At 41.1% G+C, this 72,089-nt stretch overlaps 1 protein-coding gene across 4 annotated transcripts; it reads left to right on the forward strand.

Moving 5' to 3' along the window:
• Positions 1-7,277: 7,277 nt before the first annotated feature.
• papolg (poly(A) polymerase gamma) lies at positions 7,278-55,983 on the forward strand. 4 transcript variants are annotated; one of them, XM_078229903.1, is made up of 23 exons: positions 7,278-7,470; positions 8,135-8,197; positions 17,757-17,927; positions 18,038-18,104; positions 18,942-19,023; positions 19,143-19,252; positions 28,355-28,408; positions 32,864-32,975; positions 33,380-33,469; positions 33,562-33,700; positions 34,882-34,954; positions 35,034-35,154; positions 35,877-35,961; positions 37,969-38,022; positions 38,338-38,457; positions 45,808-45,917; positions 51,432-51,553; positions 51,640-51,821; positions 51,914-52,032; positions 52,113-52,336; positions 53,721-53,810; positions 54,650-54,706; positions 54,919-55,983. In XM_078229903.1, the coding sequence occupies exons 1-23, from the start codon at positions 7,454-7,456 to the stop codon at positions 55,015-55,017; spliced, it is 2,361 nt and encodes a 786-aa protein (XP_078086029.1). In that variant the 5' UTR covers positions 7,278-7,453; the 3' UTR covers positions 55,018-55,983. The 4 variants fall into 4 exon arrangements, with proteins under 4 accessions (XP_078086029.1, XP_078086032.1, XP_078086030.1 ...); XM_078229904.1 differs by having other exon boundaries at positions 7,313-7,470; positions 19,185-19,252; XM_078229905.1 differs by lacking the exon at positions 19,143-19,252 and having other exon boundaries at positions 7,327-7,470.
• Positions 55,984-72,089: the final 16,106 nt, after the last annotated feature.

Here is a 72,089-nt window from a genome sequence, read left to right on the forward strand (position 1 = left end):
GAATACTGTGACCCATTGTCTGATGTGAATACTTCAGATGTACCAAACAAACTGAATTTTGCGCTTGGTGTGTCTACTGCAGATGCACGTCTTGTATCTTTCAGTTGTCTGATGATTGCAAACTTAGAAAATAAATCAGAGATTAGGAGAAAGTCATCGCCACAGATAGTGATTAAGTGTTACCATTTTAGATCAAGGGAATGATAGAATCTCGTGAGGGTATACAGGTGCTGATGTGGTTAGTGACTTCGACATGCTTCATACATCTTCACTACCTTCTCAATTTTGTTGTTGATCCCTAGCAATGTACAGTTTCTCTTGCTATGTGTCTTGTTCGCTTTATGCCCTTTATGCCCACATGTTGTAACTGTGACAGTATGTTCTGGCGAAGTGCTTCAGCACCCATTTTCCTTTGAAAATCACACCACTTGAAATACCTAGTTCATCTCTGGCCAAAAACATCTGAGTGTGTCTGGAACAGCTTGTATTGTCTTGCTTTGCCTGGGCTTGCAAAATCTCACTAACTGTCCTGGCTGGAGACAATACACACCTCTTTAACCTGTGCTTAACCCTCTCTCCACTCACATTGTCTGTACCTTTAAGACCTGATTACCTGTAAAGACTCGCATTTCAATCATTATCTTGTAAATTGAGTTTGGGTCTATATATGCTCTGTTTGTGAACACAACTCCTCACTCACCTGAAGAAGGAGTGACACTCCGAAAGCTTGTGCTACCAGATTAACCTGTTGGACTTTACCTGGTGTTGTGAGACTTCTTACTGTGCTTACCCCAGTCCAAAGCTGGCATATCCACATCACAGCTTGTATTGTACCAGGCTAACTGTCTACACTAACTCTCCATAGTACCTTCAGTTGTGGATTATTTGCTGTTTCTTTCTGAAGTTGGTTGCATTTGGGTTAACCAAAACTCATCAGATCAACACCCTCAATGTCCACACACTTATAGGTCTCACAAAATAACCATAGGGTGGGATTTTCCGGCCGCACTCACCCCGAAAACGGAAAATTCTGCCCGAGGTCAACGGACCTTTCCATGGTCTGCCCCTTGCCCGCTATGATTCCCGTGGCGGGTAGAATGGGAAAATTCACCCCATAGTCTTTTGATCAAATTTGGTGACCTGCTCAGTGTGCTTGAAGCAACCATTTTGCTACCCAACTTGTCTCTCTCTTGCTGTGGCTGCAGTTCACATTTTTTCCCTTTTGCATGTTTTTTTCCTTTTACACAGGAATGGTACCCAAGGATGTTAGAAAGACCCTGAAGCTTTCCTTCCTGATTCAAAACAAATTGCACAACATGACTCTGAACCCACTTGCTTCTCCTATTGGGCTAGTCCACAAATTAGGTATTCACTGTCCTACAAAGCACTCTCAGAGGAGGGACTTTGCCTCCCAGGGTTTTGATATACATACATCTACTCTCTTGTCTGTGGCTTGTCCTGTGATCTTTAAATTTGTATCACTGCCACCATGTTGCATTTCTATGTTTGCTTATCACAAATTCACCAATCCAAACACAGAACTGATAGACTTGACATAGATTTGAGTTATCTGAAGATATGAGACGGGATGACTCAGCAGAAAGTTCTACTTTATTACTCATAAAGACACCACCATTGCAATCCCGCACACGCATTACCATCTGCCGGTCACGCACTGCTCTACATTCTGGTTACTTCATTATTTGCATATTTCCTTAAAGTTATACCGCAGCACAATTATCCAGGTGTGTTCTATCAGGGCTTGTATAGCTGAAGCATGACTTCTAACCAATTGCATTCTAGTCATCTAGATATAAACCACAGAAGGCATACGGCATGCTTGCCTTCATCGGCCAGGGTATTGAGTTTAAAAATTGGCAAGTCATGTTGCAGCTTTATAGAACCTTAGTTAGGCTGCACTTGGAATATAATGTTCAATTCTGGTCGCCACACTACCAGAAGGATGTGGAGGCTTTGGAGAGGGTACAGAAAAAAATTACCAGGATGTTGCCTGGTATGGAGGGCATTAGCTATGAGGAGAGGTTGGAGAAACTTGGCTTGTTCTCACTGGAGCGACGGAGATTGAGGGGAGGCCTGATAGGAGTCTACAAGATTATGAGAGGCATGGACAGAGTGGATAGTCAGAAGCTTTTTCCCAGGGTGGAAGAGTCAATTACTAGGGGGCAAAAGTTTAAGGTGCGAGGGGCAAGGTTTAAAGGAAATGTACGAGGCAGATTTTTTTTACACAGAGAGTAGTGGGTGCCTGGAACCCGTTGCCGGGGGAGGTAGTGGAAGCGGATACGGTAGTGACTCTTAGGGGGCATCTTGACAAGTGCATGAATTGGATGGGAATAGAGGGATATGGTCCCCGCAAGGGTAGTGGGTTTTAGTTAAGTCGGGCAGCATGGTCGGTGCAAGCTTGGAGGTCTGAAGGACCTGTTCCTGTGATTTTCTTTGTTCTTTGTTCACAGCATTCTGTTAGATCTTTTGATTATTTTTTGGACCTGTGCGTGACATTTTAATTATCTCTTTTGAAGTACACTTCCAACTTCGCCAAATAGCAAGGAATGTTGGATATAGGACACATTGGCCAAGTAAAGCTCTGCAAATCGCAAACCCAGGAACTAGACACAGTGCAAATTCAGCAGCCAGGTGGTAATGACATTAGCATAGTGTAAAAGGACACATCTTGTTAACAGTTATCCTGGACAAACATATCCCCAACAATGTATCAACCAAAGGAGAAATGCATATTTTCAACCAAAAACCAGACAGCAAGGAACTTTGGCTCTGCTACACAAAGAAATAAACATTAAACATTAGGAAGTCATCTACATGATTGTTTCGAACTATTAAGCGAGTCGCTCTGATTGGCCAGAACTATAGAAAGTTCCAGAAACTTTCCAAAAAGGTATAAAAACAGGGCTTACCTGCAGATCACTCTTGGATCTTCTAGAGACGAAGACAAAGTGACTGATGTGACAGTGGCAAAGACCAACTGACCGTCCGGAGAAAGAGAGAAAGAAAACAACGGTTTCGCAAACCCGGCTCAAGCTACAAGGGACTCTGGGAAGTATCGTAATGACTAAGTGGATCGGGCAGAATTACTGTTACTTGTCCATAATAAAGTTGCGATGGTTTGCATCAGAACCTACTTGTGTCTGTAACGATTTGACCATTCGGTATTGTGGGGTACCGGGGTAAATTCATTTATAACCTATTGGTCAAAGTGTCTGACAGGTCCTAAAAGGCTCAGACAACACTTTGCATGAACCTCTAGGTCTCTTTGAGCCTCCAATTTTGTTATCTTCTCCCATTTAGAAATTACTGATTTGTCCTTTTTAGGTCTGAAATGGATTACTCCACACTTATTGAAATCTATTTTCCCCATTCACTTAATCTCTTAATCTCTTCTTGTAATTTTGTGCTTCTGTCTACTCTCGCCACCAACTTAAGGTCAATTAGGATAGACAATAAATGCTGCCTTTCCAGTGAACCCACATCCCAAAGACCAACAAAAAAAAGAGAACTTTCCTTTTATTTTGCCACTTGGAGAGAGAGGACACTGGCACTCCCTACCAACGTCTCCTGCATGCTGCCCATTCTCCCTGCTTCCACATACTTCTGTTTCGCTTTCACCTCCATAAGAATGGCACATAAATATATTCTTACATATCGTATACCATCTCCAGAATCGTTCTGAGCTTTTGGGAAGAGATTGAGGGTTGTGGTGAGATTTCAGCATTTGGTTGTGGGGCAGGGGGAGGAGGAGGTATTCAAGTGCAAGTGTCACTGAGCAAAGTTACGGGAAATATGGGTTTGGAAACCACCTGTTAAGACAGAAATGAATAAGTGAAGTTATCTGATTCTTCAAAGCACTGAAATTCTTTACTTTCATCTGAATCAGGTGACTACGGGGTGGTGAAGGGCCATTGTGCTTGTTTTATTTGTGCCTACCTTAACAGAGTGCCATAGTGGTTTAAAAACCAATTTTCCTGGACATGTTGGGACCAGATGGGTGGTGCTTATGCAAATAAGACCCACAGGATTTGGATGAGCAAATTGGTGAGACTGATAAAAAAAATTAAAGAAATTCATATGTGGAGCATTAAAGACACAAAGCAAGCAGCAGTGAGCATTGCCTCAAGAGTGCGAAGGGTAGATGTTGAATACAATGGAGTGGTTAGCACTTTTGTAAATAGCAAGGAGACAGATCAAAGTTGAGAATTAAAGATGAGCCATGGTGACTGTCTCATAAGATGCCAGTGGTGACATTCACCTATTTGATTTCAGTGCTTTTGGCAAGGGTAAAGCCCGATTGGACAGTTTCACATACGGAGCAGTAAGACTGGTGGGAACAAAGTTTTAAGAATTTTAATGGAAACAACAAAGGTTGAAAGAATGCAGAAGTCAGAGGTGATGGAGGAGTGCACAGTAGATTTTTGAGGAATGGTGATGAAACCAGAGAGGGCAAGCCAGAAAACAGAGACAACTTCATTAACTTGCATGATCGCAAAAATGAAAAACAGAAGTTTGGGTGATGAGAAACTGAAAGAACACCAAAAAGATAGTAGTATCTTTATGAAAGGGTTATGTTTACTGTCAGTGTGGGAAGAGGAAATGAGGGGAAGTAAGTAGAGTGGATGCTCAAGGGAAAGGACGGAGCAGAGGAAAAGTGAGTGAATGCCAAAGCAGGAGACATGAAAAACATCCATGGGTTTTTCAAAGTTAGAGTCTGCTGGTTGAAGAGGAGCATGAATTAAAAGCTATGTTGGAGAGTCTGCTGGTTGAAGAGGAGCTTGGAGACATTCTTGCTCTGTAAATTAACTTTGAGTGAAAAGGAAAAGTATTTGGTGGTGGAAAGACAGCAATGGCGGACCTGGAGTGATTAAAGTTAATGGAAAAACTAGATGAAACAGAGTTTATGTTGGCTAGTGTGAGGTCATCCATTTTGGGCCAAAAAAAGGTGAAGTCAAGAGTATTTGCTTAATGCTGAGAAACTAGAAACTGTGGAGGAGCAGAGAAACTTGGGAGTCCAAGTACTCAAATCATTTAAAGTTAGTAGTCAGGTCCTACAAGCAACCAAGAAAGCGCTTTATCTCAAGGGGGCTGCTGGAGAGGAAATTATGCTTCAGTGGTACAGAACTTTGATCAGACCCAAGCTGGAGTACCGCATTTATTTTGGGTAATGCATCACAGGAAGGACATATTTAAGACAGAGATGAAGAGGAATTTCTTCTCTCAGAGGGTAGTGAATCTGTGGAGTTCTTTTGCACAGAGGGCAGGGCTATTAAGTATGTTGTTGACTCTCAACCAAGGGTGTCAACTGATGTGGTGGACAAAAGAACACTTAGACAAGATATTTCATACAACTTATTCTTTATTAATGTTTGAAACACTAGTTAAACTGGAAAAATTGAACCGCTCTTTATTCCACTTATTAAAGTACTGATTATAAACACTAAATTGTTCCTTATTTCACATTCAAGCACTGATTATTTGTTAGTTACAATGATTCAGAAGACTCAATGCTTGGATGCAAGGTGAAGTGATCAGTCTCCCTTCAATGGGTCGTCTTCGTGAGTCCCGAACTCAGGGTGGACTTTTTTTTTTGTTTTTATACTTTTCAAATTCAATCAAATCAAGTCCAATTCAGAGTCTCAACAAGTTGAGACATTTCCGATCCAAGCTGACAAGACAGGGCATGCGACCCTTTACCCTGTCTTGGGCCTGATCTACATGAGCCAAGCTGATTGGAGGAGGCGCAGGTCTTCCTTCTCCAAGGCTTGATCTCATTTGCATCTTAGCCAAAAGGCCGAGATGCCACTTTTAAAAATTGCTTCATGTGAATATGAAGCTTAAATGCAACCCAGTCATGATGGTTAGTCTTGCAGCTCTTCACTGCTGAGGCTGCTAACTTCTCCCTTTTTATCCAGTGTCTTCCAGCTTTGAGAATACTTTTTAGCCATTTACACCCATGACCTAGCCAGTATCAGTTGCAACAACAGGACACATCTGCTATCCTTCTTCTTTATTTGTCCTTGCCCCGCAAATCTTCGCAATTTAATAGGTGCCTGATTGAAGTATTTAAAATTTGAAAAAGATTTGATAGTCTTTTTCTATCTACCTTATCTTCTCTGAAGGGGGAAATCAAGAAAAAGGGTAAATAAAATTAGAACTTGGCAACTTAGGAGGTATGTCTTTTGGTACCAACCAAATAAACAAACTCAAATTAACTTAGGGACAAATTAAAAGGGGCAGCTCCCCAAAAGGAAGGGGGGGAACAGCCCGAACCAAAAACAAAGTCGAATGGAAACTTAAAACATCAAATCAAAAGGTGATTATCAGGGTCGATAATACACCCCAGCCCCTGGGGTGCCCAGCGGGCGCGGAATCAGGAAGTTGTTTTTAAACACAAATGGTAGAAGAAATCTGTAACTCTGCCCCAAAAGATTGTGGACGCTGAAACGTTTAGATCTTTCTGATCTGAAAGCAAGCCGAGTTTGAAGAGATCGAGCCAAAGCATTTAAATGGAGCTGAGGTAGATCATCCATGATCTGACTGAATGACGGAACAAGTTCAAGGGGTTAAATGACCAGCTCTTGTGCCCAAGTTCTTCATTGAAAAGAAAGCAAGCATTTGCATTTATCTAACACTTTTCACAGCCTCAGGACAACCCAAAATACTTATCTGCAAACCAAGTACTTTTGGAGTGTAGTTATGGCAATGTCAGGATACGTTGTAGCCAATGTGGACACTTTAAAATCCCACAAACAGCAAAAGACCAGATAACTTTAAAAAATAATGTTTGACGGGACAACTCACCAGCTCTCCTTTAGTGGCACGGGATCTTTTAAACCACCTGAGAACATACATATTTCATGGTCCAAGGACAGTGCCTCCAGTGTAGCACTCCCTCCCTCAGCACTGCACCGAAGTGTCAGCCAACTTTTTGTGTTTAAGTCTCTGGTATGAACTCACCTTCTGACTCAAAAGTGATGATCACAACTGGACCACGGGGAAAACCCCAGAACATTGATTCACCTTTCACTATTTTAAATGCTGAGAAGGAGCTGCTGTGAGTTGCATTTACAAGGTGGTTAGACACAAACTTTGACTCCGCCTTCAGGCTCCACTGCTACCGGGCAGAGTGAAGATGCGCATGTGCAGAATGACGGCAGGAGCACGCACGCTGTGCGGGATGACGTAGGGCGACAGGAGCGCTCGCACGCTGTGGGGATGACTGAGGCGCCAGGAGCGCGCACGCTGTGCGGGATGACTGAGGCGGCAGGAGCGCGCGATGTATGCCGGGGCAGCTCCGCCGCCATGTTGGTGGTGGGTCTGGTATTTATGAGAATTGAGGTGCGGCGGTGAAATAGTAACCGCCTGGATATCGCTGGAAAAGACAGAGTAAACCGATAAACACGGAGTGGTAGCAGTTTTCCGTGAGGCGATGAAAGAAATGTCAGCGTAAGTGATAGTTGTGTGCGTGTGGGGTGGGGGGGGGGTGGCTGGATTTCCGGCTTTGGTCTCAGGTTGAGCTGCGGACAGAGCGCTTCCAGCGGGAGGCCCCAGCCTGGGCCTGTTCTCTTCATAGTGTGTGGGCCCCGCCCGGCTTCTTCGTGAGAGAGGAGCCCGTGTGGTATCTGCACTGAACCTGAAAATCGGGCGTCTCCCAGCTAACGGAGTCCGGGGAATATCTGATTTAGGCCTCAGCCTTTCCCCCCTTCGCTTTGTACCCAAAATAAGAAAGTAAAATCTGTTTGAATGTATTATTCAGTTCTCAGCCTATTTACATTATCCTGTGGCACTGTTTTGTATAATGATCAGCCGCGTAATGAACACAATGACGCGTGTGAAATGAGTAATTTTCGAAAATGCGATTTAATGTTCCCGTCAGTCAATGTATCACTTATTTTTGGGAGAGTATGTTTAACTTTTGATAACGTTTGGAATTATTATTCTGCGAATTTTTGAACTTGTTTTACGGGCGAGCAGATCTTTATAACGTGGACAGCCTAACTGGCTTTGTTTTTTACATGTTTGAATAGCGACACTTGCGCGCCTATTTTATTTGCGTCGGAAATCAAACCTCTTATTTCAATTTTTTGATCCAAGTACTTTATAACTACAGACTTTTGATGTCCAGTGGCGGAGATCTGTCTCCCGAATCTATGACTGCACTGCTAAATTCAGGGTTAGTATACTTTATTTTTAGGAAGCATTAACAATTGTTTAAAGGAGGGAGATTTTTAATCTTGAAATGTTTGATAAACTTGTCTATAAATTGCTGCTGTTATTACAGAAACTTACATACAGCATTACGAAGAAACGTGGACGATGAAGTCAATTAAAACCTGACTTGGTGTGTCCGAACCTACATTTGGGCGCCAGTACATTGTGATATTTTTCCATATTAGTCGGGGGGGGGGGGTGTGGTTATACTATGATCATGTTGTGCGTTTTTGTTTTTATTTATGATTGAAATATATTAAGAACAAATACAACAAACTGGTGAAAAAGTTTAATTCTGCACTGGGCATGTTCTGAGAGTGCATAGGAAGAAGTCTCTCAACACCAGGTTAAAGTCCAACAGGTTTATTTGATAGCACAAGCTTTCGGAGCACTGCCCCTTCATCAGGTGAGTAGGAGTTGTGTTCACAAACAGGGCATATATGGACACACGCACAATTCACAAGATAATGGTTGGAATGCGAGTCTTTACAGGTAATCAAGTCTTAAAGATACAGACAATGTGAGTGGAGAGAGGGCCAACCACAGGTTAAAGAAATGTGTATTGTCTCCAGACAGGACAGTTAGTGAGATTGTGCAAGCCCAGGCAAGTCGTGGGGGTTACAGATAGAGTGACATGAACCCAAGATCCCGGTTGAGGCCGTCCTCATGTGTGCAGAACTTGGCTATCAGTTTCTGCTCAGCGATTCTGCCTTGTCATGTGTCGTGAAAGCTGCCTTGGAGAACGCTCACCTGAAGATCAGAAGCTGAATGCCCGTGATTGCTGAAGTGTTCCCCAACGGGAAGAGAACACTCTTGCCTGGAGTCTGAGTGCATATCCAGCTTTCAAGACCGAGTTAAATACAACTTGGGGTGAAATGGGTTATGGGGAAGAAAGGCAGGATTAGGCTACTGATTTGGATGATAACAAATGGCAGAGCAGGCTTGAAGGACTGAATGACCTACTCCTGCTCCTATTTTCTGTCTCTAAATGCATCCCCTGACCTATGATGTTTTGTCCAGCTCATCAGCTTTAATAGTGGAATTTGAATGTGAACCTTGGCAATTTATGATCTTTGTGTGCCAGATGTGCATAAATATAATTTTTACTCTGGAGTAGGATAAGTGTTCAACAAGGCGAGACTAATTATTCATCATCCAGCCTGGGAGATGATCTTGTGTAATGTATTGATTTGCAGTAATAAAAACAGGAGATGCTGGAAAAATTCAGCAGGTCTGGCAGCATATGTGAAGAGAGAAACAGTGTTACCATTGGAATTGGGTGGGAGGTCAGGTATTTCTTGCATGTTGGTGCAGACTCAATAAGCCGAAGGGCCTCTTCTGTGCTGTATGATTTCAAGTCTGCATGACTCCTGCAGACCCAATTGCAAATATTACTTATGAAGTCACTGTTGGAAGGGTGGATGAAGAGTCACTGTCTGTGACCAAAAGAGAGAATGCTGGAAAATCTCAACAGGTCTGGCAGCATCTGTAAGGAGAGAAAAGAGCTGACGTTTCGAGTCCAGACAACCCTTCGTCAAAACATTCACTGTGTCTGTGGCATGCTTGAAGAGGCACTGGTTCTTGCATGCTTGCTTCTGTAGAGACATGTCTCTATTCTCTACGAATGTTGAGATTGCTTGATGACAGAGACGTCATTGTTTGGATCCATGTTAGGTTGTTTTTTCCCCATATAGTGGGGTGCAACTTCTCAAGCTCAACTCGCTGTAAAATGCTGCCTTTGGTATGCAGGAATCCTTCATGTATGTATTAAATTGCTACCTACGTTTTCTATGAAGAATGCACTGTCAAGTGTCCTGCCCACAGTGCCTGATGAATATAATTAGCTGTAGATGCAGTTCTTAAATTCTGATATTTAGATTCCGACATCAGAAAATATTCAAGCAGCTAATTCTATTTATACCATTTGGGACTTTGGCAGACCTGTTAAATTAATTTCCCCCTTGCCTGTGCACTGTTGGCTAGGACTTTGCAGTAGTCATTGTCAGCATTCACTATTCGTCTGAAACTGACAACCTCTGGAGTCCACGCGTGTGGTTAAACCAGAACAATCATTCTAAATTTCTCCACTAGGTACACTGATGCCCCTGGAGACGCCAATCAATTCAAAATCACTGACCTGACAACTTTACACTGCTAGTCTCTCAGGAAAAACAACTTCCAAAGTTGCACCTTGTTGAATGAGGTGTAATTGTGTTTGGAGCGGTCTGCTAAATTCATAATTATTGCTGTACCACCTCTCTGGCCCTGAAACAAATTTATTTTTGTGGAATGACAAACTTCTCCTTTCTGAAGGCATACTGCATTTTTTTAAATGAGCAAAATACTGTGGATGCTGGAATCTGAAACATGAACAGAGGATGCTGGAAAAACTCAGCAGGTCTGGCAGCATTAGTAAGGAGAGAAAGCAGAGTTAACATTTGTGTCCTTTTGGCTCTTCAGGACTGAAGAGAAGGGTGAGGTGTTTAAAAACGTAGTTGTGAAAGATTGCAGCAAAATGTAGCAATTGTAAGAACAAATCAACGTTGAGTCCTGAGGACTTCAACATGTCCAACCGGAAGATATGCTGATCCTCCAGCTTGTGCCGGGCTTCACTAGAGCATTGCAGCAGGCCAAGGACAGCATGTGGGCATGAGAACAAAGTGCTGAGTTAAAATGGCAAGCAACAGGAAGGTTGGGATCAGGCTTGTGGACTGAGCAAAGGTGTTCCATAAAGTGGTCATCTAGTTAGCCTTTAGTCTCTCCAGTGTAGAGGAGACTGCATTGGGAGCAGTATGAGGTGCAAGTGAAATGCTGCTTTAGCTGAAAGGGGTGTTTGGAGCCTTCAGTGGTGAGCGAGGAGGTAAAGGGGTAGGTGTTCTACTTTCGATTGCAAGGAGAAATGCTGTGGGATGGGATCTTGGGCGTGATGGAGGAGTGGACTTGGGTTTAAAGTCTTAACACATTCTCCCTCTCCAGTTTGGATGAGTCAAAGGAACTCTGTTAATTCTGCTTTCTCTCCTTACAACTGCTGTCAGACCTGCTGAGTTTTAAGGCTTGGAAGTCACAATACCCAGTAAGAGGGTAGAGTTCAAGTCATGTTAGAGTAGTTTACTAAGTCGTTTATTAACAAGCAACGATTTAAGTATGATGCACGAGCTAAATAGACAGGAAAAGCATACAACCCATGGCAGTTGATGGGAAGGTCAATGAACAGTCAGTTTCTCCAGCTGGTGGCAGCAGACTGTTGTCTGTTCATTTTACTGCCTTTTTTGTTCTTCCGAGCCAATTGAAGTGCGAGGAAGCTCTCTGTCCCATCTGGAAAAAAAACTGGTCAGCATGGACCATTTTGGAAAAACTCTTGTCCAGGTGATTTTTTTTTTCTCCTTCCCTATACCTGTTAACTATTTTCTCAGAATTGGCTTACATATGGGTCAAGAGTTGGGACGTCTTGTTGAAGTTATACAAGACATTGGTACGGTCACACTTGGAATACTGTGTGCAATTCTGGTCACCCTATTATAGAAAGGATATTATTAAACTAGAAAGAGTGCAGAAAAGATTTACTAGGATGCTACCGGGACTTGATGGATTGAGTTATAAGGAGAGGCTGGATAGACTGGGACTTTTTTCTCTGGAGCGTAGGCGGCTGAGGGGTGATCTTATAAAGGTCTATAAAATAATGAGGGGCATAGATCAGCTAGATAGTCAATATCTTTTCCCAAAGGTAGGAGAGTCTAAAGCTAGAGGGCATAGATTTAAGGGGAGAGATACAAAAGTGTCCAGAGGGGCAATTATTTCACACACAGGGTGGTGAGTGTCTGGAACAAGCTGCCAGAGGTAGTAGTAGAGGCGGGTTCAATTTTGTCTTTTAAAAGGCATTTAGATAGTTACATGGGTACGATGGGTATAGAGGGATATGGGCCAAATGCGGGCAATTGGGATTAGCTTAGGGTTTTTTTTTAAAAAGGGCGGCATGGACATGTTGGGCCGAAGGGTCTGTTTCCATGCTGTAAACCTCTGAGATTCGCCCTATCAGGAATGTGTGCTGGAGACATGTCATTGGCAGAGATACTGTACTTGTTTTGTGTTTTTCAGCCAGCAAGCTGCTATGGAAGCTTGCTTCAGAGATTTCTATAATATTCAATCAACTTTAGGATTTTTAAGTTTATCTAGTGATTTCTTTATTCTAAGTGTATATCCCAATCTTGATTTTGCTTTGTGTAAAATGATTTGATGCATTTTACTTCCTGATTTGCAGTCTAGAAATTCTTCAATGTGATTCAGCTCCTTACTCTACAAAATGATTTCACTTTTGCTAGGAGTCTGGAGATCCCCTTCACATGGTTTCAAATTCAAATTAATGTCAAAAACAATGCAATCCTCGTCACGGAGATGGCTAGATCTTTGGGAAGCTTAAGGTCAGCAGCGAGCGCTGTCACCACATTGCAGAGTACAAAATCCCAGCCACCATTTTGTGTCTATTGATTGCAGTTATGACATTTAGCTTCAATACATGTTTTGCAGTGACATGAGTGGGCATTTACTTGATTATGCTTTGACAGTTTGAGCTTCTCTCCAAGAGGGCTAAATGATCTTAGGAATTAGTGGAGCTCCATTTATCAAGTTCCAACTTGCAGTTAAATTGGTTATTGCTGGAAAGGAAGTTAGTACACTTTTGTTTTTTCTGGCTGAATGTAACATGTTTATAACATTCAAAAGGTAGTTTTGCATTAGTTGTGCTTGTAATGTGCTTTTGCCAAAATCCAATGTCATTGATTCCTGACATGCTGGTAGTATTACTAACTCATGTAAGTGGACCACCTCTCTGGGTCCAATAGTAATAGAAGTCTGCATTTTTATGCTGCTTGTGTGCTTAACTGGCCATGTTGGCATGATTGAAATATGTTGGAAAAGTGATTTTGCAACAGATTCTCTTTAAGAAATTAGATTCTCAGACATTTTCTGTCTGACCCTCTCCCTGCCCCAGTAATGTAGCGTGATTTGGCAATTATGGGTGAACACCGAGCAGCTTTTCAACTTTTATCCCAAAGCACTTGAAGTGCAATCAAAAGGCAGATGCCAAACCAACGGAGAAGAAGGAAAAAAGAGGAGTGTGTGTGCGCTGTTTTAGTCTGTAATGTAGTTTTAGTTGGGTCACTTGCTGCAACTTGAAACGGATTTAGGAAGGTGAAGTGTTAAAGAGATCTAAATATGAGGATGAAAATTTTAAATTTGAGGTGTTGGCAGGCTAAGAACCAATTTAGGCCAGCAAACACAATGCTGATAGGTGAGCTGAAGCATTGTTGGGTAGCATAAGCTGAACTTTGTTTCAAGTCTTTTGGAGAGAGGCTGGAACCCTCGCAGCCAAACTGTTTGTCTCTTCTGTAAACCTCCAGTCTCTTGTTCTCTCAGACCAAACCATTGAGTTTGACGTTGCTGCTACTCTCCGTGTTTCCACTCTTTCTCTGTTTCTCCTCCTCCTCTCTTCTGTTGCCATCTCATAATTGAAGATTTTTTTTTAAAAATTGCCAACATCAGTTATGTAGCTTGAAGCTCTGCTTGAGCATGTCCTTCTACATAGCTACTATGTGATACTTGCACATAATCTTGCAGCTCATATCCTTTTTGGTACTCCGGATTCCTCTTGGACAGACGGGATAGGCAGGATGAAGAACACAAGGACAGGCAAAGTCTGGAATTCAGTCCTTAAACATGAATGGAGAATCTCTGGCTTAATTAAATTGAAAGGAAAATACTGCGGATGTTAGAAATCTGAAATAAAAATAGAAAATACTGGGAAAACTCAGGTCTGGCAGCATCTGTGGAGAAAGCAACAAAGAGTTAACGTTTTGATCTGTATGACAGAACTAAAGAGGAGGAGAAATGTGGATTATATGCTGTAATATGAGAAGTTGGAGCAGAGTAGAAGATCAGTGATAGGTGGGAGTAAAGAGAGATTGCAAAAAAGATATGTAGGCTGAGACAAAGGAAACAATGGCAGTGTGAAGAACTGTGGAAGATGTGGATTGTGGCATAAAGGTAAGGTAGCAGAATATGTTGATGGGAGAACATAGTTTAGTGCTGAATGAAAGCAAAACTAAAGAACAATTGACAGATGACCCAGGGGGAAGTTACAAGTGACAGATTGCCCAGTGGGGAGTTTACATTGGGATGAAACATGTTTTGGGTCAAGATGGAAGTGAAAGTTCACTGTCTAAAGTTGTTGAACTCATTGTTGAATCCTGAGGGATATAATATGTCTAATATGAAGATGAGGTGCTGCTCCTCCAGTTTGCATTGGGCTTCACTGGAACATTGCAGCAGGTCAAGAACTAGCATGTGGGCATGAGTACGAAATGCTGAGTTGCAACAGGAAGGCTGGGGTCATGCTCGCGGACTGTGTGAAGGTGTTCCACAGTCCTATGTAGAGAAGGCTACAATGGGAGCAACAAATATAGTAGACCAAATTAAAGGAGGTGCAAGTGAAATGTTGCTTCATCTGAAAGGAGTGTTTGAGGTCTTGAATGCATCTTTTGTGGTTATAAAGGAAGGTACCATAAAGGAAGGGGATGAGGAGCTGGGGTTGATAGAGGAGTGGAGTGAGGAAAAGAGCAGCCTGCAGAATGCTGGTCGTGGGGGGATGGGATGCGTTTCATGGTAGTATCATGCTGAAGTTGACAGAAATGTCAGAGGTTGGTGGGGTGGAAAGTAAGGACAAAAGGGACCTATCATCATTCTGGGAGGACAGGGTGAAGGTAATGGTGTGGAAAATGGGTGAATGCAGTTGAGTGCCCTGTCAGTCAGAGTGGGGGAGAGGGAAACCTTGGTTAAGGGGAATCTCAGAAATGCCAAGTGCGCTGTTTGAGAAAGTGGCATCATCGGAACAGACACAATGGGGGCTGAGAAATTAGGAGAATGGGATGGAGTCCTTCCAAGAAGCAGGATGTTTTTGTGGAAGAACTTCCTGTGTAGCTAGTTGGTTTAATTGGTAGTGAAGGAGGAGTTTTTTTTAATTTTCAAATTACTAATTGATTTTTTTTTTAAGTGTCCTTGAACCAAATGTTCCAGTGAACTCTTGAGGAGAATTGATCGCATCTTGGGAATCTCAGTTCCTAATTAGATATCATCGACTGAATCAAACAGATTTTATAGAAACTGTTTATATGCAACATGTAGGCTTGTTGTTTTTATACTCCTTTCATGGGATGTAGGCATCACTGGCAAGGCCAGCATTTATTGCCCATTCCTAATTGTCCTTGAGAAGATGATGGATTATCTGCCGCCTTGAACTGCTGCAGTCTATGTGGGATAGATGCATTCAATGCTATTAGCAAGTGAGTCCCAAGATTCTGGCCCAGCAACAGTGAAACTATGGCAATATATTGCCAGTTCAGACCATACAAGAATTTCTTGAGCGTACATATTACAGAGAAGGGGGTGCTGGAAGTCTTAAAGCGCATCAAGGAAGATAAATCCCCGGGACCTGATGAAGTATATCCCAGGATGTTGTGGGAGGCTCGGGTCCCCTAGCCGAGATATTTGAATCATCGATAGTCATGGGTGAGGTGCCTGAAGATTGGAGAGTGGCAAATGTTGTGCCTTTGTTTAAAAAGGGCTGCAGGGAAAAGCCTGGAAACTACAGGCCAGTGAGCCTCACATCTGTGGTGGGTAAATTGTTGGAAGGTATTTTGAGAGACAGGATCTATAGGCATTTAGAGATGCAATGACTGATTAGGGACAGTCAGCATGGCTTTGTGAGTGGAAAATCATGTCTCACAAATTTAATTGAGTTTTTTGAAGGGGGAACCAAGAAGGTAGATGAGGGCAGTGCAGTTGATGTTGTCTACATGGACTTTAGCAAGGCCTTTGACAAGGTACGGCATGGTAGGTTATTGCATGAAGTTAAATCTCACGGGATCCAGGGTAAGGTATCTAAATGGATACAAAATTGGCTTCTTGACAGAAGCCAGAGGGTGGTTGTAGAGAGTTGTTTTTCAAACTGGAGGCCTGTGACCAGCAGTGTGCCTCAGGGATCGGTGCTGGGCCCACTGTTATTTGTCATTTATATTAATGATTTTGGATGAGAATATAGGGGGCATGGTTAGTAAGTTTGCAGATGACACCAAGATTGGTGGCATAATGGACAGTGAAGAAGGTTATCTCCAATTGCAACGGGATCTTGATCAATTGGGCCAGTGGACTGACCAATGGCAGATGGAGTTTAATTTAGACAAATGTGAGGTGATGCATTTTGGTAGACTGAACCAGGGCAGGACTTAGTTAATGGTAGGGCGTTGGGGAAAGTTACAGAACAAAGAGATCTAGGGGTACATGTTCATAGCTCCTTGAAAGTGGAGTCACAGGTGGACAGAGTGGTGAAGAAGGCATTCGGCATGCTTGGTTTCATCGGTCAGAACATTGAATACAGGAGTTGGGACATCTTGTTGAAGTTATACAAGACATTGGTACGGCCACACTTGGAATACTGTGTGCAATTCTGGTCACCCTATTATAGAAAGGATATTATTAAACTAGAAAGAGTGCAGAAAAGATTTACTCGGATGCTACCGGGACTTGATGGATTGAGTTATAGGGAGAAACTGAATCGACTGGGACTTTTTTCTCTGGAGCGTAGGAGGCTGAGGGGTGATCTTATAGAGGTCTATAAAATAATGAGGGGCATAGACAAGGTAGATAGTCAATACCTTTTCCCAAAGGTAGGGGAGTCTAAAACTAGAGGGCATAGGTTTAAGGTGAGAGGGGAGAGATACAAAAGGGTCCAGAGGGGCAATTTTTTCTCAGAGGGTGGTGAGTGTCTGGAACAAGCTGCCAGAGGTGGTAGTAGAGGCAGGTACAATGTTGTCTTTTAAAAAGCATTTGGATAGTTACATGGGTACGATGGGTATAGAGGGATATGGGCCAAATGCGGGCAATTGGGATTAGCTTAGGGTTTCTTTTTTAAAAAGGGCAGCATGGACAAGTTGGGCTGAAGGGCCTGTTTCCATGCTGTAAACCTCTGTCTCTGACTCTAATTTGCAACTGAACAAATGTAAAAATAGATAACTTGAAAACAATATTGTTTCTGTCAAGCCAGCTTATTCATTTTAATGCAAGCAGATCATACTTTGACACTGATAGAGGCAGCAACTATGCACATGCAGGATGTGCTCTAATATTGTGGCACAAATAAACTGCCTTCTATCTCTCAACATTATCTACAACCTTTCCAGTAGTCTCAATTTTGTTTGTTAGATGTAAATGGCTGATTTGTGATATTGGGAAGATTCCCTTTGAAGGCAGTCGGTCAACCTTTGGCAATAACTGGCGCAGTAATGAATGAAATAAGTAAACTACACTGGGTTTTAATAAATGCTGGATATCATTGTGTGTGTGTATATACACAAGTAAGATGTTGCCACTTATACTCATTGACTCTGATCTTAATCATGTTATTTTTAACATTCCAGTTTGAGCTGTGTTTAGATTACTTTATCTAATAGCATTTTAATTCCTCTTAACAGCAACAGTGTTGTACTGGGACCTCAACCTCAGCAGACTCAGAAGCATTATGGGATCACTTCTCCAATTAGCCTTGCCTATCCCAAAGACGTGGATGATATTTCTACTCGGAGGTTGATTGAAGCCTTGAAACCATTTGGAGTATTTGAAGAGGAAGAGGAATTAAACCACAGGTGATAATTTTGGAATGGTAGATTTTTTTTTTGTTCTTTGTTGTTCTTTATACTAATTTACTATTTAGTTTACCATTGAACAATTTTCATGGTTTCTCTTAATATTTCAGATTAGTTGTTCTGGGTAAATTGAACAATTTAGTTAAAGAATGGATAGCAGAAATCAGCGAAACAAAGGTAATATCACTTTTGCTTAAACTAAAATATTTTGTGATTAAAATTTCAACGGGAATGAGTGGATATGTTGCGAGTGTTGTAGTATTTTAAGATTCTTTTCCACAAAATTTCTGAGGTGTTGTAATGCTACTGCAATTTACTTTTTGTCGTGCTGTTGTATGTTCCATCGTTAATAAAATTTGATAGTACAACCTACAGGAAATGCAGTTATCACAATATAGATGGGGAGTTCACACTTAAATAGCAGTTTGGGATCCTGTGATAAGCTGAGTTTATTAGTTTAATTGTGGTAAATGCTTTGGTGCAAGCAACTGCTTTAAAAACTTGTGTTTTTATTTTCTGCACAATCGAGTACAAACTAAATGTTAGATATTTTGATTAAATTAGTTTTGAAAATTAATGCTTGTTTTCCCCAATTTTAAGTCTCGGTGAATATGTGAATGATCATTTGTTATGAAGAAAACATTTAGGCAGCAGCTGGGTATTCTGCAGGGCTTTTTTTTTTGTTGCAACCATTTGGATAATTCTAAGTTAAACATTTTTATTAGAGGCCTTCTATTATGATCTTTCTAAAATATGCAAGAGGTATGTGTCAAAATTGAATTGTGTAATTTTTTACTTTGGTTATTTCAATGTAGAATTGAAGAAGTCCGTAAACTTGCAAAAATCTGTGCTTTGCTAAAATGGAGGATACAAATACATTTGACCACATCACTAAATCATGTTTGGTTACTGTGTATGTTTCCTTTACTGAGTGGGCTAGGGGATTAAAATGTTTGATTTCCTCGAAGAATGTACAACTGTTGTGTTTTGACTGGTTTTAATTTTCGTTCTCAGAATCTACCACCGTCAGTTATTGTAAATGTTGGTGGGAAAATATTTACATTTGGCTCATACAGGCTAGGAGTGCATACAAAAGGTATGCTTCAATTATTTTTTCAAATTACTGTAATAATAGTATAAATTATTTAAGGTGATTGTCAAACTTACTGACCTGAAAAATGTTGGCACTTTCTGGGGTGCCCAAATAACTTGCAGGTGCTGATATTGATGCACTGTGTGTTGCTCCACGCCATGTAGAAAGGAGTGATTTCTTCCAGTCCTTCTTTGAAAAACTAAAGCAACAAGAAGGAATCAAGGACCTGAGGGTAATTTATTTCCTATAATATAATCTTATCCTCTTATCGGCTGTTACCCGAACTGTTATTGCAGATTATTTGATACATTACATATTTGTGTACTTCACATTGTTTCTACATGTGTGCTCCTAAATTCCTGTTTGTATATGCCATTTCTCATGTTCTGAATTTTTAGTACATTTGGTGTGACTATTATGACTAAAGTTTTTACATGTCTCAGTCTGATTAGAAGTTGATAACTGCTTTATAGTGAAAGTAAATAGTGTGTGTTTTTAGTGGCTCTTTCCTGGGCTCTAACTCTTTGAAAACACTCCCATCAACCCCTTCTCAGAACTATTTCGCTTTTCCAGCTACTGCCCCAACTCTTAATCTTCATCTTTTAATGGCTTTCAAAAGCATTATTGCATCCTGCCCTATGCCGATCTCTAACATTTCCTGTATCAATCCCAAAAATCACACCATGCTGTGCAATATTTCCCTATGCTATTTGGCACAGGTAACCTTGCTGCCTTTTCCTATTACCTACCTCCACTCTCCATGGAATTTCTCTTGCATGTTGGAAATATCTCTTTCCTGCCCTTGCACCGTCATTCCCAAAATCTCCTTAGAGTATATCCCTGGTCTTTTCTCCACTCCTATCTGCTGTTTCATCAGGTGCCGAGCCAGCTTCTATATCTATGCTGATAATGCCAAGCTCTGTGCCACCACCATCTCTTGACACCATGCCAATCTTTGAACAGATTTTAAAGCTTGTCCAGCATAAAACTGTGGCTGAGTCATAACTTCCTCAAATTTGCCTCCATCAGCCTCTTTCACTGTTAACTTCAACTTGTTTGCAGTTGCTCACTCAAGCTGGAAAGAACCTCCGTACCTTGTTTGACCTGGAGCTGAATTTCAAGATCATTTATTGAATCACTGGAAAATGTCCACTTCCACCCTCCTCAATTGCTGCTTTCTTCAGCCATACATATTTTTTAAAACCTTTATTATTTGCTCTCATTTCACCCAGCATGAATGCTTATCCAAAACTGAGTTACCCATATTCCGTCCTGATGTTTCACCAGCGCTCGTCATTAAAGAGTAAGTCGCTGTCCGCAATGTCTGTCAGGATTCTTCAGTCTGTTTGGTTGAGGGTATACGCTGTTGCTTGCTCAGTTCACACCGATCTCAAATTCCCTGCAGAGGATGCAGAGCTGTTTGATTCTCTAAATACCACAATTCCCAGTACAAATAAACCGACGCAATCTGTGGGCAAACAACCAGTCCAATCGATAGCAAGAGTTGTTTGCTGATGACAGCAAAACCCAGGCCTGTCTATTTCTGTCATCACTGACTTGCATTGGCTCAAGGCCCCACTGCATTAAATTAAATTCCCCCTTTAAGTCAGCAACTTATTCTTGCTTCCTTTGTGGAGCTACTATTGACAATTAGCTACTTTTGGTGACCTGGTGGTGGTTACATCAGTTTTCTGGTCTTTGGAACACACGTGATATTCCTGTTATTATTTGATGTAGCTACTTAGCGACGTAGAGCTTTACAGCACAAAAAGAGACCCTACGGTCCATCATGTCTGCACCAGCCATCAAGCACCCATCCATTCTAATCCCATTTTTCAGCACTTGCTCCATAGCCTTGTACGCTATGGCATTTCTGGTGCTCATTTAAATGATGAGGGCTCCTCCACCTTTTTTTCTCCTTTTTACTACATAAAATGTGTAAGTCTACTCCTTGCACTAATGTTCTGTTCTATGGCCATCTACTGAAATGCAGGTGGCTCTGAGTCTCTTCATTGCATTTACTTCTCTAATCCTGTTGCAGATAAATTATAGAAGTTAACCATGAGAAATGTGATGATAGCTCCACTAATGATCCATTGGCTCGAGTGTTTCTTTTAATTGAACTTTTTGCGCCAGGCCACGTGGGAAAAACATTGTTTTTTTTTTCAAACTTTGAATGTTTGTTTAGGTTTAAACATTGTCTATGGGCGGCATAGTGGTTATTACTGCTGCATCACAGCGCCAGGGACCAGGTCCAATTCCAGACTTGGGTGACTGCAAACTCCACACATATTTCTCCCAGTGTCTAATTTGATTTGATTTATTATTGTCACATGTATTAGTATACAGTGAAAAGTATTGTTTCTTGCGCGCTAAATAAACAAAATATACTGTACATGGGGAAGGAAAGGAGAGGGTGCAGAATGTGGTGTTACAGTCATAGCTAGGGTGTAGAGGAAGATCAACTTAATGCGAGGTAGGTCCATTCAAAAGTTTGATGGCAGCAGGAACAAAGCTGTTCTTGAGTCGGTTGGTACATGACCTCAGACTTTTGTATCCTTTTCCTGACACGAGGTGGAAGAGAGAATGTCCGGGGTGCATGGGGTCCTTAATTATGTTGGCTGCTTTTCCAAGGCAGCGGGAAGTGCAGACAGTGTCAGTGGATGGGAGGCTGGTTTGAGTGATGGACTGGGCTTCGTTCATGACAGTTTGTAGTTTCTTGCGGTCTTGGTAGATTAGTCATACCAAGCTGTGATACAACCAGAAAGAATGCTTTCTATGGTGCATCCGTAGAAATTGGTGAGCGTTGTAGTGGACATGCCAAATTTCCTTAGTCTCCTGAGAAAGTAGAGGCGTTGGTAGGCATTCTTAAGTATAGCATCTGCATGGAGGGACCAGGACAGGTTGTTGGTGATCTGGACACCTAAAAACGTGAAGGTCTCGACCCTTTCTACTTTGTCCCTGTAGATCTAGACAGGGGCATGTTCTCCTCTCGGCTTCCTGAAGTCGATGACAATCTCCTCCGTTTTGTTGACATTGAGGGAGAGATTATTGTCGCCACACCAGTTCACCAGATTCTCTATCTCATTCCTGTACTCTGTCTCGTCATTGTTTGAGATCTGACCCACTACGGTGGTGTCATCAGCAAACTTGAAAATCAAATTGGTGGGGAATTTGGCTACACAAACTTAGGTGTACAAGGAGTATAGTAGGGGGCTGAGAACACAGCCTTGTGGGACACCGATGTTGAGGATGATCGTGGGGGAGTTGTTGTTGCCTATCCTTACTGATTGTGGTCTGAGAGTTAGGAAGTTCAGGATCCAGTCGCAGAGGGAGGAGCCGAGGCCCAGGCCACGGAGTTTGGAGATGAGTTTCATGGGAATAATGCAGTTGAAGGCTGAGCTGTAGTCAATAAATAGGAGTCTGACAGAGATGTCTTTGTTATCTAGGTGTTCCAGAGTTGAGTGCAGGACCAGGGAGATGGCAAAAGGAAAAAAGCTGGAAAATATCAGCAGGTCTGGCAGCATTTGTAAGGAGAGAAAAGAGCTGACATTTCGAATCCAGATGACCCTCTGTCAAAGCTAAAAGGCATAGAAAGTGGGAGATATTTGTACTACAGGGTGAGGGAATGAAGGATGAATCATAGCCACAGAAACCAGGGGAAAAGACTGCTATCAGCAGTACACAGAGAGAATAAAGGATGTGAATGGCTAAACGGCAGAGAAACTAAAATCAGAGGATAAGCTGTGACAGATGAAGATGTTGAGGGGGGAAATGGATGGGATAGAGGTAAAATGTAGAAAAGGTAAGGGAAAGGAGATAAAGTGAGGGGGGAAGAAAAATGAAGGACAATAAAGAAATAAAAGGTAGAGAACAGTATAAAATGAAAACAAAGGGGTCGAGGTGGGGTAGAGCTAATCATCTGAAGTTGTTGAGACCGGAAGGCTGTAAAGTGCCTAGCCGGAAGATGAGATGCTCTTCCTCCAGTTCGCGTTGAGCTTCACTGGAACATTGCAGCAGGCCAAGGACAGACATGTGGGCATGGGAGCAGGATCGTGCGTTAAAATGGCAAGCAGCCAGAAGGTCAGGGTCCTCATTGCCCACAGACCGAAGGTGCGTAACAAAGCGATCACCCAATCTACGTTTGGTCTCTCTGCTATAGAGGAGACCACATTGGAAGCAGCGAATGCAATAGACCAAATTGAAAGAGGTGCAAGTGAAACACTGCTTAACCTGGAATGAATGTTTGGGACCTTGGATGGGGAGCATGGAAGAGGTAAAGGAGCAGGTGTTACACCTTCTGCAATTGCATTGGGTGGTGCCATGAGTGACGGGAGAAGCATTGGTTATAGTGTAGAAGTGGACTTGGTTATCCCGGAGGGAATGGTCTCTGCGGAATGCTGACAGAGGGAGTGAAGGCAAGATGTGTTTGGTGGTGGCATCATGCTGGAGTTGGTGAAAATGGCGGAGGATTATGCTTTGCATGTGGAGGCTGATGGGGTGAAATGTGAGAACGAGGGACTCTATCCTTGTTCTGGGAGGGGGGTGAGGGTCATGGCGCAGGAGATGGACTGCATGCTGTTGAGAGCCCTGTCAACAACTGTAGATGGGAATCCATGGTTGAGGAAAAAGGAGCACAAATTCGAAGCACCATTTTGGGAAGTGGCATCATCGGGACAAATGTGACGGAAGCAAAGGAGCTGAGAGAAAGGGTTGGAGTCCTTACAGGATGTAGGGTGTGAAGAGCTGTAGTCCAGATAGCTGTGGGAATCAGTGGGCTTGTAATGGATATTGGTCGATTGTCTCCATTTCCGGCAATAGACTAAGGTCAAGGGAAGGGAATTGTCGAGATGGAACAGGAGAAGGTGATGGAAGGGTGGAAACTGGAAGCGAAGTTGATGAACTTTTCGAGGTCTGGACGAGAGCATAGAGCAGCACCAAAATAGTCATTGATGTACTGGTAAAGGAGTTGTGACAGGGGACCTGGGTAGGCCTGGAACAAGGAATGTTCCACATACCCTATAAAAATGCTTTTTTTATCCAGGAAGATGCTGTGGACATGTTGCGGCAGTAGGCAAACTGCTGTGGATCCAGGCAGTCCGGGAGACTGGAATTGATTCGTGCCATGACTAGCCTTTCGAAGTACTTCATAATAATGGATGTCAGCCATTGGCTGATAGTCGTTGAGGCACGCTGCTTGGTTTTTCTTGGGTACCGGGATGATGGTCGTATTCTTAAAGCAGATAGGGACCTCAGATTGTTAAAAAGAGAGGTTGAAGATGTCTGCAAATACTCCCACCAGCTGATCCGCAGAGGATCTGAGTGCTCGTCCAGGTACCCCATCCGGGCAAGTCACTTTCCGTGGATTGACCTCCGAGAAGGCTGCTCTGACATCTGCAATGGTGACCCCAGATACAGGTTCTTCCAGGGTGGAGGGCATGCTCTCGCAGACCTGTTGCTCAAAACGAGCATAGAATGCATTGAGCTCATCAGGGAGGGTGCGTTGGAGCTGGTGATTTTACATTCCTTCATCTTGAAGCCTGTTATGTCTTGCAGACCTTGCCATAGTCGGCAGGGGTCTGTGTGGCTAGTCTGGGACTCTAGCTTGGTCCGGTACTGTCTTTTGGCATCTTTGATGGATTTCCTTAGATCGTATCTGGCTTTCTTGTATAGTAAAACGTCTCACAACACCAAGTTAAAGTCCAGCAGGTTTATTTGGCAGCACAAGCTTTCGGAGTCTCCGCTTCCTTCAGGTCATAGAGTCAGAGGTTTACAGCATGGAAACAGGTCCTTCGGTCCAACTTGTCCATGCCGCACTTTTTTTAAAAACCCCTAAGCTAATCCCAATTGCCTGCATTTGGCTCATCGTACCCATGTAACTATCTAAATGCTTTTTAAAAGATAAAATTGTACCCGCCTCTATTACTACCTCTGGCAGCTTGTTCCAGACACTCACCACCCTCTGTGTGAAAAAATTGCCCCTCTGGACACTTTTGTATCTCTCCCCTCTCACCTTAAACCTATGCCCTCTAGTTTTAGACTCCCCTACCTTTGGGAAAAGGTATTGACTATCTACCTTGTCTATGCCCCTCATTATTTTATAGACCTCTATAAAATCACCCTCAGCCTCCTACGCCCCAGAGAAAAAAGACCCAGTCTATCCAGCCTCTCCTTATAATGCAATCCATCAAGTCCCGGTAGCATCCGAGTAAATCTTTTCTGCACTCTTTCTAGTTTAATAATATCCTTTCTATAATAGGGTGACCAGAATTGGACACACTATTCCAAGTGTGGCCGTACAAATGTCTTGTACAACTTCAACAAGACGTCCCAACTCCTGTATTCAATGTCCTGACCGATGAAACCAAGCATGCCGAATGCCGCCTTCACCACTCTGTCCACCTGTGACTCCCACTTTCAAGGAGCTTTGAACATGTACCCCTAGATCTCTTTGTTCTGTAACTCTCACCAACACCCTACCATTAACTGAGTAAGTCCTGCCCTGGTTCAGTCTACCAAAATGCATTACCTCGCATTTGTCTAAATTAAACTCCATCTGCCATTGGTCAGCCCACTGGCCCAATTGATCAAGATCCCGTTGCAATTGGAGATAACCTTCTTACTGTCCACTATGCCACCAATCTTGGTGTCATCTGCAAACTTACTAACCATGCCCCCTATATTCTCATCCAAATCATTAATATAAATGACAAATAACAGTGGGCCCAGCACTGATCCCTGAGGCACACCGCTGGTCACAGGCCTCCAGTTTGAAAAACAGCTCTCTACAACCACCCTCTCGAAGCCAATTTTGTATCCAGTTAGATACCTTACCCTGGATCCCGTGAGATTTAACTTTATGCAACAACCTACCATGCGGTACCTTGTCAAAGGCCTTGCTAAAGTCCATGTAGACAACATCAACTGCACTGCTCTCATCTACCTTCTTGGTTACCCCTTCAAAAAACTGAATTAAATTTGTGAGACATGATTTTCCACTCACAAAGCCATGCTGACTGTCCCTAATCAGTCAGTCAGGTGAGTGGGAGTTGTGTTCACAAATGGCATATACAGACAAAAACTCAATTTACAAGATAATGGTTGGAATGCGAGTTTTTATGGGTAATCAAGTCTCAAAGGTACAGACAATGTGAGTGGAGAGAGGGTTAAGCACAGGTTAAAGAGATGTGTATTGTCTCCAGCCAGGACAGTTATTGAGATTTTGCAAGCCCAGGCAAGTCGTGGAGGTTACAGATAGTGTGACATGAACCCAAGATCCCAGTTGAGGCCGTCCTCGTGTGCGGAACTTGGCTATCAGTTTTTGCTCAGCGATTCTGCATTGTCGTGTGTCATGAAGGCCGCCTTGGAGAACGCTTACCCGAAGATCAGAGGCTGAATGCCCGTGACTGCTGAAGTGTTCCTGACTGGAAGGGAACACTCCTGCCTGGTGATTGTCGAGCGGTGTTCATTCATCCATTGTTGTAGCATCTGCATGGTCTCCCCAATGTATCATGTCTCGGGACATCCTTTCCTGCTGGTATCAGATAGACAGTGTTGGCTGAGTTGCAAGAGTATGTGGATGATGTTCTCGCGTGAGATGATGGCATCCATGTCGATCTCCACTACTTGTATAGGTCAGTGTCGCCTGACTTGAAAGCCTCAGACCTGAACTTCAGCAAGCAGTGGATATCCCAGTTTGCCCATAGTTTCCAGTTGGGGAACACACGGGTTTGCTTCTTTGGCACACAGTCTTCTGCACACTAATGAAGTCACGTACTATAGTGGCGTACTCGTTCAGGCTGGTCAGTGTTTTTAAATACTGACCAGTCTACAGACTCCAAGCAGCCCCATAGGAGATCATCCAATTCCTCAGACCAACATTGCATGACTTTCTTTGATGGATTCTTCCGCTTCAGTTTTTACTTGTAAGCCAAGAGCAGGAGCAGAGCCTTGTGGTCTGATTTGCCAAAGTGTGAGTGGGCAATAGAGCGGTAGGCATGTTTGATATTTGTGTAGCAGTGGTCTGGAATGTTTGGGCCTCTGGAACAGGAGATGTGTTGGTGGTAACTTGGTAGTACACTCTTGAGCTTGGCCTGATTAAAATCCCTGGCCACGATGAACAAGACCTGGGGATGTTTCATCTCGAGGCTATTTGTAGTTGTGTATATTTCGTCCAGCGCGTTCTTCACGTTCCCATGGGGTGGGATGTAAACTGCCGTCAGGATAACAGAGGTGAACACTCAGAGGGTAGTAGGGGCAGTATTTTAGCGTCAGGTATTCTAGGTCTAAGTTTCTGCTGCTCAATGTTGCTCCGTCTTCGCACCACGAGGTGTTGATTAGGAAGCAGACCCCATCTCCCCTAGCCTTGCCTGAGGTAACTGTACGGTCCATTCGATGGATTGAGACGTTCTCTGGTTGTAGGACACAATCTGATGAAACAGGAGCAAACCATGTCTCCGTGAAACAGAGTACGCAGCAGTCCCTCAGTCCTCTGGAAAGTGAGTCTGGCTCTTAAGTTCGTCTAGCTTGTTTTCCAGAGATTGGACATTTTCAAGCAGTAAGCTGGGGAGGGCAGCCTTGGGTCTGTGTTGTTTCACTCTCACCTGCAGGCCTGCATGTTTTCCACGCTTCCAGGAGTGACTGCTTCTTTGAGTCTGGGAAACGGTGAGAATGGTTTGCGGTGTTGAGGCTATAGTTGTTTTGGAGAATCGGTGCAGAGTCAATAGGTTGTCTGGCATCTTTCTGCACTGTAGGGATTCTATGTTTCTGTGGTGTAATTTTTGTATTTTACTTTTGCATCAATTTGGCAAGTTGAATGGCATTTTATGGAAGCTAACTGGTATAAAAAAGTAGAAAAACATTGTGACACCAGCATACTACTTTTGAACATGGTGATCATGGAAATTGTAATTGATGTAACGTGCTTTTTGCATCATTTTTCCCCACTTTTGATTCAAAAGGTTTTTATTTCAGTTTAGAGCAAGCCCTTACTTTACGATGACCTTTTCCATCACAACATTTCTAAGAGTAGTTTATTTAATGCCATTGGATTTACATCGGCAACTTTGAAATTGATTGCTGTCTCTGTCTCTTAGATTTAACTATTTTTAACACTTTGGAATTTTTCCTTTAACGTAATGATGGAACACACTGATCACAGGATTTCAACTTACACAATTCTAAACCTTATCTGAACATAATTTTGAAAATCTGAAGTGTTAGTTGTTTTGAGGTGTGCCTCGCCAATGATTGTCCCCTTTTCCTTTTTGCTATTTTTTTTAATAAGTTATTCATAATTGACCAGATCTTTTGTTCTGTCCTTTTGTTTTTGCAGGCTGTCGAAGATGCATATGTTCCAGTTATCAAATTTGAACTTGATAATATTGAGGTAAGACTGCTCATGGCAACCTAATCTCTCAAATTTGTAAAAAAAAATGTGGCACACCATTTTTTTCACTAGTAATGGCAAAAATAGCTGAGTCTCTAGTGCACAAATGTAACAAAGTATGAGCTTTTGTTTCTTAGTACAAATCAGTGTCTCAAATTGAGGTGTTCAATGCTTGAATATGATTCTGCCATGTATGATTGTCATTTATCCTCATGGGGAAACATCTTTACTCCCGTTAATCTGTTCTCCAATTGAGCATGATGTGGAGATGCCGGCGTTGGACTGGGGTAAACACAGTAAGAGTTTTAACACCAGGTTTATTTGATAGCAAATGCCATTAGCTTTTGGAGCACTGCTCCTTCGTTAGATGGAGTGGAAATCTGCTCTCAAACAGATTATGTCCTTTAGTGGGTGGAATCTGCACTGCGCCTGTGGGAGGAGCTGTTCAGTCACATTGGGAAGGCATTTAAGGACTCTTGCGAGGACTCTCTGAGAGCAGATTTCCACTCCATCTGACGAAGGAGCAGCGTTCCGAAAGCTAATGGCATTTGCTACCAAATAAACCTGTTGGACTTTAACCTGGTGTTGTTAAAACTCTTACTCCAATTGAGCAACAGAAGCCACAAGCTCTTTTAGTGAAGGGCAAATCCATGGGAGGGATCTCTTCTTAGGCAGTCTGTCAGAGTCGAGGGTGGCTTGCTTCTGCACTGAAAATTAGTTCAGGTGACTGAACAGTCCAATGCGTGACCTAGAGTCCATCACATGTTGGGCAGACAGTCGATGGAGGAGCAGGTGGGTGAGGTGCCCGGGTTGCCATGCGCTTCATTGGCTGTTGACACTTGACTTCAGCTTACTCTCGACGATGAAACTCTTCAGCTCCTTCCCAGGTGCTTTTCCTCCATTTCAGCCAGTCTTGGGTCAGGAATTCCCAGATGTCGGTGACCGCAGTACACCTTTTTTAAAGGGGGTGTGAGGGTGTCCTTGAAGCATTTCCTCTGTCCTCTTGGGGCTCCCTTGCAATGTTGAAGCTCTGAGTAGAGCGCTTGTTTTGGGAGTCTCATGCGAACGGTGTGGCCTGCCCAGCAAAACTGATGGAGCATGGTCAATGCTGGGGATGTTGGTCTGAGCAAGAACACTGATATAGGTGCAACTATGCTACCCAATGGCTTTTAAGATCTTGTGCAGGCAACACTGATAGTTCTTCACCCAGTGTGTTCAGGTGCCTGCTGTACATAGGCCATGTCTCTGAGCAATATAGGAGGGTGGGTGGCGCTACTGCTCTGCCAACTATGAGCTTGGTGTTGGGTGCTGATATTCAAACACAGGGAGACCAAAGCTGTGCTGGCACACTAAAGCCAGTATTGAACCTTGGTGTCGATGTCTGCTCTTGTTGAAAGTTGGCTCCCAAGATATGGAAAGTGGTTCATGTTGTCTGACTGGGGGCAATGCTGTATGGCAGGGACAGGTTGGTTAAGAACCTTTTGTCTTATAAATGTTTAGTGTAAGGCCCATGCTCTCAAGCTTTGGAAGTATTGACAATGGCTTAGAGCATGGCCTCCGTGTGCGCAGGCGCAAGCATAGTCTGCACACTGTAGTTCAATGGCAGAGCATGGATGAACTTGCATCTGTCCTGCAGGCGGTGGAGGTTGAGCAGAGTCCCATCTGTTCTGTATTTTAGCTCCACTCCAGTGGGATGTTTGGTCAGGTTGAGATGGAGTATTGCAGCAAGCAAGATCGGGAAGAACTTTGGTGTGATGACACAACTTCGCTTGATCCCAATCCAAATCTGAATTGGGTCTGTGGTGGATCCTTTCATCAGGATCATGGCTTGCTTGTCATCGTGCAGCAGGTGGAGGGTGGTGACAAATTTTAGGGGCAACTGAAATGGAGGAGGACATTCCATAATCAGTGTCAAAAGCCTTTGTGAGGTCAAAGAAAGCCAGTCCCAAGGATTGGTGCTATTCTCTGCATTTCTCTTATAATTGCCACATGGTGTTGATCATATCCATTATGTCCTTTAGTGGGTGGAATCTGCACTGCGCCTGTGGGAGGAGCTGTTCAGTCACATTGGGAAGGCATTTAAGGACTCTTGCGATGACCTTTCCTGCCGCTGACAGACGGAAAATTCCTCTGCAGTTACTGCAGTTTGATTTGTCACCTTTCTTGAAAGTGGCCAGAGTTACAATATCTCTTATGTTCTCCTTCCAGGTAACAGAAATGAGCTCATGTATTTGCACCAGTAGTGCTTCTCTGCCATAGAACATAGAACATTACAGCGCAGTACAGGCCCTTCGGCCCTCGATGTTGCGCCGACCAGTGAAACCAATCTAAAGCCCATCTAACCTACACTATTCCAATATCATCTATATGTTTATCCAATAACCATTTGAATGCTCTTAATGTTGACAAGTCCACTACCGCTGCAGGCAGGGCATTCCACGCCCTTACTACTCTCTGAGTAAAGAACCTACCTCTAACATCTGTTCTATATCTCTCACCCCTCAATTTAAAGCTATGTCCCCTCATGTTAACCATCACCATCCGAGGAAAAAGGCTCTCACTATCCACCCTATCTAATCCTCTGATCATCTTGTATGCCTCTATTAAGTCACCTCTTAACCACCTTCTCTCTAACGAAAACAACCTCAAGCCCCTCGGCCTTTCCTCATACGATTTTCCCACCATACCAGGCAACATCCTGGTAAATCTCTGCACCCTTTCCAACACTTCCACATCCTTCCTATAATGTGGCGACCAGAACTGTACGCAGTACTCCAAATGCGGCCGCACCAGAGTTTTGTACAGTTGCAACATGACCTCCTGGCTCCGAAACTCAATCCCTCTACCAATAAAAGCTAACACACTGTATGCCTTCTTAACAACCCTATCAACCTGGGTGCCAACTTTCAGGGATCTATGCACATGGACACCCAGATCCCTCTGCTCATCCACACTACCAAGTATCTTGCCATTAGCCCAGTACTCTGTATTCCTGTTACTCCTTCCAAAGTGAATCACCTCTCACTTTTCCGCATTAAACTCCATTTGCCACCTCCGCCCAGCTCTGCAGCTTATCTATGTCCCTCTGTAACCTGCCACTTCCCTCTGCACTGTCTACAACTCCACCGACTTTAGTGTCATCCGCAAATTTACTAATCCATCCTTCTATGCCCTCATCCAGGTCATTAATAAAAATGACAAACAGCAGTGGCCCCAAAACAGATCCTTGCGGTACACCACTAATAACTGAACTCCAGGATGAATATTTCCCATCAACCACCACCCTCTGTTTTCTTCCAGCTAGCCAATTCCTGATCCAAACCACTAAATCACCCTCAATCCCATGTTTGTGTTTCTGATGTCTTGTTCTTTAGCTATCGGATTACTTGCTCTGTCGTGTGCCGGATAGGTGTTGTGCTGAAATGGCAGTGGGTAGCATGCTGAACGATGGAATCGAGGACACTTGTGTTGAAGGCGCAGTCTTTGTTAAGGAAATCTTTGACGTGCTTTTTCTAGCAGGTCGCTGTTCTTGATGAGCACTCTTCTGTTGGTTAGCAGTAGGGTGAGGCTTCGGGTGCTGGGCTGTAGGTGGTCTTTACTACACTAAAGAAACCTTGCACGTCGTGCTTGTCAGCTAGATTATGGATCTCTGCACTTTCTCTACCCGACATCTGTTCTTTAGGTTGCAGGGAATATAGCAGCAAGCTATGTTTTTACATTGCTTTTTTTTAAAAAAAACAAAAGATGGGACATAAAATTCATTGAAATAAAGGCACATATAGGAAAGCAAGTTTCGAGCTGCGTGTTATTTTATAATGTATAAATTATTTCAATATCAAACACCTGCAAGATACGAGTCAGTAGTACTTGTACTTGCTTGGATGAGCGCAGCACCAATAACACTTGAAGCTCGACACCATTCATCACAAAACTGCCTGTTTGGCACCCCATACATCACCTTCAGCATTCACTCCCTCCGACATACAGTGGCATCAGTGTGTACCATCTGTAAGTTGCACTGCAGCAACTCATTAAGGCTTCTTTGACAGCAACTTCCAAATCCGCAACCTAGAAGGATATGGGAATACCACCAACTGCAAGTTTTCTTCCAAACCACACACCATTCTGACTTAGAACCTATATTGCTGTTCACTGGATCAAAATCCTGGAACACCCTTCTTAAGAGCATTGGGGATGCCTACACACCATGGCCTGTCGAGGTTCAAGAAGGCAGCTTGTCACCACTTTTTCCAAGTGCAATTAGGGATCTTGGCCTCGGCAGAGATGCCCATATGCTGTAAACAAATAATTTTTTTTAAAAAATCATTATGTACACTGGTATTTCTAGAAAAAAATCGGTTAGATTAACTAATTCCAAGTTTTCAGCAAAATTCTTCTGAACACAATTACAAAACATTTGCTTTGGTGATGTACCTCTTTTTAACTGTCTTTCAGATTGATCTTGTATTTGCTAGGCTGGCTTTGCAAACCATTCCGGACAATTTGGACCTCAGAGATGATTCTCATCTGAAAAACCTCAACATTCGATGTATACGAAGTTTGAATGGTATGCAAACTGTTTACTTGTTCTTCAATGTTACTTTTCAGTGTTCAAACTAATGGATCTTTTTCTTCTGCCTGTTTTTGCTTAGTGTACAGATTAATATTTTGGTTCTTGTTTACTATTTCTGAAATTAACTAGTACAAGTCATTGAATGTAATTTAAACCAGGAAGGCTTAAATGAGAGTTCCCATCAGGATAACCTGTAAATCATAAGCGGTTAAAATATCCAGCTTGAAAGTATTGTAGTTAGTTACAAAATACTTCGACTTGTTTTCAAATGTTATACATGGGAACAACAATGACTTGGTGTAAATTTTGGATCAGATAGTCCAATACTAGACTATGGTCATTACTGTTTTTAGTGAGAATTGCCTTTTGCTCCACTTATAAAATTTCATTTCTGATAGGTTGCAGAGTTACGGATGAAATTCTTCACTTGGTGCCAAATAAAGAGAATTTCAGGTTAACTCTTAGAGCCATTAAACTATGGGCAAAAAGTAAGTAGCAGATACTTTAATTTACAAACTAATCTTTAAGCAGGTGTTAAAAGAAAAAAAATGCTGAATGCTGTTGTAAAAATCTGTTCTAGGGCGTGGAATATACTCTAATATGCTTGGATTCCTTGGTGGTGTTTCATGGGCCATGCTAGTAGCAAGAACCTGTCAGTTATATCCTAATGCAGTTGCATCTACTTTAGTCCACAAGTTTTTTCTAGTCTTTTCCAAGTGGTAAGTTGAAACTATTTGGAACTTGCAATAACTTTCTACCGAACTGGAAAAACATAACCATGGAAGTTCTATTTTAAAGAGGATGAATTGTACAAACTTTTTCAAATATACGTTAAGTAAAAACAAAATACTGCAGGTGCTGGAGATATTCAGTGGGCCTCGCAGGATCTGTGGCAAAGGGAACAGTTAACATTTGCAGTTGAGAATGACTTGTCTAAAGAATTGAAGAGTCATGTTTGACTATAAACGTTATCACTGGTCCCCTCTTCACATTCTGCCAGATCTGCTGAGTATTTCCAACACTTTTTTTATTCCATTTTTTAAAATAGTTCAATTTCCCTGTATGACCACATTTCTTTCAGAATGTATCAAAGCCAGGGTTCCAGAAAGTCTATGGTACAACAAATGCTGTAATGGTTTAAAATCACAACTGTTGTCCAAAAGTAGTGATAATTTAATGTATGCAGTTGACCATAGAAACTTGGGTAATGTCCACCAGTAATACTGATACTAAAAGCTTGCATAGAAATCAGCTTTCTTGTTTTGTTCTAATGTACTATAACTATAAAGATGCTCATATATGAAAAGGACAAAACTTTTTACTGCAACACTGAAAAACTGTACTCCACTACACACATTTGTATTGTCCTTTAACATTTCAAATAAACCACCCTTCATTTGGTCTAAAAATTGTTGCTTTATCGTGGAACTGAAATCCTTAGGACCTGGTATAAAACCAGACCAACTTTTCTAAATTTGCACATCCTGAAGTGATCTGAGTTGAGAGGTACTCTGGCGAAGGCAGTCTCAAACCACTTGGGTTCACGTGGTATTCCCAGCATAATATCATGCTTGATCTTAGCAAGCACGTTGGGCTTTCTCGGACTTCCAAAGAAATTTTGAACCTAATTGGAATAAATTAAAATGCCTTTAATCTTAAAAATTTGTTTACACAAAGTATTCTTTTAAGCAGAGAATCTTGGTTTGATATCCTCTTTATGTTGCCCAGTTGGTTACTTTCTGACTGCACGCTGGTAATTGCATTATGAATTGTTAGAAACATTACTGTTAGGTTAGCTTTGAAGCTAAGGTAGTGTTGTATTTTTGTTGTTTTGCTGTTAGATTGATGCAGTCAAATAAACATTTAGTTGTCCTGAAAATTTTGGCTTTTTTGTTTTCAGGGAATGGCCAAACCCGGTGTTGCTTAAACAACCAGAGGATAGTAACTTGAATCTGCCAGTTTGGGATCCACGGGTATGACTGAGCACAATACAGAATGCTAATCTGATTTGATGTTTGTTATATATTGTTGCTTATGACATTTGTTCTACAGGTAAACCCATCTGACAGATACCATTTGATGCCAATAATAACTCCTGCCTACCCACAGCAAAATTCCACATTCAACGTGTCCTCATCAACTCGAACAATAATGATAGAAGAATTCAAGCAAGGTTAAACTTTTTTTAAGTATACTTTATAGTTTAGCAGAATTTTTATTTTTTGTTATTGGTTGCTAGTTTCCTATAGGCGACCAGATCGTTATGTTCACACCCTGTCTAAATAAACCATAATCTAAAAAGTTGGTGTTTTTGTTTTAAAAAGACTTGATCATTTGTAACTTTTGGCAGAAATACTATTTGTATAGTATCTCAATAACATTCCATATGTTCATAAAATGTTGCTTTAAGTAAGCTATTACTATAAAACATAAATTACATCTTTAAAAATAGCACTATCTACAATTCGCCCTCGATCCCTTTGCAACAATATTTCTTATTTTCAGTGGCTTGCCTCTTATGTTCCCTTTTATTTCAACTATCACCAAAGTAAAGAATTTTGTTAACTTCTTTCATATGTTCTAACGCCCACTTTAAAAACTTGGTCCAAAGTTAAGATATTTAATTCCTTCTCCAAAAAACACATTTTTAATGAATAATAATTGACTTGTGGTTTCCCATACATATCTTTGGTTCCTATAGTCAGACGTAGGACTTCTTAATTCCCAAAGGCTGTTGAGCTCTGAATTGTCCAATTTAGTGCCATTGGCTATCTGTCTTAAAACAAAATTCCACAAGTTAAATCTACAGTTTTATGCTTTTAAAATGCTTTGTTTTATGCGCTGAAGGTGTGATTTTTAACCCAAATCCACAATGATTTGGTTTTGCATGTTCAGGTCTTGCTATTACTGATGAAATACTGCAAGGCAAGACAGACTGGTCTAAACTCTTTGAACCACCTAACTTCTTCCAAAAATATAAGTAAGTATATAGTCTTTCATAATGTAGCCTACATAGTTCTATTACAGTACTGTTGTTCTATTTCAACCTGTTTCTGGAGAGACTTATTCCAATTCAGAAAAATGTATGAAAAGCATTGGTTGGATTTTAAAACCTATTATGTATTAATAAACTTGAATTGCAATACAACACTGATTAGGGAATATCTGAAACTTGCTTGCCATGATGATGTCATGCCAGCTGAGAACTCTCTACAGTTTAATTACTTCAGTTTTGTTGGTAAGCTGTTGTATTCATGTATAATGTTGATACTCATTTATTCATGTCATTGTCACAGCTGGACTGTTGAAAATGTGCATGTCTATATCCAGCACTTGTTATCTCCAGCTCGGTCCTATTGGGTGTATTTTGTGAATGGATCCACTGCTAGTATGGGTAGCCATCCTCATTTGTGATTTGTTTGGTTCCTAACAAAAGGATTGACACTGCCCTAATTTTATAGGGAGCATCATAGTTATTTCACAGCTATTTAAATTCAGACTCTAAATGTTAGCTATATTCTGCAAATACTGTCAGACTTGCTGAAATTTTCCAGCATCTTCGGGCTTTTTTTTCAACATTCACAGTAATTTGCTTTTATCTGTGCATTGTGATGAACTCTGCACTTTGTAGAAACCATCATTTCCATTCAAATATCGTTTGTCTGTTTAACAGGCATTTGATTTGCATTGATTTTGGATTTGCCTGTTGCAGTAAAAAAAAATAAAGTAAAACCTTGTCCATCAGTTCCTTCTATTGGGGTAATTTGGGAATTCTTTCCAAAGTTTTTGGTCTCCAGAGGGATTGGAACAGTATATAGATTTCACCATCAGAAAATACTTTCTCTATTATTTTCATAAACGAGGAATAAGATTGGCTTCCATTGAGAAACAGAAGATTACCGTCTCCATTTATTCTTTCAAAACTAAGCTGGATCAGACTTTAAAGACTGGCTACTAAAATTTGAGGCACTGTGCCAGAGAGGGACGGCTTCTCTTTAAGATGCTATTCACTTTAAGACAGTTGTATAAATTGGACCAGGCTTGTGCTTTTTCTTTTGACTCGAATTTCAATTTGAGAAGCCATCTTTTTACTTGAGGCCAAGCTGCCAAAATATGTTTGTGTGCTCATTAACAATCTAATGCTTGCCCATTTTGTGTGGTAAATTGGAGCATGTTTAATATGTCAATTAGTGACTTAATTTTGAAAATCATATGACACGGCTCACAATCATTTCACTCCACTGCTGGATAACATCTTTCAATTTTTTTTTGTTATTCTTGTGGGGCTCTTTGCTCAGCTGCCTTTAAGTGACCAGATAAAGAATTTCAGAGTTTTAAAATCGGCCTTTATTTCTACGAGCTAGCAAGAAATCTGGCGGTGCAATCCAGAGCTCTGGATACAGCTTCACACAGACAGATATACTTCCAAATTCAATTACAAGTAATTAGCATGTACCAATCAGATGGACATTTGCATAGAAGTTACCTATATCCATTCAACTATCGATTGGGTTTACATTTTGCATAACATAAGGGTATAAATGTCCAATTGCAACTTGTGCACATCCACCTAATTATAGACACGATTGTGACAGTGATATTTCTAACCAGTGGTATATCAACTCCCCTATCCCATTGTATCTTGTTAGACACTGACAAGCTGCAGCTGCACATAATTCAGTGGAGGTCTGTGTGACTGAGGCCTCCCTTGTAATGGAGTTTTATGGTCCCTGACTCTTGGGTCTGCTTTGATCAAGACCTGTGGTTTTTTTCATAGCTTTCTCTGTGTGACTGAATTTAGCAACTTATGTGATTTTTAAACTTGTGTAATTGTTCACCCTTTCAGTGAGTATGATTTATAGTATGGCTAAGCCCACTACACAATTAATACTTCATAATGAGGTAGTTTTACAGTTATATTCTGAAGTATTCCTTTGAGGTTCTCAACTGACTAGAGGATATTAAAACCTTTCTTATTTGTTTATAGGCACTACATCGTATTAACAGCAAGTGCATCCACTGAAGATCATCACTTAGAATGGTAAATATTCTGGTTTTTTAAAAAAGATTTGTACGGCTAATGCCAGAACAGTAAGGTCATTCCGATTGGAAAGGTAATCTGGCTCAGTCCTTCTCTTGAAAAGAGAAGGCTGAGTGGTGACCTAATAAAAGTCTTTCAAAATGTGAAAAGTTTTGATAAAGATAGTGTTTTGTGGGAGTGAACAAGAGGAAACTCGGATGCAACCTAAAAACTGGTAATGGATTAGTTGGGCTGAACATCCTGTTTCTGTACTGTGTATTCTACTAAAATTTTGTTTCTTGGTTGATTCCTAAACTAAAAATGTTTTTATTTTAGGGTTGGCCTTGTTGAATCAAAAATCCGTGTGCTTGTTGGCAACCTTGAGCGAAATGATTACATTACTCTTGCCCATGTAAACCCACAGTCTTTTCCTGGCTTAAAGGAACATCACAATCTGTAAGTTGGACTTTACATTAAAATTGGATGGAGCTCATGTATGACTGTTTGAAATAGATGAGTTAATTAAACTCGTCTATGGCTTTTGTGTACTACTTTTAGGAAATATTCTCAATATGATACATTGTTTTAAACCAGATACCATGATACATTGCATACGTGGACTTATCCCAGATATTAGGGTTTAATCATCAATTCAGTTGCAGCATTCCAATACTTAAACTAAATTGTAGGTGCCAATGTAACTGGTATCCTCCAATTTTCATAGACAAGTGTAATGGACCAGATCAGAAACTTCAAAGTATATTATGAAATTAGCCTGGACCCTTACTTTTTATGATTTTTGGCATTAGGATGACTACTACAGGTATGATTCAATTGACCCATTAGAAGGTTTTTATCAAAACAAAGTTTATTTAAGAATGTAGTTAGAATATAACACAATTAGCATAACTCTTGCCAATTTAAATTTGAAATGCCTCTATTATACCCTTAATCACATTGGCTTCTGTAGTTATAGAACATAGAACATTACAGCGCAGAACAGGCCCTTCGGCCCACGATGTTGCACCGACCAGTTAAAAAAAAAAACTGTGACCCTCCAACCTAAACCAATTTCTTTTCGTCCATGAACCTATCTACGGATCTCTTAAACGCCCCCAAACTAGGCGCATTTACTACTGATGCTGGCAGGGCATTCCAATCCCTCACCACCCTCTAGGTAAAGAACCTACCCCTGACATCGGTTCTATAACTACCCCCCCTCAATTTAAAGCCATGCCCCCTCGTGCTGGATTTCTCCATCAGAGGAAAAAGGCTATCACTATCCACCCTATCTAAACCTCTAATCATCTTATATGTTTCAATAAGATCCCCTCTTAGCCGCCGCCTTTCCAGCGAAAACAATCCCAAATCCCTCAGCCTCTCCTCATAGGATCTCCCCTCCATACCAGGCAACATCCTGGTAAACCTCCTCTGCACCCTCTCCAAAGCCTCCACATCCTTCCTGTAATGTGGGGACCAGAACTGCACACAGTACTCCAAGTGCGGCCGCACCAGAGTTGTGTACAGTTGCAACATAACGCTACGACTCCTAAATTCAATCCCCCTACCAATAAACGCCAAGACACCATATGCCTTCTTAACAACCTTATCTACTTGATTCCCAACTTTCAGGGATCTATGCACACATACACCTAGATCCCTCTGCTCCTCCACACTATTCAAAGTCCTCCCGTTAGCCCTATACTCAACACATCTGTTATTCCTACCAAAGTGAATTACCTCACACTTCTCCGCATTAAACTCCATCCGCCACCTCTCGGCCCAACTTTGCAACCTGTCTAAGTCTTCCTGCAAACTACGACACCCTTCCTCACTGTCTACCACACCACCGACTTTGGTGTCATCAGCAAATTTGCTAATCCACCCAACTATACCCTCATCCAGATCATTAATAAATATTACAAACAGCAGTGGCCCCAAAACAGATCCCTGAGGTACACCACTTGTAACCGCACTCCATGATGAATATTTACTATCAACCACCACCCTCTGTTTCCTATCCGCTAGCCAATTCCTGATCCAATTTCCTAGATCACTATAAGTGGGGATGATTTTTGGTGTTAAATTTTACATATAAAATCAAAGTGGAGGAGACCATTCTATTTTCAATTAAACGCATGGTTAATTTGCAGATTTCAACTTTTGTAGTTACCTGATGAAATTAGTTCATAGAATCATAGAAACCCTACAGTGCAGAAAGAGGCCATTTGGCCCATCGAGTCTGCACCGACCACAATGCCACCCAGGCCCTACCCCCATATCCCTACATATTTCCCACTAATCCCTCTAACCTACACCTCTCAGGACACTAAGGGGCAATTTTAGCACGGCCAATCAACCTAACCCGCACATCTTTGGACTGTGGGAGGAAACCCATGCAGACGTGAGGAGAATGTGCAAACTCCACACACACAGTGACCCAAGCCAGGAATCGAACCCAGGTCCCTGGAGCTGTGAAGCAGCAGTGCTAACCACTGTGCTACTGTGCCGCCATTAGTTGTTGCATTCTCCACATAATTGCTGAAGGTACAAACCGGTAAAACGGATCCTGATCAAAAAACATGGCCCAAATACATTTCCTAAAGACACAGTAGTGTCACAAGTATGTATTTTTAAAAATACATTTGAAAATGTGTTTGCTGGCACCCTTTTAATGTAGAAAAATATCCCTCAGCACTCCAGGGATGTAAGATAAAGATCACCCTGTTACAAGTTTCATTTGATTCTTAGTTAATTTTCTAAATGTTCTAGGTTTGCTTTGGCCTGATCATCCAAATTCCTCGTGTGTTTGTTTTTTCCTTTTTTTAAAAAATATTTTTTAAATGTGAATTTACCACCTTTCTTGCCATTAGTTGCAGGCAGAAGTGCTAGACAGGAATAACTAAAGCTATATATCTTCAGTCACTTGCATTTATGGGTGGGAATGGAGAAGAGGATACCAGTTGGGATTCTTCAATTAATTTCTGACTTATCAGCTATTTCAACATGCTGCTAGTTTGCAGAACTTCTCCGACAACTGTTTGACTCCATTTGTAGTTTAGAAATTCTATATTGGAAGGTAGCATTGGTCATAACTTGCAATAAGTAGCAGTGTTTTAACATTTTAGGAAGTTGAGCTTGCAGGTAATTTAAAATGAGCCCTTCAATCAAGTGCTAGGTAGTTTAAAATTATCATTTTCATCAAGTAGTGCACAAGCCAGATATGATCTAAGGAGATCCATCAGAGATGCCAAAAGACATCACCGGACCAAGCTAGAGTCCCAGGCTAGCCACACGGACAGCTACCGACTATGGCAAAGTCTACAAAATGAAGGCATGTAAAAATCGCCGGCACCAATGCAGCCCCTCAATGAGCTCAATGCATTCTACGCCCATTTTGAACAAGAGGCCAGCGAGAGCATGCCCTCCACCCCGGAAGCCTCGGACGAACCTGTATCTGAGGTCACCATTGCAGATGTCAGAGCAGCGTTCCCAAAGGTCAACCCATGGAAAGCGACTAGCCTGGATGGAGTACCCAGATGAGCACTCCAATCCTTCACGGACCAGCTGGCAGGGGTATTCACAGATATCTTCAATCCCTCTCCTCAACAATCTGAGGTCCCTATCTGCTTCAAGAAGATGCCCATCACCCTGGTACCAAACAAAAGCTCGACGGCATGCCTTAAGTACTATTATCCTGTGGCTCTGACATCCATCATTATGAAGCACCTCGAAAGGTTAGTCATAGCACAAATCAATTGTGGCCTCCCAGATTGCCTAGATCCATTACAGTTAGCCTACCGCCACAACAGGTCCATAGCAGACACCATCTCCCTGGCCCTACACACAATCCTGGAACACCTAGATAACAAAGACAGCCATATCAGACTCCTATTTGTCAACTATAGCTCCGCCTTCAACACCATTATCCCTACAAAACTCATCTTCAAACTCTGTGGCCTAGGACTCAGCTTCTCCCTCTGCGACTGAATCCCGAACTTCCTAACCCACAATCTGCAATCAGTACGAATAGGCAAAAACAACGTCTCCACAATCATCCTCAACACCAGTGCCCCACAAGGTTGTCCTCGGCCCTTTACTATACTCCTTATACACCTATGACTGTGTGGCCAAATTCCGCTCCAACTCACCACCGTGACACCACCATAGTGGGTTGGATCTTGAACAATGAAGAGACGGAGTACAGGAGAGAGAGAATCTGGTGAACTGGTATGACGACGACAATCTCTCCCTCGATGTCAACAAAACAAAGGAAATAGTCATCGACTTCAGAAAGCGTCGTGGAGGATATCTCCCTGTCTACATCAACGGGGACGAAGTAGAAAGAGTCGAGAGCTTCAGGTTTTTAGGTGTCCAGATCACCAACAATCTGTCCTGGTCCCTTCATGCCAACTTGATAGTTAAAGCCCACCAACTCCTCTACTTTCTCAGGAGACTAAGGAAATTTGGCATGTCCACTACCACCAACTTTTACAGATACAACCAGAAAGAATACTTTCTATGGTGTATCACAGCTTGGTATGGCTCCTGTTCTGTCCAAAACCGCAAGAAACTCGAGTTGTGAACGAAGCCCAGTCTCTCATTCAGACCAGCCTCCCACCCACTGATGCTGTCTACACTTCTCGCTGCCTCGGAAAAACAGCCAACATAATTAAGGACCCCACCCACCCCAAACATACCCTCTTCCACCTTCTGTCGGGAAAAAGTTACACAAATCTGAGGACACGCACCAACCGACTTAAAAACAGCTTCTTTTCTGCTGCCATCTGACTTTTGAATGGACCTACCTTGCATTCAGTTGATCTTTCTCTACACCCTAGCTATGGCTATAACACTACATTCTGTACTTTCTGCTTTCCTTCTCTATGAACAATGTGCTTTGTCTGTATAGCGCGCAAGAAACAATACTTTTTGCTGTATACTAATGTGACTGAATCAAATCAACAAGTTATATCTTATAGTAAGTAACCCCACTGGTTCATATTCATGATGTGGTTCTAAAACTTAAAACGGTGTACTTGTGTCATACACTTATTATTCATTCACTTTGGAACTAAAATTGCTAATGCAGGTTAGTCATACTGAAGTTGATGACAAGGAGTTACAAGAATGGTACGCTACAGATTCTCAAGAACTGAGATCAAAATTGTGAGTAATCTCAACCAGTGTGGACCAAAGTGAGAGTGATATCGTAGGAAGAGAGTCCCTTTATTAAAAAAAAAAAGGAGCTCTAGTGGAAACTCAAGGTCCAATGCTTAGGGAAACGGTATCGTGGATGCACAACAATCCAGATGCAAATGTCAAAAATATTGGGTAAACCACATCAATTACATATACTGCCACAATCAGCAGGTTGAGTCTGAAAATTAATCCTGTCCGTTGCATTCCTATTAACTATGGGCAAAATGACAAGCTTCAATTTCTAAATTCCAATTACAGTTGAGGTTGCTCTCAATCCATCAGTTTTTTTTAAATAGGTGCTGGAGTAATGTATTTGGGCTTTGTGTAAAGGTCAACAGACGCTAAGCATCTAAAGAAAAGGTTATCCTTCACAATGAAGATCTAAATTATCTAGAAGCTAAACAGTACAAACTTCATCCAAGTGCTTTCTGAAGTACAATAATTATTGTATTCTAAGGCTTGAGACTGAACCTTCTGAGCAGTGGTAATGCTGTATGCACTGCTGCTGTTTGCGAAGATTCGCAACCTGACACTGCTGCACATTTATTCTGGGATTTCCTGATCTCATGCCAAATGTTCAGCGTCAGCTGGGGAACTCCATCAGGACGTAGTAGAGTCGGGGGAAAGGTAGGCATGCTCTCTTTACGGCTTTAGCAGCCTTATTCCAGTAGGTTTAAACATTCAGTCTTTTGAGTGTGAGTTTGTTGCTAAGGCAAGGGATTGGTTGGAGAGCTGGGTGGCAGAGATAGTTGGGTCCAGGGGTGGGGTTTGGGGAATGGAGCAAGTAGATACGCTGTTGATTGTGAAGTTGCCTGGGTGCTAGACCAGGTTTTAAATGGTTTAACATTCCCTGGGTAACTATCAAGGAAATTGGCAGAAATCCGTCCCAAGTCTTTGACTCTAGCTTCAGTCAGAGACATTCATGCAGGGTCACAGGCAACAGGGGGATTGCTCATAAGTTTTTATACCTCCTAAGAAGTTCACACACCAGGATTTCTGCAGAGTCCCAGCATACAACTTCAGTCGTATGTCCAGAGACCAAAACAAATCAGGCCTTGATTTTTAAAAGCCAGGATTTTTATTCAATTCTTTCATGGCGCGTGGGTGTTGCTGGTTAGGCCAATGTTTACTGCCCATCCCTAATTATTCTTTATAAAAGTGGTGGTGAGCTGTCATTTTGAACCTCTGCAGACCATGTGATGCAGGTCCACCCACAGTGCTCTTCAGAAGGGAGTTCCAGGATTTTAACCCAGTGACAGTGAAGGAGCAATGATATCGTTCCAAGTCAAGCTGGTGTGCGGCTTGGAAGGGAACTTGCAGGTGGTAGCGTTCCTTTGCATCTGCTGTCCTTATCCTTTTGAGGATATACAGGATGTGGATTTGGACTGTTGAAGGATTCTTGTTGTGCTGCTGCAGTGCATTTTGTAGATGTCGGTGGGGGAGGGAGTGAATGTTTAAGGTGACATATGAGGTGCCAGTCAAGCATGCTGCTTTGTCCTGGATGGTGTTGAGCTTCTTGTGTTGGAGCTGCATTCATTCAAGTGCAAGTGGAGAGTATTCCATCACACTGCTGACTTGTGCCTTGTAGATGGACAGGTTTTAAGGAGTCAGGAGATGAGTTACTCGCTGCAGAATTAAATGTCTCTGACCTTCTCTTGTAGCGCATTTATATGGCTGGTACAGTTCAGTTTCTGGTCAATAGTAATCTGCAGGATGTTGTTACATGGGGATTTGGTAATGGTAAAATGTAATGAGGAGCTGGCTAGATTTTCTCCTGGTGGAGATGATCATTGTCTGGCTCTTATGTGGTGGAAATGTTACTTTTCACTTGTCAGCCCAATTCTGAATGCTCTCTTGGTCTTGCTGCATATGGACATGAACTGCTTCAATATCTGAGGAGTTGCAAATGGTGCTGAAGATTGTGCAGCCATCAGCGAACATCCCCACTTCTGACCTCTGGAAAGATCATTCATTGATTCAGCAGCTGAAGATAGTTGGGCCTTGGATACTAACCTGCGGAACTCCTGCAGTGGAAAAATTGGCATGGAAAGCAATTACAAGTATCATTGGTAAATACCACACCAGGGATAGAGACTCGGTTGAGAAGCAAGTACAGCCATTTTAAAGTTGTAAATCCTTTTTTCTTTACTGCATTATTACAAAACTCTTTGTATAATATCGTTTAGATGGGCATCCATGATTACTCATTTGAAAAGGGATCTTCAACCAAAGGTGTTTGAGAATCGCTGTTGTAACCTACAGGCAATGGAGTAAGAGCTGGAAAGTTTGAGTCTGCACAAACATGATGCCTCCTGTACTGTTCTGTCTTTGAAAACTCTTCAAACTGGTTGTTCAGCCTCTAGATGGCATTACTGTTGCTGGATTCTGAGCTGATGGTAGAATGAAATTTACGATTTGAAACGTGAAAATCGCATCTCAGATTCTGCTAAACCTTTGAGGTTTCTTCCAGTTGAGTGACAAATGCCATCATTTTGCAGCTGATTGCAAAATCTGGCCCAAATGTCTTACCTTTTTAAACATATTGAAATAACACCACCGATAATTTAAATACCTTCTGAAAGGTTGTTTTTTCTCCCCCTTTAGGGATGATTATATTACCATCTGGTTTATTGGAATCATTTTTAAGAAGGTGGAAAATGCAGAAAGTGTAAACATTGATCTGACCCAAGATATTCAGTTATTCACTGATACAGGTAAAAAGGTTATTCATTCATTTTGAACTGCTCACTAGTGTCTTTGTATCACGTAATTAGCAGATTTGTGGTACCCATGCAAAAATAGAGTGCAATGGACTAATTTTGGCACCTTTTTAAAAACTGCAGCTAGAATTTGTACACTTGTTTGTATTTTCTGACTCGAATCCTTGGTGTCTTTCTAGTTAAACTCCTGAAATTTGCATTATGCTATCCACTCATTCTCCAGTAACTATATTACATTTTATCTGATATACTATTCCCTCCAAGAAGTAATTTCAGACTCTTTTCTCTTGCTGTAATGCTCCCAATGTCCACATTTCATATTTTTATCATCTGTTTTTCTTTCATAGAAGGAAAATAGCTAATGGTCTGTTTTGCAGCACACTGGTTGTGGATAGCTCCATGTCAACCTATTTTTATACACCTCGTGATTTTGTGCAAAAAGATGCGGTTCAAAATGTCTTGCACTGGAGTTCTGTCAAACTCCATTTTACAGCATTCAAGACAACTTGACAGTCCTCTGTTTTCCCAATGTTCTCCAATCCAAGGGTTTTGTCACAATTTATCATCTCCCATCTTTATCACCAACTGCAGACATGCAATTAGTTACTCCTGTTTCTTACAATTAATCACTTTCTCATCTCTCAATTTCTAATTTATACCCATAACTATGTCCTCATCTTGCACGGGGTGACAGTGGTTAGCACTGATGTCTCTTAGTCGGACCTGGGTTCAATTTCCGGCTTGGGTAACTGTGTGGAGTCTGCATGCTCTCCCCATGTCTGCATGGATTTCCTCCGGGTACTCCGGTTTCCACTCGCAGTACCAATGACGTGCTGGTTTGGTGCAATGGCCATGCTAAATTCTCCCTCCGTGTACCCAAACAGGCACCAGAATGTGGTGACTAGAGGATTTTCACAGTAATTTCATTGCAATGTTAATGTATGCCTACTTGTGATTAATAAATAAACTTTACTTTAAATTCAAACATTTGGCTTGCACAAGAACTGCTATGTTTGAATTCTGCAGGCAGGCTTTGATGTGGTGTCTTTTGTAGATTATGTATTCCAGAGCTGCTCTGTTTGAAAACGTTTGTTATAAGTCTGGACTATTTTGAGAGAATCCAAAGTAAAGAGACCTGACCAATCTCAAGCTACAAGCTGCATTGTTCAGGTTATTTGCTTTGCAATCAGTGGTAGAAATGCGATCTTCTGGGTTGTTTTGCAGGGCAAAGATTTGAATTTCTTCCTCTATAAAATTCACTTTTATAGTTTTATCATATACTTTTGAAGTGAAAGGCATTTATTTTTCCTTCGTACTCAGAATTTCATTTCTGATTTAAATCTAGCGTGAGAGTATTTGTTAAAGCTGGTAATGAGTGAAAGAGAAGCCTAATTTGGGTCTAACGTGCTTTGTATAACTATTTAGGTGTCTAATAGTGATGCAAAGTACCTTTTTTTTCGATCTGATAAAAAATTTCAAACCAGGATGCTGCGCTGAAACCGAGACACAATACTTTATGTAGGAGGGAATCTTGTATGAAAGCAAATTAGCCTGTTAGTGATGGCAAGAAAGCTTTGATTCTTCAACACAGTCCAAAGTACAATTATGTAGTGCATTGGAGGATAATGAGAGGATCAGTAGCCATGTTAAATTTTACAGGCTTGCTCAACAAGAACAATTAAGATCTTGTCTGAGACTAAGTATATTCTGAGAAAATAAAGTGTGGCATCTTGGGGAATCAGTTATGTGGTTGGTGAATATTTTGCTCATTTATCTTTTAAGAATTAGTACAATTTATTGGTAACTAAGATTTTATTAATAAGCTTTTTATAGTAGCAGCGGTAAAGCTTATTGGATAATAGAGTTTATTAATTGAAAAAGTAATTAACACTTGTGTAAATCGCTGGATTGTAGAGAAATGTACAAGTTTTATTTAACCCTTAAGTAACCAATTTATAGGCACAGGAGAAGGAGCTGATTGGCGAGGTAAATCTACTTTCTAGTCTCCAGTTATATTAAACTGTCCCAAAGCAAGCTTAAGTAATGGCAGGGCAGCTCAGCCATGTGGAATGCCCATCCTGTGGCATATGGGAGTTTTGCTCAGTTTATATACCACAGACAAGCATGTGCAGAAACTAGAACTCGAGGTTTTGAAACTAAAGCAGCAGCCGGAGTCACTGAGGGTCACGTGACCAGCATGTTTACAAAGGTGGTTACACCACAGGTTGGGAGCATGCAGGCAGAGAGGGAAGTGGTAACCAGCAGAGCCTAGAAGGACCAGGCAGGTAGTGCAAGAGTCCGCTGTGTGAGTCTACCTCACTCAATAACAGGTTTTCTATTTTGGAAACCAATGGGAGCAATGTTTCCTCAAGTGCAGCAAGAACTAAGTTGAGGGCACCATGGGTGGCTCAGCTTCACATGCAGGAAAGAAGAAGAGTGGATGTGGAAAAATGGTGGTTATTTGATAGGGAAACAGGCAGGTGTTTCTGCAGCTGTAGATGTGACTCAAGGGTGGTATGTTTGCCTCCCTGGTGCCAGAGCCAAGGATATCACAGAGTGGCTGATGGCATTCTTGAGACTGAACAGCCAGAGGTCATGGTTCACATTGATACCAACAAGAGTCGAAAGGGTAGTGAGGTCCTGAGGCAGATTTTGGGGAGCTGGGTAAGACACTAAAGCAGGACATCAGAGGTAGTAATCTTCGGATTACTACCAGTGCCATGTTCTGGTGCGCATAGAAATAGAAGGTTAGAGCTGATGAATGCATGACTGGAGAGATCGTGTAGGAGGTAGGGGCATGGAACTGGTTCTGGGCGAGGTGGACAGTTTGTGCCTCAATGGGGCCGAGACCAATATCCTTGCTGGGAGGTTTGCTGGTTTTGTTGTCGATTGACCACAATAGAAGAAATTATTTATAATCAAAAGCTGGGTATGAGGAATTCATGATCACATCAGTGATTGGAGTAACATTGGAGCAATGGCAATAAAGCAGGAACTGGTAAAATTTTGAAAAACAATACTGCGGATGTTGGAAATCTGAAATACACTGGGTAGAAACACAAGGTGGGTAACTGCTTTGCAACACCTCCATTCAGTCTGTAAGCATAACCTCAAATTCCCATTGGCCTGTCATTTTAATTCTTCACCTTGCTCTCACACGGGCATCTCTGTCCTTGGCCTGCTACACTATTCCAGTGAATCTCAACACAAGCTTGAGATTCTTTTATTAAGGCACTTTATAGCCTTTTGGACTTGACATTGAATTTGACAATTTCAGACTGTTCCCCCTTTTTTGTTTCTGTTTCTTTAGTGTTTTAGTTTTTCTCTTGTGCTTACTTTCAGAAGTAGCACACCTCCAAGGTGCATCTTTTTTGTTTCCTTGTTTCTTTCCCACCACCATACCTTTGGTCCTGAAAGACTAATTATTTTTCCACAGTTGCTGCCTGACCTGCTGCATGTTTCCAGCATTTTCAGTTTTTATTTCTGATTAACATTTTGATGTTTAAAATGGCAAAGCAGCTGGAGACCATACTTATGAAATATTGGTACCTGCAGGAAACACAATGAGACAAATTATAAAAAAGTCCCAACTAACAGCAGATTCTGAATGTCTTATTCGTACTTGCGCAGCATGTCAATGGCTAGTTCTGCATTAAAGATTCCCTTACAAGGTGTATAGCTGGGGACCGTAGACAGAATTTGCTGAATAAAATACCAGTAACTAGGCAAATGTGGTGTGCAATAGCTTGCTGGTGGCATTCTGTGTGGATGTTATGGATTGATTCTGATTTAAGGTGCAAGTTTTGCTCTTGCTCTGGCATATAACCATCAAGATTTGACTTGCTCAATAACGAGCATTGTGGTACTTCTGAGTTTGAATTTTAATTGTTAGTGTCACAAGTAAGCTTACATGAACACTGCAATGACGTTACTGTAAAAATCCCCTAGTTTCCACACTCCGGCACCTGTTCGGGTACATTGAGGGAGAATTTAGCATGGCGAATGTACCAACCAACACATCTTAGTTGGTGGGAGTAAACCGGAGCATCCAGAAGAAGCCCACACAGACACTGAGAGAACATGAAAACTGCACAGACATGTTCTGGTGCGCATAGAAATAGAAGGTTAGAGCTGATGAATGCATGACTGGAGAGATCGTGTAGGAGGTAGGGGCATGGAACTGGTTCTGGGCGAGGTGGACAGTTTGTGCCTCAATGGGGCCGAGACCAATATCCTTGCTGGGAGGTTTTACTGACCTCGGACGAGAATCGAACCCAGGTCCCTGACTATATGTGAGGCTGATGTGGAGGCAACAGTGCTAGCCACTGTGCCGCTCCTATGTCTCCATGTTGGGAAAGGTACATTTTGAAATGGAGTAGTTTAACTCTTTTTTTTTTCAGTTATTGAAAGGAATAGCATCTAAGATTGGATAGTTTTCTTTACAAGCTGATGGCTTCAATATCCATTCGTAAACTGATGTAGACAAAGTAGAGGTTAAATTATCAGTAGCATAGCTTTCATATTTCTAAATGTTTTTTATGTACTGATTTGCATCAGTCTGGTCCATCTGTTTTTCTTCTTTTTCAATGAGGTTATTACTGCAGCAATGAGTTGAAGAGTTAGTGGAAAGTTGTCTTTTGCTGTTTTTGGGTTGTTGGATTTAGAAGTCCAGATTGAAAGCATAGTGCAAAGTGAAGAATGCAGAGGGACTGAAATTAAAATACCATCACTGATTCTATCAGTTGTTGTAAAGGATTGCATCCCAAATTCAACATGAGGAATACCCTTGATTAATACAGGATGGCACAGTGGTTAGCACTGCCTCACAGCACCAGGGACCTGGGTTTGATTCCCGGCTTGGGTCACTGTCTGTGTGGAGTTTGCACTTTCTCCCCGTGTAAGCGTGGGTTTCCTCTGGGTGCTCCGGTTTCCTCCCACAGTCTGAAAGACGTGCTGGTTAGGTGCATTGACCCGAATAGGTGCCAGAGTGTAGCGACCAGGAGAGTTTCACAGTAACTTCATTGCAGTGTCAATGTAAGCCTTACTTGTAACTAATAAATAAACTTTAACTTTTAAAAAAAACTGGACATTATGGGAAAATACACGTTTACGGTATCAAAAATGCAGTGTGCCAATTTGAACAGCACTTCGTAACATCGAGAATGTAAATTTGCCTAAGACTGCCTGGAATTATTGGACTCAACATTAACTCCCTGTTTCTCTCTCCACAGATGCTGCTAATCCTGCTGAGTTTTCCCAACACTTTGTTTTTATTTCTGGAATTAGACTGTTTTCCACTTTGTAATATCAGAATTGCATAGTAATCACAAAAACAGGACTCTGGACAGAGGCTTAAATCTGCAGTACACTGCTAGAATTTCTTTCTAAGTGAAATCACTATACTGCAATGTCATCATTGTTTAAATATTGTATAATTAAACACAACAAATTACTTCTTTTTACTTGCCTTTTGCTCTTGCCTGGAAACAATTCTGGTTTATATTGCAGTATACAGACAAGCCAACAACATTAATATGCTGAAGGAGAAAATGAGAATTGAAGCTACGCATGTCAAAAAGAAGCAGCTCCATCAGTATTTACCAGCTGAAATACTACAGAAAAGAAAGAAGGTAAATGTGGAGCACGGCATTGAATTTATTTAACATTTTACCTTTTTGTGTTTTTTTTAAAAAGTCCCTTTCTGTTTGCCTTCCAGCAAAGTATTCCTGACATTAATCGGAACTCTTCTGGAAATGTTGGTAATCTAAATCGCACTTCTTTGGAAGGAAGCCCTTTGGATAGTTCGAGGGATACTGATGTTGGCACGCCTCTTGGTTCACCTGCATTGTTACAAAAATCTTCTACATCAAATATTATGGGAACAGAGGACTTGCAAATGTATGTGAGACTTGATGCGGAACATGTTGGGTATATTGGTATTCGATGTTGCAAAGTTATGGCACTGAAGATATTCCATTTTTCTTTATTAGAAACAGTATTTCACCTGGAAAAGTGCAATTTTCAGATACAACGAAACTAATGGCTAATGAGAGTGCTTCTCCAGAAACACAGCTTGGCCAAGCAAAGTCTGGACCTGCTATTTGTGCAAGTATGTGAACTTATCATAACTGATTTGCAAGACTACATGTTGTGACTTCACAGATGTTAACTCTAAACCTTTCTTTGCAGAGAACGATGTGATTTCCACTACAAATCCCACTCCTTCTCAAGCACTCTGTACCATTCCCACTGTTGTTGGGCGTAGTGTAATTCCTCGTTTGACATCTCCTCCATGTAACCAGCCACTACCAAATGGGACCAAGCTAAATCCTAGTCCAAACAGCTCTTCATCGAAAAGACCTCATTCACCTACTTTGGAAGAATCTCCAAAACGGCTTAAAGACCTCCCATTGGTAAATACCAGTAGGGTTTAGTTTATGCAGAAACTAACAGTAGTCTGTCACATTTATTTGCCTTTTGATTAAATTGCAGTAATTTACTGCCAACTTTTAACATTTGCATGGAGGAATGTTCTTTTTACAAATCAAAAAGAATTGTCGAAATTGTTTTATGTCCCCGCTTCCTCCCTTCCTCACTTTCCACATTTGGAGATTACCAAACCAGTATCATTTTGAGTTATTTCTAATGACTGCTATGTTCATTGAAAGTTTGTAGCAAGCAAAGTGCTCTTAAATTAAGTGATTTATGTTGAGCCCCACATTGAAGTGTGGTTTATTGCTACCAGATTGACACTTAAGTTAGAGATAAGAGCATTGGTCTTTCAGGCAATGCTATTGATTCATGTATTTGGGGCAGTAATTGTTGTATAAAGACGTAAATGCAAATTAAATCACAAATGGTAGGCAAGTGTCACTTAAACATTTTGTTTATTTGTTTTCAATACGTGTCCATGCTGGAAAGGCCTTATTTATCGCCCATCCCTGTTTCCTTCAGAATCTGGATATGGACCTAATTTTGAACAGCTGCAACTCTCTGGGCAGAAATGTTCCTGTAATGCTGCTGATTAAGGAATTCCAGGATATTGACCCAATGACTATGCATGTCTACGTTAACATATCGCCTCACTTTGAGGTGGTGATGTTCCCATGACATTACTGCTCTTGCCGTTCTCAGTCATAGAATTTTAAAGTGAGAGTTATTGCGCGTGCACTCAAAGTAAACTCAAGTTTATAGAATCCTACAGTGCAGAAGGAGGCCATTTAGCCCATCAAGCCTGCACCGACCACAATTCCACCCCAGGCCCTATCCCATAATCCCATGCATTTACCCTAGCTAGTCCCCCGACTATCACAATAAGGGGCAAGTTAGCATGGCCAATCCAGCTAACCTGCACGTTTTTGGTTCAAGTTGAAGTGCATTCTCTAAATAGTCTTCAATGATGGAGAGGAGATATTAAGCCCGAGCTACTGATTTGTCATGCATGGTGTTTTTTGCAACCAAATGGCAAGTGGTGTATGTTCTGTTAGCACTCCTGCCTGGGCCTCATAGATAATGGAAAATATATCCACTACTATGGATTGCAAAGCAGTTTCTGTCAATAAAGTTCATTCTCTTTGAGTAGAAGCTTGATGGAGGCTACAGTTTTATTTGTAATTTGCATATTGCAAGAATATTTTAAAACAAAACCCTTAAAAGAGGCCAAGAGCCACAGTTAGTATTGGCACTGTCGGGCTTTTTAAATGTTACATATTTTAATCGAGTTGTAGATTAAATTTAAACATTTATTGCATTAATGTTGGAATGTTGTTTCAATGTTTTTCTTTCCTGTCCTTCCAGATGTGTGCCACTGAGCCAGATGATTCAGCTTTTAAACAACCTTATTCATCAAATGAAGAGGATGGACAGCCACCTCAGAAAGATGGACAGGTAGTGGTAACTACAGCTGAAGGCTGACAAGGGTGTTCATTTCTTACTGGTTAAAAGGGACCATTCACTTGCATCTAAGACTGCACAGCTTTACCCTTAAACTGGGAACCTGTCAGTAAATATCAGGTCATTTATCTGTAGTTCTCTACACAACTGTAAGGTTCCCTCCCTGGTTTATCATTGCTCAATTCAATGTTAATAGTTAATTTTAATTAAATATTTGAAATAATTGGAATATATATTCAACATCCTGCCTGGGTAGAATATTCCTGAAGACAGTACTTGTTGACAGGAGCAATGATGAAGTGTTAATGTGTCCATTCACAATAGCTGTAGAAATGGTATGTCTTCTGCATGGAAGTTTATGCAAGATGTTGCTCTTGTAATCTTGCTTTATATGCTGCATTTTACAGTCTGTACCATAATGTTCTAGACTACAAATTATTGCACAAGGTATAAAAGAAAACATGTTTGCAGCTTTGTTTAATTTCACTATCATGTGCACATTTTTCTGCTGCTCTCTTCCCCTATAGGGAAATATTTGTTGTGCTTCAGCATTTAACCTGTTGTCACAGCTGACACCAATCTGAGTGATGCAACAAATAGCTGGAGTACCCCGGATGCATCAGTGGATATCCCTTACAATGTCTGGTTCAATTGTTTGTCATTTCAAGTAATAGTATCAGGACATTGAATGTAGTAAATTGTTTTAAAACTGTCAAAGTGAATGGAAACAAAAGTTAATTAAATTTGCAAGTTTTATATAGCGGGGGGAGGGGTTTCACCTATCTGAAATTAGTTTTGCTTCAATTGATTAAATTGTTGTCTGTATGTAACAGGACAACCACGGAGAAGTGAAATCCATGCCTATTCCAACAATTGATACAAGATCACAGGTACTACCCATTAAATCTCTTTCTTCACAGGAAACGATGATTCTCCGAGTAAATGCCTGCACTCAAAACTTTCTGAAGATTCTTTAAGGAACTAAAATGATTTTTCACTCTTAAGTTTAAAAACCTCTTGTACTTCTAGAACTCATATTTAACAAATGCAATTTAACATGCTTCTTTCTGTCCTTGTTTTGGTGCTGCTTTTATTTTTACAGAGACTACCTAGCAAGGAGCTTCCAGATGCATCATCTCCAGTTCCCACGAGTAGCATACGTGTCATTAAAAATTCCATCAGACTAACCCTTAATCGGTAGCAACTCTATCTTGTCAGGTAAATGTAATTTGTAATTCTTAAACCATTCAAGCATGTCAGTTGTGTTTTGTTAAAATTTACCCTGATGTGTAAAGTGGAGCACTTCTATGTAATTGTTACCCTGACTTGGTGTTGAAGCCAGAAGGTGGGTTGGACGAATCTACTCCACTATACGTTTTGCAGACCAGATGCTAGAAGCACCAGAAGTATGTTTTGGTTTACACTTCTTCAAAGTATATATGTACTGGTGACTGACTACTGGTTAACCAATGTCCATAAACCTGAGGCCTTTTTTTAGAAAATGAGAAAGGAGGGAGGAAAAAATCAAAGCCTTAAATGGATGGAGTGGCTTCTGGCCTAGTAGATCAACCAGTGCCCCGGACACATTTGTCTCTGCCCTGAATTATGCATTGTATGTGTGTAAATACTTGTAAACAGCCTTTTATTGAAAAAAAAATCAGTATTGAATTCACAGTTCTTTTCTGAAGGCTGATATGTAATTTTAATAATTGTAAAATAACACAAAAAAACTTGTCCTGTGATGTATTTTTATGTTAACCACTCCTCCCCCACCACCACCATTGTTTTGTGTAAATAACAAAAAAACAAAAAATATGTAGTCTATTTTAGTTTTTGGTATAGGGTTTTGAGGTTAAATTGCATCACTATTCAGGAAAGCATTTACAGGCAATTGTTTTTCTAATGGCCAATGACAAGTCTGTTGATTTTTCTAGTATGTGTGCGCGCATGTGTGTGTGTGAGTGTGTAGCACTGCATATAAATGTCTACAAAGCAGAATGAAAAGTTTATTAATTGCCTAAAAATGTCTGGTTTTTCTGCTGTAACTTCATTGTCACTGATTTACATTCTCCAGTGCATCCAGTTGATTGTTTTGTAGGCCTAAAATCCATATGTATTTGAAAGAATATTTTTGTATTTACTGTATATAAAAAAAACTTCAAAGAGTAAAAAAAATATTTAAAAAGTTAGTATGTGTTTTGTGTATTGCACGCTTTTTTTAGTCATAACTGAACTTGCCGTGGAGAGTTAACCTTCCAATTAGATGGTTGAAATTTGAATCCCCATCTTCATTAACACTCTCTGCTTGTATTATCATAGCAACTAGCATCAAGCATAGACCAGTGAGAAACTGGGCTTGAGTCTGCACTCAGAGCCAGATTCAGCAGTATTGGCCAAGAGTTCGCTCATGAATGCTGAAATTTGACTTCAGAATCTGAACTAAAACACTATACAAATATGTAAAGAACTACACTTAAAAAGTCTTGCCAGTCTAAGCCAAACTTCAGGGAATGACAAAAAGTTCCTTTTTAATAATAAAAACAGAAAATGATGAAAAAACTCAACAGGTCTGACATTGTTGGTTTAGAGAGAAAGAGTTAATATTTCAAGTCCGTATGACTTTTTCAGAGTGGTTTCCTTTGCTGCTGAACATGCCATTAGCTTGTATCTGAGGACTGGCTAACCTATTCATAGATGTCATGAAATTTTGGCTTGTTTAAATAATTGACAGGATCAAGAGTGATGGACAAATTTATACTGAAGTAGTATAAATGTCACCTACTAGAAAGTTGGCTCCCTATGTGGAAAGATCTCTACCCAAATGATCACAGGATGGGATCAGGTCGACAGGAAGGAGCGTCTCTGCAGTACTAACAATGGCGGGGTTCAGGACCTGTGGGGACCAGTTTTAACCCACAGGTGGGTTTCAGTCAGGGTGAGATGTGAATGTTTTTTTAAAATCTCCAACCAACCCGCATCTGATTGATTGTAATGGAGTCATTACAGGGTACAGGCAACCAACCTCCCCAACAAAACCCTTGGATTTCTGACCGCTCCCTCGTTGTTCCTGAGCTGTGATCTTTGGAGTCAAGTCTATAAATCAGACTGGGTTCAGGGCAGGGTAATTCTGACAAGAGGAAAGAAAAATGTTTACACTCAAGTCCACTGCATGTCAGGAACCACAACTCCTGGAAAACCTGTCCCTTTTTCAAAACTCTGCTCAAAGTTGCTGATAATCTATAATTGGCCACAAGTTGTGACTGGCAAAGATAAGCTGGCTGTCAACTCTGCCGATCTGGTTGGGAAAAGGAGAGAGATGGAAGCATACACATTTCAAAAAAGAAATGCTCACTAACTAGTGGGGCAGATAGAGGAACAAATTTACAAAGAAATTGGAGAAATGTAAGCATTATAAAGTCGTTTGACTGGGCTAACATCTTTAAAATAAAGTTTATTTATTAGTGTCCCCATTATATGTTAAGATAATCCAATAAGAAAGGAGGCATTGCTGGATCTAGTTCTGAGGAATGAGGTATATCAAGAGCCAGTATTTGAATATTTAGCAGATAGTGACCATATAGCATCAAAGTTTAGGTTGGCTATGGAAAAGGACGAGGAGCTAACACAGGTAAATTGGAATCAAAGATTGGCCTCCAGAACTCCAGAAGAACAATGGGCTATCTTTTAAAGACAAGGTTGGTCGGGTACATGTCAATGAGGCAAAAGCCACACCAAAAAATCCATAACTCCCTAGGCGAGAGACAAATGAGATGAAGCAGCAAAGAGCTGCATTTGACAGATACAATGGTGGATGATACAATTGAGAACCAGGTTGACCATAGGTTGGTGGGGGGGGGCGGTGATGGGAGTGAAAAATCAAATAGGAGTAGCAAAGAGGAAGTTAAGAAGAAACAAGCAGTCAATATACAAGGAAATACAAAAATCATATTTCGGCATGCAAATTGTAAAAGGCGTAGGACTTAAAAGGGAATATTCAAATGGAGAGGGGGCATGGCTAAGAAACTAAACTAGTACGTTGCATCTGTCTTTACAAAGGAAGAAGATGCACAAGTCGTGAAAGACTAGGATTGGATCAGGGTATGGAGACAGTAAGCAAAGAGATTGCAACGGCCTTTTCCACTTCCAATCCTAAAAGAACTGGAGAATTGCAAATGTTACACTATTCAAAATAAGCGTAAGGATCAACCCATCAACTCCAAGACACAGAATTTAACCTCGGTGATGGGAAAACTTTTGCAAAAATAATTTGGGGCAAAGTTTACATTCACTTTTGCAAGTGTAGATTAAAGAAAACCAGCATGGATTTGTTGAGCAGTTTAACTGAACATGACTTTCCCTTGAGTCTTTTGATGCGATGAAAGGTTGATGGTAAATTGGTGCACGTGGACTTCCAAAATGCATTTGATAAAAGGTCACGTGAGTTAGAACTCATGGGACCCAAGGGACAGTAGCAGTATGATTATAAAATTGGCTGAATGACAGGAAATAGAGTAGTGATTGTTTGTTTCTCACATGGGGGGGGAAGATGTTTAGTGGTGTTCCTTGGGTTGGTGTTGGGATCCCAGCTTTTCTTGCTGTATATATTAATGATCTGGACTTGGTTGTACAGGACACAATTTTAAAATTTGCAGTGGACACAAAACTTGGAAATATTGTGAATTAAAAGGAAGATGGTAATAAACATCAAGAGGACATAGACTGGTGGAATGGCAGACATGAGGCAGATGCAATTTAATGCAACAAACTGAAATAATTCATTTTGATAGGAAGAGCAAAGAAGAAGGCAAGAGTGCAGTTCTGAAGGGGGATCGGGAACAGAGGAACCTGGGGACATATGTGAACAAATCATTGCAGGTGGCCAGGCAAGCTGAAAAATGTTTTAACAAAGTATACGGGATCCTGTGCTTTATAAATAGGGATACAGAATGCCAAACCAAGGAAGTTACGATACACTTGTATAACATGCTGATTTGGCATAAGTATTGTGTCCAGTTCTGAGCACCACACTTCATAAAAAAGATGTGAAGGTATTAAAGAGAGTGCAGTAACAATTCACACCAATGGTTCCAGGGATGAGGGACTTCAGTTAGAAAGAACTATGGTTATGATATGATTTAATAGAATCCACAATCATGAGGGACAAAGCAGATGAGAAACTTTTCCCATTAGCAGAAGAATCAAAAATTGTTTGGGACGCTGATTTTTTTTTTTCAAGTGATTGCAAAAGAACCGAAGACAACGCGAGGAAAATCTTTTTACATTCAGGGTGAGTGTAGGAGCTGGAGTGCACTGCCCAAGTGTTTTGGAGGCCAGTTCAGTCGATGTCTTCAAAAAGGTATTTATCTGGAGAGAGAAATTTGCAGGACCACAGGGAAAATGTGGGGGGGTGGGGGAGAATGAGTTGCTCTTACAGAGAGTTGATAAATACAGTGGGCCAGTGCCTTCTGTGCTGCAACCATTTTATGAATTGTTTAGCATTTCTTAAATATATAAAATATGTCTAGTCACTTTTAAGAGTCCATTAACACTGGGTGCTTCTGATCTGGAAGCTTTAAAATTAGACACACTTTTGAATATGCTGAGCAATTGAATTCTGATCTGAGCATGGGTTTACTTAATTGACTTAGTAATATTGAAGGGACAAAACTCCATTTTCACATCAGCATAATGTTGTGTTCTACGTTGTACAGCAATCCAGTCCTTAAAACAGCACATCACCAAAGCAAGTGGAAGTAAAAGAAAATCTTTGCCTGATGTTCCTGGAATAGAGCTGTTCTATATACAGATTGCTGACAACAATGGGCACAATGTTTGGAACACACATTGCAAACGCGTATGAAAATCAACAACTGTGAAGCTCTAAAACCAAATCAAATTGGCAGTTAGCAGCACTGAGACTATCAAAGTAAACTTTAAATCGTTCTTAAAATCACTTATCAATAGAAATAATGTTTGTAATATGGTACAAGATTCAAAATTTGGAAGAAAATAGCTAGATCTCTACGATGGCATTTTGTTGTTGGAAACTAGTACGATCTAAAAACCTGTGTCAATTTAAGTCCAGTAAGAAGTCTCACAACACCAGGTTAAAGTCCAACAGGTTTATTTGGTAGCAAAAGCCACTAGCTTTCGGAGCGCTGCTCCTTCGTCAGGTGAGTGGGGGTTCTATTCACAAACAGGGCATATAAAGACACAAACTCAATTTACAAAATAATGGTTGGAATGAGAATCTTTACAGGTAATCGAGTCTTAAAGGTACAGACAGTGTGAGTGGAGAGAGCATTACACACAGGTTAAAGAGATGTGTATTGTCTCCAAACAGGACAGTTAGTGAGATTTTGCAAGCCCAAGCAAGTTGTGGGGGTTACAGATAGTGTGACATGAACCCAAGATCCCAGTTGAGGCTGTCCTCATGTGTACGGAACTTGGCTATCAGTCTCTGCTCAGCGACTCTGCGCTGTCGTGAAGGCCGCCTTGGAGAACGCTTACCCGAAGATCAGAGGCCGAATGCCCATGACTGCTGAAGTGCTCTCCAACAGGAAGAGAACACTCTTGCCTGGTGATTGTCGAGCGGTGTTCATTCATCCGTTGTCGTAGCGTCTGCATGGTCTCCCCAATGTCCCGAGACATGGTACATTGGGGAGACCATGCAGACGCTACGACAACGGAGGAATGAACACCGCTCGACAATCACCAGGCAAGAGTGTTCTCTTCCTGTTGGGCAACACTTCAGCGGTCACGAGCATTCAACCTCTGATCTTCGGGTAAGTGTTCTCCAAGGCGGCCTTCAAGACACACGACAGCGCAGAGTCGCTGAGCAGAGACTGATAGCCAAGTTCCGTACACATGAGGACAGCCTCAACTGGGATCTTGGGTTCATGTCACACTATCTGTAATCCCCATGACTTGCCTGTACTTGCAAAATCTCACTAACTGTCCTGTCTGGAGACAATACACATCTCTTTAACCTGTGCTTAACGCTCTCTCCACTCACATTGTCTGTACTTTGAAGACTTGATTACCTGCAAAGACTCTCATTCCAATCATTATTTTGTAAATTGAGTTTGTGTCTTTATATTCCCTGTTTGTGAACTGAAATCCCACTCACCTGAAGAAGGGGCAGCGCTCCGAAAGCTAGTGGCTTGTGCTACCAAATAAACCTTTAACCTGGTGTTGTGAGACTTCTTACTGTGTTTACCCTAGTCCAGCGCTGGCATCTCCACATCAATTGAAGTCCTCAGAGCAGTCATGATTAGCCATCTAAAGACTAGCCAGTGTAACGAAACAGACCCCAGCTTGCACATGAGCCTACAACTTCTAAAATCATTTCTAGTTGACATGAATAATGGTCACAACATGCAAGGACTTGTTTTTAAGCCCTGCTCTTCCAATAGAAAACTACTGCAGTATGACAACTGAGAATCACTTTTAAGATGTTTATGGAATATTTTTTTAAAGTGTAATTTTCAGTGTTTTAGGTATTTTTTCTGGGGGACAGGGAGAATAAAATGTATTATTCAGTGAGTTGTAACATGTGACACATGCATGCCAAATTTCAAAGTGAAATCTTTAAAATAAAGTTTATTTATTAGTATCACAAGTAGGCTTACGTTAACACCGCAATTAAACCACATTCCGTGGTTGTTCGGGTACGCTGAGGGAGAATTTAGCATAGCCAATGTACCTAACCAACACAGACTTTGGGAGGAAACCGGAGCACCCAGCAGAAACCCACGCAGACACGGGGAGAACGTGCAGACTCCACACAAAATGACCCAAGCTGGGAATCAAACCCGGGTCCCTGGCACTGAGGCAGCAGTGCTAACCACTGCCACTGTGCGTAATTTAAATATAAATAAATGACAGTTCCCATAACTATGGGAACTCCATATTCATAAACATATCTCACAAAGGGCTGAAGCATTATTCAAACTAGAAATGTTTTGAATAGAGTTTAAAATAGTTTAAGAAATGAAAATAGTACATTTGCAGATGAGGCTTTTTTTAAAGTGCAAATTATATTTTGATGATGTGGGCTGAAAAGCATAAACCCTAAATGGACAGTAAAATATTGCCCCTTCATGTTATATGTAACTGATATTTCATTATCTACCTGCAGTAGTTAAGAAAATACATTTTTCTTTCCCTATCCCAAATGAAATCTCTGACTTGTTCTGAGCAATGCCATGGAGATTTGCTGGTGTGTGTAAATGTTTTGTCACGTGTTGCATGCAAGGTGTCATTACTTGATATATTTTAAAGCATGCTGTCTTCCACACAGTTGAGCAACGCTGTTTATAAATTTTGGTGCAATGCCAAGTACATAGGCCCTATGATTCAACGACCGGCTGATCAAATTGAATAACATGTTTCTCTGGCTGTTCATAATAGGCTACAAACTATACTCGACCAGCCCATGCTTGCAAAAGCCTACAACAAAATGTCTGCTGTTAGATGTGATTCCGTGATTTGAGCTGTACTTGCTGACCAATCTGGACTGCATTAATCACTGCACTAACAACCAATTTATGATAATTGATTTTGTAACATGGCTCATTTACACTTGCTAGAAATGACATATATTCAAATGCAGGGACCCATTCTAGCTTTTTTGAATTGCCCAGAAGTATGGGGCGTCTTTATTTTCCCACTGCATTCTCCATGGCAACACCTCAACCAATCGGCATTGACTTGCCAACCAATTAGCCCTTTTCTCTTGCAGTATAAGTTGTTATCCTTTGAAATTTGGCATTCTTACATTTGTCCTGATGAATGCAAGATGAAAACATTTGGCAACTCCCTTCAGCAATATTGAAGTTCTGTACTTTCAAAATTACAAGAGGGCTTGACAGGTTAGATAGAGATGTTCTTTCTACTGCCTGGAGAATCTAAAATAAGGAGGAACAGTCTCAGGATAAGGAGCCAATTGTTTAGGATTGAGATGAGAAATTTCTTCATTCAAAGGGTTGTGAATCTTTGGAATTATCTATACCAGAGGGTTGTGGGTACGTTGTCATTAAATATATCTAAAATTGAGACAAATTTTTGCTATTTCAGAATCATGAGATATGGATGAGAGAGTAGACTTGAAGCCAAAGATCAGCCATTAGCATACAGAATGGTGCAGTAGGTTTGGTGGACCATGTGGCTATTTCTTGTGTTCTTATTAGCAAGAGCTAAACATTCCTTCTAGTCTGCTATGGCTTAAAGAGCACTGCAGCACCATAGTAAACTTATTCATTGTTTGAAGATAATTTATTTTTCTCACCACATTATCTGAAACCTGAGCTCCTGATTTCTGTGGCAGCTATATCATGCAAATAATGGTTGAATTTATCCTGAGTTGTGGGGGGGACTGATCGCGGATTTTCTGCTGTAGTGTTAAAGGCAAGTTTTAAATCTAGCTGTTGCAGAATGCGTGCAGTACATAACATTTAAATACTTTACAAGTTTGCAGGTGCATTTTTCATTGTTCATATGTTGTACTGAACCTTTTTATCATGAATCGCACTATTTATTCTCCTGCAAGTCTTGCACGTCACTAATGTGTTTCTTTTCATTGTTATAAATAACGCCTACTTCTAACATCCAGGTGGTGTTTCCCTGTAGATTGATATTTTGAATAAATTAGTATCATAGTAGCAACGTTTCCTCCTTCAATTGTGGCTTCAGCTTAAGAGCTGCCTTAGTTTAACCATCCTGCATTAATGAAACTCCCAAGTTCTAGAACTTCTCCCAGTCAAGCAAATTTGCAACACATACTGCATGTTTTTAAGTACTGTGAACTAGAGGCTTCTCCTTTGGGAAACTACAGATTTTCACCCTGAATAATACTTGTTTTTACAGTTTGAATGCAAATAAATTATTTCTGTTATTGTTGATTACTGTTCTAATGAGAGCCTTGAGCAGAGTATTGGGACACATTTAGAGGAAGAAACTTGTGGAAAATAACTAAGATGTAACTCCTTGAGTGAGTTGTCATTAATGTCTTCTCATATTGCTTGATAGGTTTGATTTGCCTGGAAAGAGGGAAATGTAATGAGAGGGTTTAGGAAGAGACGGAACTGTGACAATGAGTGATTTGCACATGTGACCTAAGAGAGAGTGGGAGTCTAGTAAAAGGAAATGTAATTTTATTGCTGGTGAATGGCCACACATTTTGCTATTGTCAAGATCTAATATAGACTCCTTAACATCTCTCTCATGGGTCAATTTTTGAATTTTACTGCTGACTAACACTTTGGATATATTTTGATAGTTGAACTTTTATATTTGATATTGTTTGAAGTTGATTTTGGGAGGGAATAAGATAAAATGCCTCTTCTGTTCCTAAGTAATTTAATTCTTTGGGAATCTTTTGTTGCTTTTAAGATTCATTAATGTTATGGTAGGTGTGCTACTTGCACACTGTTCTTCATCATTAATATTGACCAAGCTAGAAGTGCCGTTACATGAATGAATTTCTGCCTATAATTCCTGGAAGCCTTGTCATTCTGGAGATACCTTTTTGGAAGAAAAGGGACTTTTTCCCCTTTCCCAAAGATTTTCCCTGCTTGCCAAATTTAAAGCGATGGAACCTGATGCATAAAAATCAAAGGTAAGAGATGAAATTTGAGGCGGGCACATCACTGAAGAATGAATGAAATTCTAAAATAGAAAATTGAGGAACATGGTGTAATGTGTACTAACTGAACAAAGTACCAGCTGGATTTGCTTAAAAGTAAGTTTGGGGGAGAGCATGCTCTTGGGGCTTTGGAGAAACAGTCAGCGTGATTCAATCTAGTACTGGGGCCAGATTAGATATTCCTTGTTTGGGGTACCAGGGCAATTTATTAACTACTGAATTCCAATGGATTAAGTAAAAAGGATGCTTCGAGATGGGAACTAAATGGTATAATTCCTACTTCATCTCATTTCAACATGGAACTGTGGGAAAGGATTTTTCTTTATTTTAAAAAAATATTACACTCGTTGAAAAGCAAATTCAGCATTACTATATACTGATTATAGCACCCTTTTGAGGGAGGGGAAAATAATTTACGGAAAGTTGGTGTCGCTGCTAAAGCCAGTATTTATTTCCCTCACTGCCTTGGTAGTAAGCCACCTTCCTGAATACAGCTGAAAGACCATTTTAGAAAGGTAATTATGTCGAACACATCGACCGGTAAGACAGGTAGCATTCCTTCCCTAAAGGGCATTACGGTTTTTAATGACAGTCCAGTAGTTCCATGGTCTCCATCATCTGCTTTTTATTCCAGATCTATTTGAATTTAAATTCCCCAGCAGCCACTGTCGGTTTTCAACTTGTGTCTCTGGATTACTGGTCTAGTAACATAAATGTTATACTAGCATACCCATATAAATTGAGAGTATTAGTTGATCTTTCTCAACACCATAGTAATGACTGTAACACAACATTCTGTCCACTCTCATTTCCTTCTCTATGAATGGTATGTTTGTCTGTATAGCGGGCAAGAAATAATAATTTTCACTATACTAATACATGTGGCAATCAAATCATTAGGGTGAATATAGATACTGCTGTCTCTGTTAAAAGGAGGAAATTATATTCACAAGATGCAATTTTTTAATCCTTTTACTTTTGAGTGTTTGGACGAGTTGCTTTGATCAAAGATAATATAGTTTTCCTTTAGGAGATCACGTAAGGAGTTTGAGAGTTTAGGATCAAATGTTTGAGAATGCCTACTTGGCAGATGAACAATACTGCAATAAAGTTTTAGGTATGAAAAAAAAAAATCCCTACTGGGTTAAAACCAATCCTGAAGGAAATCCCTGATGTGGAAATGCCGGCGTTGGACTGGGGTGGGCACAGTAAGAAGTCTCAACACCAGGTTGAAGTCCAACAGGTTTATTTGGTACCACGAGCTTTCGGAGCACTGCTCCTTCACTGACCTGATGAAGGAGCAACGCTCCGAAAGCTCATGATACCAAATAAACCTGTTGGACTTTAACCTGGTGTTGTAAGACTTCTTATGAAGGAAATCCCTGCTGGGTTAAAACCAATCCTGAAGGCTAACATTTGATGGTCATGATAAAGTTGAATCTGATTTACTATGAGTGCAGATGATTTTGCAAGCTGACCATGTTAAAATTGATTGGGGACTAAAAGTTCAGGTGAAGAAGGTTCTGTGATCCACTTGATCTTCCAAAATATCAACTCTTGTTGTTGTTCTACAATTTTAAAAAGCAAGCTTCATGTAAGAGACAACATTTAAACTAATATCTCATAATCTTATGTAAGAAGTGTTTACCTTTAGCTCCATAATTTGTGATTCCAACCCACAGCCTTTTAACTTTGAGACAAAATTACAACTCCAAGCTAAAGTACTGCGGAAGGTATAAGTTCCTTTCCTTCATCTGCTCACTTTTGTTATGTGTCAAAGTGATATCATTTTATTAGACAAAAACTGCAGCTGCTGGAATCTGACAAGAAGATGCCGGAAAAACTCAGGTCTGCCAGCAGAGAAACATTTTGACTATCTATATTTACTATCTCATCACAAGATCATCATGGCAGACAGGTAACACTCCAGTTTACTTCCCTACTCTCAGCAATACAACCCCCCATGCATACAAATTTATAACCATTTGCACCAATGCTAATTTTAACATTTTCCCTTCTCTAGCTGAGACTGCACCAGGCATCCTACTACTTCTAATGATGCATTTATCCACTAACCCATCGAAGAATCTTTAAACAGATACCAGTAAATCTTGCATGCCATGTTTTGTAAGGATAAAATTACACTGAGCCCATAGCAAACAAATTGCATCATGTTCAAGTTAAAATGGCCTCATACCCAACGGATTAGATTCTCTCATCATGTTCCATCTAGTTATGATTGTTGAACAATTGTATAACTAACAGAGGGAGGAAATTCCTTGATCATTCTGATCCTAAATCCTTCATTGAACCAGCCACACGTACTGTGGCGGCAAGAACAGTTAGGCTAAATATTCTGCGGTGATTCACCTGACTCCCCAAAAGCCTTTCCAATGTATGCAAAGCACAAATCAGGAGTGTTTTCAGCCTGGATCGGAAATGTCTCAACTTGTTGAGACTCTGAATTGGACTTGATTTGATTGAATTGGAAAAGTAATAGAAAAAAAATCAGGAGTGTGTTTTGATAAGTGCAGCTCCAACAGCCCCCAGGAGGCCCAACACTATCCACAAAGCTTGCTGTTTGTTTTTGGTGGTGGATGAGGTAACGGTCATTAATTCTCTACACCACCAGAGCAGCATGGTTACAGTGTGTATCATTTGCATTCTAGAAAACACACTAAAGCACGTTCTTTGGCCAGCACCTCCCAAACTTGTGACCTCTAGTACCTTGAAGGGCAACAGTTGCATGGGATCACCATCACCTCTCATGAATGCCTCTCCCAGGCTGCAGCATTCATTCATCTTTGCTGGATCAAAATTCTGGAACTCCATGCCTAATAGCACTGTAGGAGTACCTTTGCTAGTCAGGTGGCAGCTGTTCAAGAAAGCAGTACAACTTTTTGAGGGCAATACAGTTAGGAAATGAACAACAGAAAATGCTGAAAGATCTGGCAGCGTATATGGAGAGAGAAACAGTTGATGTTTCAGGTTTGTGACCTTTCATTATTAGGTTTTAAGCCAGTGCAAGGAGATGAGTGGGCAAAAGGGAATGTTCGATAGAATGGAAATAGAGAGAAATTAAATGACCAGTGGTTTCATGTTGCAAAGCTAAAGGAAATGATGAGTCAATGCTGGTTTGCCAGTGATGCCTCCAGCAATCAATTTTTTTTTTAATGGTTCCTCGACCACGTAAACTTAAAACTCATTTTCTCCTCTTTATTGTGTTTGTTAAGCTTCCAGCCAATAATACTCAATATGTTGTAGGTTCAGAACTTGGCAATAGTCATGCCCTTGAGGGGCAAGGGTAAGCTGGTTGGATGTTTTTAGGCATGTGGTACATTACCTGATCAAACGGATTATGATTGAAGTATCTGAAGATGCTTGACAAAGGCTCCTATAGTGATGATCAGGGTTTGCAATAAGTAGTTTCCATGGAGAAATCTGACAATTTTTCTCCTGTACTGAATATTTTCTCTCTCAATCCCCATTAACCTTGTTTTGTTACTTTGGTGCCATGTTTTATTTATTACTGCCCTGATGTCAAAAATTACTACTGCCATCTTACCTCCAGTATTTGGCTCATGCAGTCAAGGCTGAGAGCTCTGAAGTTGTATAGTTCTATTAACCGTTATGGGAAAGTAGTTGCATACTGGTATTATTGCTGGACTAGTAAGAATGCCAGAATGTCATTTGGCCCATCACGTCTGCACCGACTCTCTAAAAGCGCATTTTTACCCCAGGCCCTCTGCTCCACCCTATCCCTGTGATTTACCATGTCTGCTCCATCTAACCTGTGCATCTTTGGACTGTGGGAGGAAACCGAAGCATCTGGAGGAAACCCATATGACACTGGGAAAACGTGGAAACTCCACACACACGCAAGACCAGAATCAAACCTGGCACTGAGACAGTAACGCTAGCCACTGTGCTGTCCATGACGGACGGTAAAATTTGAATTCAATTAAAATCTGCAATTAAAAGTCTAATGATAATTGTCAAGAAAATCCATCTGGTTCATTAATGTTTGGGAAATCATATTGCAGTGATATAAAACCTTGGTTAGAGCGCATTTGGAGTATTGTGTACAGTTCTGGTCACCACACTACCAGAAGGACATGGAAGCTTTGGAGAGAGTGCTGCCTGGTCTCGAGGGTGTAGGCTTAATTGCATGGTTACAGTGGGAGGTTGAATAAACTAGGATTGTTTTCATTGGAAAGACGGAGGCTGATGGGAGGCATAAACAAGGTGGATACTCAGGCTTTTTTCAAAGGTGGAAGTGTCAATTACAAGGGGGCACAGGTTCAAGGTGAGGGTGGGAAAGTTTAAGGGAGATATGCGGAGGAATTCTTTCACAGAGTTGTGGGTGCCTGGAACGTGCTGCCAGAGGAGATGGTGGAAGCAGGCATATTAGCAACATTTAAGAGGCATCTGGATAGGTACATGAACAGAAGGCTATAGAACAAGGAAAGGTTTTTTAGTTTAGGGTAATATGGTCAGCACAGGCTTGGAGGGCCCGGTTCTGTGCTGTACTGTTCTTTGTTCTTTAAAGTTTAAAGTGTATTTATTATTGTCAGAAATAAGCTTACATTAGTACTGCAATGAAGTTACTGTGAAAATACCCTATTTACCACATTCTGGCACCTGTTCAGGTACACTGAGGGAGAATTTTAGCATGCACCTAACCAATACATCTTTTCGACTGGGAGGAAACCAGAACACCTGGAGGAAACCCATGCAGACACTGAGAGAATGGTAACCAGCGTGTCTTTTGGACCGTGGGAGTAAACAGGAGGACGCGGAGGAAAAATACACAGATATGGGGAGAACATGTGGACTCCACACAGTGACCCAAGCCGGGAATCAAACCCAGCTTCCCTAGCGCTGAGGCAGCAGAGCTGTCACTGTGCCATCATGCTGCTCTGCCTGTCCTTTACAAAAGGAAATCTGCCATCATTAACTGGTCTTGTGACACAGCAATGCCCTCTGAAATGGCCCAGCAAACCAAACTTCAAGGGCAATTAGGAGTGGGCAATAATTGCTGGCCCAGCCCACATCCCATAAACGAATAAAACTAAAATGCCACATATTTTGGGAGAGAGATTCGTGATTGGTAACGACAGTGATAGCATAGTTAACTTTGCCTTTATAATGACGTTATTGCACTTCAAATGTGAAAAAGTTTTGGTGTCATGGCGAATGTTTTATCTATTTTCCATGCTTTGAGTGGCTCCCTCAAATACCACATTACATTTGGTAATGTATGGAGCTGTTTTGGGATTGCAGGTGGACTGTTATTAGTTTATCATTCAAATATAATTTCCTATTGAATATTCTTCCTCTAAGGACTAACATTGAATGGCAGATAGTAACTCAAAGAATGGACATTGTACACTGATCATAGGAATTAAGAGCCTGAGTGGGCCGCAGAGGCTGCCCTGCCAGCAATAAGATCATGGCTGACCATTGCCTTAACTCTACTTTCTTGCTTAACCCCATAATCCTCAACTTTTCCTCATAAAATAAACTTAGTGTGACGATGGAAACACATTAAATCCCTTCAAGAAATACTACGAAGAGCCTGTTTGGAACTTGCACTGCGACCTGAAGTTAACGAGAAATCATTTAACAGTTTAAAATTTCAACCTTGGCACATGGGGTATTTTGAGGATTAAGCAGAACGTAGACACGTGGAATGTTTTAAATCGTGAGAACATTAGCTTCACCAACTGGCCTTGAATCCCGAAAAACCTGTGCATTTCCCGGCTGTGTCGGTAATCAAAGACTTTAACATAGTTACAGCTGCCACAATGCAAAGAAACTGTTCAGCTGCCCAATGAAGGATGATGGCCCAAGTTGGTGAGTTTGATTTTTGGTCCATGCAGTTGGCTTGTCAGAAAATAGTTCGCTTTCAGTCTTTTCTGTAACACTTTTGTAAATCAAGAGACACGGGAGTGCTTTTGTTGAATGCACTGAAACAACAGCGCAGCCGGCTGGATTGGTCCAGCTGAAGCCTCCCCGCAGCGCCGAGCCAGCTCTCCTGCTGTTACTTACTTCTGTGACCAGCAGTCGGCGCTCATAGGAAACAGTTGGATGAAGCTGTTGCGTGAAGAGGATTTCTGTAAAAACGGAGCAAATTGGCTGTTGGACAAGCGTCAAATTCTTGGTTATATTACAATATTGTATTGTCCGAACATATGCGGGTTAGGTTGCCTGGCCATGCTAAATTGATCCTAGTGTCGGGGGATTAGCAAGGTAAATATGGGGGGGTTATGGGGATAGGGCATGGGTGGGATTGTGGTTGGTGCAGATTCGATGGGCTGAATGGCCTCTTTCTGCATTGCAGGGATTCTATGAATATCCTGCTGCACTCTAGTTATCTGAGTGGTCATTTCCTTTAACTTCACTTACAATTTATAAGGTGCAATTTTAACATTTTAAGAAATATTTAAATTACTTGTCACAGAGAAATTGTGCCCTTTTTTTCTACAACTACATCAGTGTTCACCATTCAGATGTTCTGGATTCAAGTGTGCATTTCTGATACCTACAGTAAGTTTTCCCTTAAAGTTGTGGTTGCATTCCTGAACATTGTGGCTTTAAGTGAATCATAAGTCCTCACAAAGAATTTAGGTTCTTTTGGATATTTCTCACCCAGAACCATAGAATCCCTAAAGGAAGAGGCCATTCGGCCCATTGAGTCTGCACTACTTCTCCGAAAGAGCATCCCACCCTGGCCCTCCCCTCTGTCCTATCAGGTTTGCCCGTGGTTGTGGTGGTGGGTGGGGGGGATTCATACCCCATTGACAGCGGCAGGACCAGAAGATCCATTGGCCAATGGTGGGCCACCTCCGCCATTGTGAAACCTGCCATGGGGAGGGGGGGTGGAAAATCCCATTCCTGTGGAATATAGCTGTATGAATTCACCCTTTTCATTTAAAGCTTTTATTGTTTTGGTTTGTAATGGCACATGTTCTGAACAATTTTTGGAATTTCGCAATCACCACTTGGTTTGGCTCTCATTGCAATTTTGAGTTATAACACAAAGCATGTACGATTGCATGTTGTGAAAACTGTTGCTTTTATTTCTAATGTTATTAGATGCACTTTGGGGACTGAGTTGCCTTCACTAGACTTCTTTTCAAAACTAGGTCAGTCATGTTTTAATATTGAAATTTTTTAAAATTTACACATTAAGATAAGTAGGAAACTTTTGCAGTAGGGTGCAACTTTTTAACCTGTGATTGCCTTTTCTCAAGTATTCATGAGACAAGGGGACTTTAAAAACTAGAAACAATTTGCTTAAAGTAAAGGCCATTTTTATTTTAAATATCACCGTCCAAACTTTGGTAACTACTGAAAACAGCAACCTGCCAGACCTAAGAATTTTCAAACTTTCTCTTGCTGCAATACGGACTCCAAAATAGTTTTTCTGTATAATGGTGGAGAAGAATTGAACAGTCTGGTGTTTTGGCCAAGTTGCAGTTTTCTGTTCAAATGTTGCTGGTCGCCGTTAGTGTGATTTTTAACATTTTAATTTTTAGTGTTAAGCAAATTAAAGAGGTAAAGGAAGTGTTGGGCTAAATTTAAAGTTTGAATTTTTAAGTGGAGTAGTTTTTATATTGACACAT

The sequence above is a fragment of the Mustelus asterias genome, chromosome 15 (genome assembly GCF_964213995.1).
Source record: "Mustelus asterias chromosome 15, sMusAst1.hap1.1, whole genome shotgun sequence".
NCBI lineage: Eukaryota > Metazoa > Chordata > Chondrichthyes > Carcharhiniformes > Triakidae > Mustelus > Mustelus asterias.

Bases quoted from the DNA above. Each gene is read 5' to 3' on its own strand.
- papolg (XM_078229903.1), top strand. The intron at 52,033-52,112 runs GTATGTGAACTT...CTTTCTTTGCAG, and splicing joins TGGACCTGCTATTTGTGCAA to AGAACGATGTGATTTCCACT. The intron at 52,337-53,720 runs GTAAATACCAGT...CTGTCCTTCCAG, and splicing joins GGCTTAAAGACCTCCCATTG to ATGTGTGCCACTGAGCCAGA.